Raw genomic sequence first — 69,334 nt, forward strand, 5'->3', positions numbered from 1 at the left:
CACTAAATGTGTTAGTGGTGATTAGACTGGGATAGGTTATGCGCAACGCAAGTGCGAGGCTGAGTATTTATCTCTCTGCCAAGACTAACCTGCGACACGCCGCAGCTCTGGCATTAATGGACGTAGAAACGTAACCCTAGAAAAACATGTTATTAGTTCCTTAAATATTACTGCGTGCCACGCGCTTTCTGTAGAACACGATCTCTGCATATTTCGGACCAATCACGACACTCACTTTAAAATGAACCAGCTCTCTCCGAGCACCACTCTCTGGCTTCGACAGACCCAAGCATTGACAAAGAAGATTCTGCTCATTACGGTCGTTCGCCACTGGTTATCAACATTAATTCGCTGCCTCGTCATACCAATCCTCGTCCTCTCGCTGGTACTGGGGGTCCAGAACTTCACCTCCTCGAACAACAAGTACGGCATTGGCAAGCCCACATCCGCTCCGATCCTTTCCGAAGTCACTCCCGATGGCGCGAAACTCTTCATCATCCAGCCCTCTGGTGCGGGAAGCGACGTCTCCGCTGTGATCAAAGACGTGGTCAAACCGCTTGGGAAAAAAGCCAAGATAGAAATACTCAAGGACGAGCAGGAATTGATGGAGAAGTGCCCCACGGACATTAATGGAAAAACAGACTGCTATGCCGCTGTCATCTTCAACGACTCTCCTCTGAGTGATGGCGGAAACAAACAGTGGAACTACACGATGCGATGCGGTTCCTCCAACGTTGCATCCAGCTTCGACGTCTTCCAATCGGCCAAGGCGGCGACGAACCCCTATATCCCATTGCAACTCGCCATCGACCAAGCCATCACCAACTCGTCAGCAGTCCCCGACATGTACATGTTCACTCGCACTACCCAGGAACAGGCCAAAGCAGTGCACCGCCGTAAGTTCATCGATATGGTCTTGGGAGGGCTGAATCTCGTATGCTTTGCAAGCATGCTGTCCCTTGTCTACCACGTTGTTGGCACCATCGCATCAGAGCGCGAGTCGGGCATGACGCAGCTGATTGATGTTATGGGCGGAGGTGCATTTTCTGCTCGAGTGCTGAGCTATCTCATCGCATTTGACATTATATACCTACCGTCCTGGATTATATTAGGAGGAAGTAAGAAAGGCGATTCCCTATGATGTCTTTCTTGTGCTAACTCTCGCAGTCTACTCTAGTCTGCTCCTTCCGACTTCTAGTGCCGGCATAACCATCCTCTGGCAAATCCTCACCGGATGGGCTCTGACTAGCGGCTGCGTCTTTGGTGCGACATTTGCCATCAGATACTCTACCATCCTCGCCGTTATTGCCCTGATCGGCATGGCTGCCTTCGCACAGCTTCTCGACAGCCAAACAGAACCGATAACCGCGAGCGTCGCCATGGCATTCTCCATCATGTTCCCCAGCTGCAGCTACATCTTTGTTCTGAACTCTATGGCTCGATACGAAAAGGCAGGAAAAGCGACCAACATTTACGCCATACCCCCATCCCCTGGCTTCGAGGTACAGAAAGCTACCATTGGGACGCTCTGGTTGTGCTTGTGCTTGAGCATCGTTGCTTTCCCCTTGGTCACCATCGCGATCGAACGATTTGTCCATGGAACCAGCCGCGGGCGCCAATTCAAGACGGGCCCTAAAGCAGACAACACTTCATTGGCCCTCCAAGTCATCGGGGTTACAAAGACATACAAAGCCAGTATATGGAAACGGATGTGCTGCTTCGGCAAGCGTCGTCCCGTCATTGCCGTCAATTCGATGACCTTTTCAAGCAACAAGCAGCAGGTCCTCTGCCTGCTAGGTAGTAATGGCTCTGGCAAGACGACGACAATGGATCTCATCACTGGAAGACAGAGCCTGACGGGCGGGTCAATTCAGATCAATGCTCCGGCATCCAAGATTGGTAAAACCCTTCTCCCATCCGAACTCCCTGCGGCAACTTCTAACTCTCGGCAACAGGCTTTTGTCCGCAACGAAACATACAATGGGACGAACTGACGGTTCTGGAGCATGTCAGCATATGGGATATGATCAAGGGGGGCACGTCAACCCGAGCACGGTTGGAAAGACTTGTCGAGTCGTGCGATCTGAGTCTCAAGATGCACAGCCGGGTTGGAACGCTCAGTGGTGGACAGAAGCGCAAGGTTCAGTTGGCATGCATGATTGTTGGCGGAAGCTCGGTCTGCCTCATGGACGAGGTTACAACAGGAATGGTAGTGTCCAGTCGACGCAACCTGGCTGCGAGACCAGTTACTGACCAGTTATAGGACCCAGTGTCACGCCGAGCCATCTGGAATATCGTCCTGGCCGAGCGCTCAAAGCGATCCATTATCCTAACGACGCACTTCATCGACGAATGCGATGTCCTGGCCGACCAGGTTGTCCTCATCTCTCGCGGTCATGTTAAGTGCCAAGGCTCACCTGCAGAGCTGAAGAACTTATACGGAGGGGGATACCGCGTTCACGTGCCACAGATTGACGGCATTCCCCAGACACGATTCCCAGCAGTCGCCCACCAAGGCGAAACAATCTTCAACACACCCGACTCGGCCTCTGCTACCAGGCTCCTCTCATCCTTGGAAGCGGCAGGGCTGTCCGATGTCGTGGTCTCGGGGCCGACAATTGAACATGTCTTTCTACAAGTCGTCAATGACCCTGAGGAGTCGGAGAAGACGACTTCTGGCATTTTGGAAGATGATTTGATACCCCTCACTGTGGTGGATCCAACGACGGACGGTGAACTGTCCTCAGGCACCCGAACCACCTTCACCCAGCAGCTTGCAGCTCTGACAGTAAAGCGCCTTACCATTTTTCGCAGCAACTTTTGGTGGTACATCGTAGCCATGACCCTCCCTCTGGCTTTCTCACCAGGCGCCACGTCACTGTTAAAGGTTTCGGACGGCATCGACACATTCCCATTCGAGCTGCCTTTATGCGTCAGCTCTCAGCCATCCATCTTTGACGAGCCCTGGCCCGTTGATATCGTTGCATCGGGATACGCCGACGAGGTCGGCTCAGGCGTCATGTCAATGCTTGTAGGCCCGCAATCGACACGTAGGAGTGTGTTTGGCGTCATCGACAAGTTTACAATTGGAGAGAGGTATAATTCCAACAACTTCGATTCCGACTTCACCTTTCAAAACGGTTTCAAAGCCTTCCAAAACCGCATGCGCGAACCGGTGAAATTTACTCCAGGCGCCATCTACTTTGGTGATGACTTGGATAAGGCAACTATTGCCTACAATCCCGAGCTCGGCTATGACACACCCGTCTTGATGCAAAACCTGTATAGCCAAGCCGCCAGCGGCGTTCCCATTACAGTGCAGCTGGCTTTCTTCAGCAACTCAACGCCTGTGAGTCTCAACTAGTCCGTCTTCCAACCAGTACTAACAGTTCGTCTCTTAGGCTGACGCCGGCTCCGGCCTGATTGCTGCAATAGTGAGTCTTGTCTATACTTTCTCTGCCTTGGAGCTTTATTAATCGACATAGATACTTGCTTTCCTCCACTCTCTCTACCCTGCTTTCTTCGCCCTCTACCCGACCTACGAAAAGCTGCACAAGGTCCGAGCCCTTCAGTACTCCAACAACGTCCGCCCATACCCGCTGTGGGCCTCATGCATGATCTTTGACATGATTTTCGTCACCATCATTGCTTCCTTGGGAACGCTCGCCCTTTCGGCTCATGTCGAGAACTGGTACTTTGCTGGGTACATGTTCCCAGTCATGTGGCTCTATGGAATTGCGAGCATGCTATGGAGTTATATTATCTCCCTGTATGCCACTTCTGAGTTGACGGCCTTTGGCTTAACGGTTTGTTCAATGGTTGGTACCTTCACCATCACCATGATTGGTTTCTCAGTAAGTCCTGTCTGCTCAGTGGCCTCTTCCTGAGACTTTCCAGCTAACTAGTCAGCTCGGCGCAACCAACCCGAGTCCCAGCAGCCCCACCCTTGCTCTGGACGCAGTCTCCTTCTCTCTCGGCCTGCTGTTCCCCATCATGAACCTGTTCCGGGCCATGGCGGTTGGCCTCAACATCTGGCTCGTCAGCTGCCGTAACTACAAGCTACTTACTAACCCAGGGGACATCCATGCCTATGGCGGACCTATTATGCTGCTTGCTATCCAGATTATTTACTTATTCCCTCTTCTTGTCTGGCTGGATGGTCAAAGGTCTTTCTCTTGGCCGTGGCGTCGAACGAAGCAGGTCAATGCTGAAGAGTCTATCTCGAACAATCACCATGGTATTGAGATGAATAATATCGGGAACGAGGGGTCCGTCTCGGATCTGCTTCGTGTAACGCAAGTGACCAAGTCATTCGGAGGCAAACTTGCGGTCCAGAACGTATCGTTGGCGATAGGCGAGAGCTCGGTTATTGCGCTGCTCGGCCCCAATGGCGCTGGCAAGACGACGCTTACAAACATGATGCGTGGTGAGATGGTTCCAGACAACGGCAGAATTTATGTGCAGGGAGTTGAAGTGCAAGGGAACCTCCAAATGGCGAGGAAATCCATTGGCGGTAAGTTTCAATCATTTCTCGAGTACATTTTTCCATCAATTACTAAACAGCATGACACAGTTTGTCCACAATTCGACGCTCTCGATAAGATCACTGTTAGACAGCAACTGAATTTCTATGCCCGGATCAAGGGCATCAGCAACATAAAGCAGAACGTTGAGCTGGTCATGTCCAAGGTTGGCCTAACACCCTATGCCTCTCGCCTTACCCATGTCCTGTCAGGCGGCAATAAGAGGAAATTGAGCCTCGCGATTGCACTACTAGGTAAGCAGTACTTTGACTTCGGTCCTTTTGAATTTATTATTGACAAGTACGCAGGCAACCCCAGAGTCCTGATCCTTGATGAGCCAAGCTCCGCAATGGACGCCTGTACGAAACGAGAGATGTGGAAGATGCTCTCTTCAATCACCTCGGGGCGCTCCGTCTTACTGGTTGTAAGTCTGTTCCGCAGTCTGCTCAACTCATCGTTCACAGTACCCATGCTAACCTTGTTGTCATTCAGACGCACTCTATGGAAGAAGCTGATGAGCTAGCGACCCAGGTAGCTATCATGTCTAAACGTATCCTGGCCATTGGCACAAGTCAGCAACTCCGAAAGCAATACAGCAATGTATACGACGTCCATTTAGTGCTTAAAACAGCACCGGGCTCGTCACGTACAGAGATCCAAGAACTTGAGTCCTGGGTTCGCGATGTCTTTCCGCAAGCCTCTTTCGATGCCATCAATCTAGGTGGACAAGTTCGTTTTGTTATGCCGGTTGCATCAAGCTTACCCGATGATGGGAGGAGCACTGTCCTGAGGTTAATGGAGATTTTGGAGCAACACCGGACGAGCCTTAGGCTTGCACACTACACGGTTGGGATGGGAACGCTAGAGTTGGCATTTTTGAGGATTATAAAGAACTGTGATGTGCCAGAGGGTTAGAAGGCTAGAAGGAAGCGTTTTTGGTAAATTATGAGTTAATAGAGCTTTTTCACTATCTAGAATTCAGGATATATTGGGACATGGGAAAAATAGTATTTTTCCCCTAACACGACGTCATAATAACTACCAATAGATCCTGTGGTGTGAATCATAGTCGAGAAACTCCCAAAAATATACGCAGGACCTTGAATCTTCTTGAGAGCTTAGCACTCTTATCCTCCTAGTACCCATTAAATAACGGATATTTGTTAAGCATATTGATAGGAGATTCAGCGCCCTAACATTCAACTGTCAAGTCCTGCAGGAGCATACACATGTCATTGTAGGGGTATGGCACACCACTATGCACAATAGCATCCCGGTAAATCCGCAATAGCTTCCTGGTCAAGACCCTCAAACTCTCCATAACCACTGACTTGTCTTTCAGACATACCAAATCGGCAAGGGATCATGCCATGTCCATGCCTACCAAAACCCTAGTGTTAACGGCATTAACTCTGGTTGGGTGCAGTTTGTTACCATTTCTAGTTTTGCTCTACAGACTCTAGATAAGTATCGTGGGAATTTCTTTATCACTCTTAGGTCGAAAACCATAGGCATACGGCTGGGCAACATAGGGAGTACATTATCTTTCTCGAATATCATGTCGACTTCAAAAGCTCTGTTAGCAGGTGTTCGCTTATGACCTTTGGGAAACGCCTTGACTGGTAGATTGAGTTTCTATATTCGCGGAAGGTAGGATTCCAAATGGGTGTTGGAGAATCCGGGGATCCCCCTTCCCTTCAGGATTCAGACTAACAGTCTGAAAGTCCTAGATTTAGAGTTCAAAGTCCTAGATGAAATCATTTAGAGATATAAACCCGAGAAGAACTCTCATCTCAATAATGAACAACCAAGTTCAATAAAAAATATATTTCCACCCAGCACTACTGCGCAATATAAACAACAACACTCGACAATCTCACGCATCAGATGAGTGACCAGAGACCATCACAACGACGACGAGTAGTCGGAGAAGAGGATAGCGATGTGGAAAATGCCATCGTTCTAGAGCCGACGCCCCTTCCGATCGCGTCGAGAGAGGCGAACAGAAGCGGGGAAACGGGCCGTGGAAAGACAACGCCGGATGAGCCCCCAGTGGGAGATACAGGATGGGATCCAGACCAAGAGTCAACCAGATCGAGTATTCATGTTGCCACAGACGAGCGCGAAGTGTCATCGGAAGAAACAGAGGGGCATGCAGAGTCCCGGCTGCCCGAAAGATCGACCAGGGGACAGCTGCCATCGAGATACATACTGGCCAGCACAAACTTCGCCTTCCTAGGAACAGTTGCAGAACAACTGTACCTAGTCACTCGCGACATCGATCAGTCCGAACCAAGAACCTTCAGGGAAGCCACGCAGGGCGTACATGGTAAACTCTGGTGGGGAGAACTGAAGGATGAACACGAATCTCTGGTCGAGAATGGTGTCTGGACCTTAGTCACGCTGCCCCCAGGACGAAAGGCCCTTCGAGGCAAATGGGTGTTCAAGCGCAAAAGAGGAGAAAATAGGCAAGTTCTACGGTACAAAGCGCGATTTGTCGTGAAAGGATTCGAGCAGAGGGAAGGAATTGATTACAACGAAACCTTCGCCTCTGTTGTCAAGCCGATGAGCTACAAGATGATATTTGCCATCGCGGCAGCACTCGATTTGGAACTGGAACAAATGGATGTCAAGACAGCATTCCTCTATGGCCTCGTAAATGAGGAGACATACGTCCAGCAACCCGAAGGATTCGACGATGGAAGTGGGAGAGCCCTGTATGGACTGAAGCAAGCACCAAGAGTGTGGTACGAGACTCTGTCAACGTTCCTTAAGACGCTCGGGTTCAAGCCTTTACTTTCAGATATGGGAGTCTTTGTGAAAGGTCACACGTTCATTGCGGTCTATGTGGACGATCTACTTATTGCCCGGCCCTCCAAGGACGAGATCGTGGCGGTCAAACAAGCTCTGTGCAACAAGTTCAAGATGACGGACCTGGGCTCATGCAAATACTACCTGGGCATGTCCGTAAGAAGAGACAGAGCCACCCGATCGATCTTCTTGTCGCAGACGGCCTACCTTGAGAAAGTACTTAGAGACTTTGGAATGGACCAGTGCGCTCCCAATGCCACACCAGTTTCGACTAGCAAGTTCGGAGAACCAGGCCCTGACTACAAGGCAGCGGACAAACTCAAAGAGTGGTATGCCAAGGCGATTGGGTCCCTGATGTATCTCATGCTGGGGACGAGACTCGACATTGCTTTTGCTGTCTCCTTATGCAGTCGACACCTAACGAACCCAACCAACGAGCATCAGACAGCTGTCAAGCGTATCTTTTGATACCTCAAGGGATCACAAAATCTGGAACTAGTGTACCAAGGAGGACTGCAACCTCTCCTCGGCTACACCGACTCGGATTGGGCGGGAGACTTGGAGACTCGAAGATCAACGTCTGGATATGTGTTCAACCTTGGTACGGGCGCTATCAGTTGGAGCTCGAAGAAACAAAGAATTGTGGCCCTGTCTTCATGCGAAGCAGAATACATGGGGCAAACCGCAGCCGTAAAAGAAGCAGTCTGTCTGCGAGGTCTGCTCCAAGAACTGTTGAAAGAATACAAGGAGGTTCCAGAACTAAAGACAACTGTAATTTTCGGGGACAACCAAGGAGCGATCGCAATGTCGAAGAATCCACAGTTCCATACAAGAACCAAGCACATTGATATTCAGCACCATTACTGCAGAGAGAAGGTCAATGATGGAACTGTTGAGTTCCAGTACATTTCAACAGGCAAACAAGTGGCCGACGGCCTAACAAAGGCCTTACCAAAGGATCGTTTCCTTCTATTTAGAAACGCACTAGGTCTCAAAGAACGACGACCATGAGAAGGTGCAGAGATGAACCAATACAGGAGACATGCCATGGACAGACAGGAGACCCACAGATCCAAGATTGCACGGAAACATGAAGAAGGCGCAAAGATGAGGTAGAGTGGGAGAGCTTCTAAGCAAGTAGAAGGAAAGCCACGATCTCAAGGTTGTGCCGAGCGTGAGGACCGTGCAAAGGTGGACTGAAGTGGGAGACCTATTATGGACAGGAGACCTGCAATTTCAAGAAAGATTTCAAGACCTGCAGAGACAGGTGTAGGCAGGAGATCTTCTGTGGACAAGAAGAAGACCCACTGCTCCAAGATTGCACGAGACCATTAAGAGATCCTGAGCGCCCATGTCGAGATAGCTCTTTCCCTGCAGTTTTCACCCACGAAGGTGTTTTTGGGGTTTTAACGAGGCTCGACAGGCGTGTATATCGAGTCCAACAGCAGCTCGAGTGGGAGTGTTGAGACAGTGTGGCTATGGTGGTCCGATCTGCTGGTGGCTGGGATGTGGATACTATGTAAGGGGTTGTGCTCCTCTCGGACACATGTAACTTAGAACGAACAACAACACAATCAACCCGTTTTTGCTTTAACACAGGTTCTGTGGTGCATCGTTAGGATGGGGCGGCCTTCATACTACACAAATCTAGTTGTAGACTCTAGCAAGGGGTAAAAATATATAAGCTATCAAATGAGTCGGATAAAAGTCGAGTCCTTTTTCGGTGTTGGTCTGTGGAATCCATCTTTCCCCCATCTATTTAATTTGCAGACCCCCAGTAACAGGTCAACAAAGCCAATAATTTATAAGTAAATTCTATCACAGCGAGCTACTTCACGGGTCCCTGTTTTCGTCGTCAATAGCAACCTCCTTCACCTTGTTTGATGTGGTAACTACTCTAGCCATGTCCAATCAATATCCTAAGGCCAGTCTTTGCTTTCTGCAAGGCAGCCGAGTTCTGGGGAGTCTTCATGACCGTCGGTCATTCGGCACCCCGTTGTGAAGCGATGACCCTGCTTTATCCACGATCTAAGAAGTTACAATAACACCTCAAACATCTATTTAAGCCATTAGCCAAAAATATATATTGACATAGGGGAACCAACAAACAGCGTCATCCGCCTAAGCGACCAGACGTCGCATACAATCATATTTAGGGATCCGCCCACGACGATCTCCCTAAGTGCGGCAAATCGCTAGACAGCTTCCCAAGACGTTGACGAGACGGGTTCCGAAATAACAACCGCCACCGACCTTTCCTGTAACACGACGGACGATTTCGGCCATCAACCGCATAATATCATGGATATTCGGGGGGAGTGACATAATTAGCGCTTGTTTGAGTGTCCCGTCTGCTCTGGTAAGCTATGGCATTTCCTGAAGGCTATATCATCCCCAGTCTCACATATTTAGCTGCCTTTCAGATGTTATCGTTATCCGATAGAAATTCGTTTCAGTGAGCATTTTTCCGCTGCCATATGGCATCGTGGTATTGCTTGGCCGCTGTCTTTGCCGTGTTTCTAGATCTGGAGTGCACCTTGAGGCTCGGGCTCGGTTCCTCCAGTACGTTTAGATATGTCGTGGTTGCGTGAGATTGTCAGTCTACTACCGCTTTGCGTATGGCGACGGCTTGGCTCTGGGCGTCGATGCCTGGACCGCATCTAAGACGGCCGATATTAACCTATCCGTTTTCTGCTGCACCATATTCCCCAATGGCCTGCTTCTCAGCTTATCCGTGATTCTGCTATTGATCTTTTCTAGGGCGTACTCTTAAATAGAAATCTTTTTTCTTATTTTTGCTAGCGTCTGTAAGCTCTTTAGATAAGCTATCTAGTCCTTTAATCCTAAAATATATAACGTTAACTGTCTTATAAAAAAGTAAGCTAAATAAATAGCTAAACTAGGGGTAACTTAGATTAATACTTACTCATTAACATCTCTTTACCTTCATAATTAAATAGCATAACAGTTACTTATTTATAATTAAGGTTATATATATTCCTTATAAGGTCTAGATCCTGTATAGATAACATGTCACTTATCTATTATTTCTAGACCTAACATAACTAGTGAAAGCTATGTGCTCCAAATTGAACCTTTGATAGCAAGCTTCGCTGGAGTATATCACCAGTTAATTTCCATAAGGCTGCGCTAGGCTCACCATCCATTCTGAATACCTCGCAAGCCGTCGTAAGCGGAAACATGATTGACAATGGTCCAAACAGCGCCATGCAATCCTGGAGCAAGAAATCTGTCCCTTGAACAATTCTGACACACAGCTCCCTTAAAGTTTTCTGGAAATGATCTCCTAGTTTGCAGTCTGATTGGACTGGCCAGTCGCAAGATACATGGGGGAATCTGGTCCGCAGATTTCGGATCTCAGTCAAGCAAACTGCTTTGAACGCCCATAGATGCATGACCACGTTGGCGACAGATACACTGGGAAACCATATATTACAACCCGCCCAGGCCGATGAACGTTCTGATGGAATTCGCCAGCAAAACAAGCCAGTAGATGGCTCTGCACCTAAAGGGTCGCCCCAGCCTTGAAGATGATTATGGGTATTTATCAGTAGGGAAATTGCCTCTGTAGCAATTATGGTAGCTACACGGGGAGGGCTATGCTCAAGGGTGTCGATAAGTTCGAGAATCGTGGGTATACCAGAGACCTCACTGAACAGACGTTGCATGAAGGATGGGGGTTGGGTCTCAAATGGGTCTGTTTTCCAGTCTTCACTGGAAAGAAAAGAAGCCTTGCGAGATGAAAAAGCTTTCAGAATCTAGCTGATGAGTCAAGCCCAATGAATCACAAAGAAAGGGGCGAAGGACTTGCCAATAGGGGTCTAAACCCAGTGAAAAGCTTATGACGGATTCCGAGACTGAATGACCTGGCAGGCCAGAGCCTCATCCACTCACCAACGCCATCCACATGGCGCCACCAACCGTTTCTTGAAGTCGGTAATATCGTCTACACAAGAGACGTCTCATTAATCTAATATCCTTTGTAAGGTAATGACTACACCCACCTCTGTCAACGTGAGGCACATGATGGCCACGGCGACTTCGTCTCGTGACGATATGTCTATCTGCGGCCGTTCAAGTTCTCCCTTCAACGAACGCATAGCTGAACCATATTTATCCAGCAATTCAGCGCGTGTTGAGTGTGAGCTTTGCCGCAAATCAGATATAGATGCTGCAAGGCAGCTTATTGCTGATAAAAGAGCCTGTCCCTGCCCACCATTACTTACGATGGGAAGGACTTCAACCCAATTACCACAAATACGGGACTCGGTTGGTTTATGTTGACAAATGGCAGATAACTCACCTTCTGGCATGAAACTTTGCATGATAAGCAGAACCATGCCTTGGACGGAATTATTCGGTGTGCTAGGGATCATGTCGATCACAAGAGGTGGTTTCGGTTGTGGCCGTTGGTTGGCGCTTATACCACTGGTGGTAACCGCTTTTTTTCCAGGCTCCTTAGCAGAAGCTTTTGAGCTCTTAGCCTTAGTTTCGAGAATGAATGAGAAATCCGAAGGGTAACAGCATTCGCGCCCAGTATGAGTACATTGCGAGCAAGCTGGTTTCCGTCCGTCGCACTATGAGTGGGTCAGCTGACGGCAACAGGTCATGACGTAGCGAAAGAAGATACCCCTAATTTGCGTGACCTACACGTCTGACAGATTTTCCTGTTTCGTACCTTCATCGTAATAGAAGGCGCTGGACGGATGCTTGATGGAATGAGAATGTAATGCTCAGAAAACATGCAGAGATGAGGTGGGGTTGCTTACAAAATCATGATATATAAGCTCAGGCTTGGCGGAATTAGACACCTATAGAAGTTAGTCCACTGAGCCTAAAGTTCTAAGCTCGAGACTACCCTTGGGTCAACCAATCATAGCGCGAACGTCAATGAGCACTTCCTTTGTCATCACACTTTCTTGGCATACAAATGTTAAGAAAATGGTACTGTCTACACCTAAATCCTTAACAAGTGCACAACAAACGCTTCAATTTGCGCTTTGCGCAGTCGCAAGCCGCGGCGATGGCTTCGTCTATGACGATCCCGCCCGCTGCTCCGAACCCCTTCGATCGGGGGATCCACACTCCCGCCAATCTGAACCGAGGAGCCCGTACAGCCCTCTTGCAGAACAGCCCCGTGGCCGTGAACGGCACCATTGGTGTTTCACCCGGTCCCAGGTGGATGGCACAGACACCATCCTCACCACTCAATGCCGCTACTATCGCTGCAGCTACGGAAGGAGCTGAGCGTGCCAGCCCCTCATCGGCTTTTGGACAGCAACCAGTCTCTATCATCGAATCAGCCAATGATCTCGCGCGCGAACGCATAGAGGAGTACAATGCCAAACTTATGGTATTCCAGGCCTTCTGCGCCAAGTTCGAAGAAGCCGCACAACAATTCACCACCGGATCGCAACGACGTGTCGCTCAACAGTTTGCCGACAGCTTCCTCGACTCCTGGAAACGAGAGCTCTCCAGTGCCGGACCTACCATCCCCAAGCCTACCTACAGCAGCGTAGCCGCTGCCTCGCCTCCCACTGGCCGTGACCGTCTAACCCACAGACAACAACAACATGGACGCCGCCAAACAGATTCACCTTATCGCCAAGGGCAACAAACGACTATCACCCCACCCCGACAAGATGTCCGTGTCTTCATCCGTCTAGAAGCCGGGGCTCCTGCCAGAGCCCATAGTAGCTATGCAATCCGAACCCTGATCCAGGAAAACCTCGGTGCCGTCTCGGACAAGATTCGACAGGTGTTCCATGGCAGATCGGGATGGGCCGTCCTGACTGCCGACTCTGAAACACGCGACCTTCTCGCAGTGTTGCTAATAATATGGCAATAAAGTAGTACATTGCAATATAACCCATATGATATGGACTGTCTCAAATTGTAACAATATGATATGAAGATTTTGATATTGTGACAATATAATATGAGGCTGACCATATTGGCAATATATTATTTATATTGGGATATTAATCCTGGGGTGAAATTGCCTCTTGACAGTTGCGGGAAGGCCTTACCCTATACTAGCGACAGGGATACTTGGCATTTTATTGGCTACCCTACATGGGGATTTCGCTGCATACCACGAACGATTCAACCACGACGACGCGCGGGTGACTTGCTCGTGCGGACGACGCAAAGCACCTGACCATGTCTTCTACTGCAGGAAAGTACCGCGGCGGTGTCGAATAAGGCTCGTCCCCTCGCCGACTGCGGCGGTCAACCTCGCAATAGGAAGGAACTTCGACAAGTACATCAAGTTGACCAAGTCAAGCGCCTTCTTCGAAAGGATATGCACTCGTTACTAGACGAGGCAGATCGGAGATGCATTTGTGTCTCCTCCTCTCCTTCTATCTTCCTTTCCCTTCTGTTTCTTTGTTTCTTTTCTTCATTCTCACGGGCTCAGCCGCCTCGTGCGGTCACGCCAACGCCCTCTTCCCAGTCTCATTAAAGACCGGCCGATATATCGGCTACCGCTATGATAGCCGCACCTGATCATCCCGCTGACGGGTAACAGGCTCGACAGGACGCGCCTTTGAGCCGATGATATGCTGGATAGTGGTCTGTTCTGTAATTTACGAAAGCTTTACGTAGATTTTAGCACTAGAGACTCTAGCTCAGCACGTCCTGTGCACAGTAGGGGACTTTCCGGGGCCCATGGCCCCCGGACGAAAAATATACATACATACATATGATCGATCCAAAGCCTACCAGGTGATCAAGAGCTACTTTTTTAAATAAAATAAAATCTTTTGTGCCCTTAAATGTTGCTTGATCTATATTTCAGTTTGTAAATCAATGTTGTGGTGTCGTTGCGCCGAATAAAGCTATTTCAAACTCGTTGCATGTGAGGGTCAAAATCCGGAATCCGAAGCTTGACATTGATCATTGATAATGGCAAAGTTCAGACGTTTCATTCTGGGGACTTTTTTTGTCAATAGGGTAATACGTTTCATCTACCAGTAACTTCTCTTACATTCTCTTGGCTAATGGCCGCCTTTTTCATTCATTTTCCACATATCTTTTTCTCCTGTCGATGAAGGTAACCCTCACAGTTTCATCCACAAGCCTTGTCCTTCTTGACGTCTTTTCATCTCGCGCGAGGCAAGTACGAACAAGCCTCCAACAACCAAGGTGCTTCCTGAGAAAATTTGCGCACCGACATAGGAACCTCCACTTGCGGAGATGATTGCACCCGAAATCGGCGATCCAAGTAAAGCTCCAATTCCAACACCAGCAGATATTATTCCGAGCCGCGCTCCAATCTTTGACATGTCGGAGTTGATGATAGCTACCACGGCTAGGAAAAGTGACTGAACTCCACCTACAGAGAGACTGTAGAATACAGTCCAGACGTAAAGCCCTGGAGTCGAATGAACTGGGATCCAAGTGTACATACATAGAGCAGATGAAAATAAGAATGCTATGAAAAGATTCATCGTGCCAGTATATCTGGCAATGAAGCTTGGGATTAGACGGGCTGGAAAGCCGATACCGTTCAGAACAAGCGTGAGGTTCAGAGAGTCGATATATGATAGCCCTTGTTTCTCTCGTGCGTAGGAGCTGAGGAAGAAGAATGGGAAAAAGACGCCTAGGAAAGCCTAGAATTTTATAAGAATATAGTCTGAATAGTAAGATCTGGGGGCCATTGGAGATAGTAACTTACCAGGAATGCCCCAAGAAGATATAGGATGAATGCTGCCTCCCCAAACACCGGCCAATCTATAGTGGGGCCCGGCTTTCTAGGCGACTGCCTCGGCACACCGGACACTAATGCAATGGCAAACGTGCCCAGCTGTATAAAGCCCATCGCCCTCATAGTCCATCCAAAACCGATTGTTGGTAGTAGCGTTCTCGCCATACTTGGGTAGATTAGACCTCCTGTCGTGCTCCCACAAGCTGCAATTCCCATGACAAGCGGTAGCCTTCTCTTAAAGTATGTGGTAATAAGGGTCATCATTGGGGTAAGAAGAAGTCCATTACCGAGGCCGGTACATAACCCTTGGGCAAGAAGAATTTGCCAGTATGTTTGACTTAGAGAAGTCATAAATGTCCCAAAAACGACGAGAAATGCGCCGATAATCGTGGTGATGCGAAAGTAGCCGGCATCTGTAAGACGGCCGCTGATGATTCCTGTGAAAAAGAGGAAGAACACGGCTAAGGAGCCGACCCATGAGATATCGGAGCGTGAGCGGTGCAAATTCGAGACATAGTAAGTTTGGAAAACGCCGAATGATATGATCATGCCCCTTTCATATTTATCAGCTCAAGGGGCACCGCTATGGGTACGGAGAATGTGACAAACCAAGTATTCATAATTGTGAGGAAACAAGCCAATACTAGGGAATTAAGAATTAGTTTTGCATGGCTTACTTCGCTCAAGGTTTACCTACCAGCCATCCAGGCTATCCAGCCCCCTTCTGGTTGCGCAGTTGTTGATGCGACTGGGTCAGGAATTCCGTTGCTCAGAACCAGACTCGGGACAGGCATCAAGTCTGAATCACCTTGCCTTTCAAGGTCTTGTTGGGGGGTCGATGAGTGGCCTCCATTTTCCAATTTCGGTTCCATGCTGCTGGGAGAGCTGCTTGCTTGGTCGTGGTCTAGTGGATTGTTCTTCATGCCGCGCCGTATTGTCCTTTGGTTGGTAAGTGTATCAATGTAATACAAGACCGATGTATTGCTAGGATCAACATCTCTGGGACGATGATTCAAAATTGTGTATTTATATATACAAGGAGTCAGAAAATACTGGGTCGTGCTCTGGTAAGGGGGACAATGAGTTGGGATGCTTTCAAATGCCCTGGCACCTCTTTTTCAGCTTATTAAGCACCAGGCAACTATAGTTCAAATTGCGTGTGAGAGCTGATATACACGTAGTAACTTACCCAAAGAAGCTAGCTACGCAGAAAGACGCACGCCTGGTATTTAAATTTGCTGCCCCCCCTTGTAGCCATACATCATCAATCGCTCCGGTAGAACTCACCGTAGAGCTAGACCTAATATGGATGCAAAACCCGACTATATTTCCTTGCAGATCAAACTCTGGAGTGAACAACAGTGGGTCTGGCCACTAGCTAAAAAATTGAATGAATCATGCCATCACGACTACATTTCTGTGATTTCTTCATTGCAACAAGACCAAAAGGATGATCATGGCTAACTTGAATCGCATTAGCTATCTCTCCCTTGGCAAGAATACGTGCGTGTACTGAAAACATTCGTCATTCGTAAAGTAAACAATGAAGTGGAATCATATTGCTATAAAGAACTATTCTCGATCCTGTCGACTAACATGCGTTGCTTAGGTCATCCTTGTAATTCGAATTCATGAATAGTATTAGTTCTACCTTCACATCTCTCTTACTTGATTTTACAAAAAACAATCAGTAGAGCATCTTTTTATTATTCGCCACGGCTTTCATCATCTACCATCTCATGCTAATAATACCATGATATTTTGTATTATGTGCGGCGTCGAAGTCTATTTTCTACATGAATACCCTGAACGTCATCTCCCACCTAACCCGCCTACCACCGAAAGCTTCCTTTTTCGCGTCCAGATATCTCTCAATTGATTTGAACAGACACGCCGGGCTTGAGCCAGCGAACATTGGACAAAATACCTTCCTCCTCAAACTCTTTCTTGAGCTCCTCCTCATGTTGGGTAAAATGATCCCAGGACTCATAGTGCATAGGTACAAGCACATCTGCCTCAATATCTCGGAAAAGACGAGCCGCTTGGCGACCATCCATAGTGATCTGGAGGGCATCACCCGGTTCTCCGGGTTGTCCCTCGTTATTGAACCCATCGAATGTAGCTTTGCCAAGATTCATAAGGGCAACAGCGACATGGTACTGATCAGCTATTTTGGCAAGCTCCTCGATATAGACGGTGTCGCCGGAGAAAAAGACGGCGTTCGGGCGACCATCAGGGGCAACACCGAAATCTTCGGTATGCACAATAAAGCCAACGCATTCGTGGCCGGGCCAATGCTTGCAAGGAGTGGCGGTGATATGGAAAGCCTTTCCAGAGATGCGGACCTCTCTCTTCTCCCAATCCTTGAAGCCAAGCACGCTGGGTCGAGGAGCGAGGTTCTTTGCACCATCATCTGTGGTGACGACGTGTCGGCCATCGAGAAGCTGGCGGCCGAGCTCGTCCAGATTGTCAGGATGGTTCTCATGGCTTAGAAGAACGGCATCGATATGGGGAAGCTCCTCCATCTTGATGGCCGGGTCGTCATGTACCTTGAGTACCCCATCGCCAACAGTCGGCCATTCGCTGCCGGCGGGAGAGAAGAACGGGTCCGTCAGGAAGGTGATGCCATCGATATCGAGAATTGCCGTAGCAGTCCCGATGTGAGTGATGCTGACCTTGTTCTTGAATGTAGAAGCAGACATGGCTGATAAGATTTGGTGATAGAAAATGAAGACTAAGCCGGAAATTGTTATTCTGGAGCAAGATAATATGAACGTGAGCTATATTTATACACACGGGAAAATAACGAGGTGGAAAGTATGAATTCCAAGTTACTAATTCACAAACTTCGATAGGAGCAGACGATTAGTAATATAACGTTTTCAAAACAGAGAATGCTGAGTAAAGCGGAAATGCCGACCAGGCGTCACGGCCAACAGACAAGTAAGTCATTCCGGATGGGCTGCCACTTTGCCACACAAAGTTAAGGTGGGGGTACTAAGCCAGGAAGGGATGCAAAACCCGAGCCACGTGATATCCCGCAAGGGGGACTGGGTAGCGTTGACTCGTTGACAAACATCCACCCTCGTCTCTTTGCACACACAGCATCTGACGCGAGCCTCGTTGGCGTCAAGGGTTTTATCACAATTCCATGCATCGTCCTTCGCATTTTGATTCTGAAAAGGCACAAGACTCACTCCACTTTCCCCACTGAGGGCGCCTGTACCTCGGCAGAGCCTCCCGACAGACTCTCTCCCCTCGTCGCTGAGCGCCATGAAGGTTCGCAAGAAAAATCTGTGTCATACTTGCCGGAGACGCAAGCTTGGTGTCAGTTTCCTTTCCCTCCCTGCCTCTTCACGGATTATCAGATTTTCCACCCCTTGGTCAGCGCATCCCCACTGATTCACATGCATAACGTAGTGCGACGGAAAGCGCCCGGCCTGCTCCCAGTGCCTGCGCAGTGATCGCCACTGTGAAGGATATCCAGGTGTGCTCTTCGCGCCCATTGTCTCCGGCCCAGGCTTGCCAACGTCAACGACTTCACGCCCGGTACGGCCATTGAAACGAATCCCGAAAGACCCAGTACGCGCCACATCTATTGATGTTTTCCCTACTACATCTACCACGAATGCTGGTGATGGAAGCAACGGTTCATCGCCTTCTGACGAAACAATCTCTGATACTCTTGTACAACGACCGACTAAATGGCCCTACGCACACACGATTTACCCTGCACTTTCGGACCCCTTGCAGAGTAGAATCGAACGGGCAGCGGCCGTTATGTGTCTTGCTCTGGTAGAGGTAAGAAACTAATCCGTCCTGCGCGCTCAAAGCCCTCTTGGATTTTCTTTATATTGTTATAATGGGTGACTTTGGGGCCTTTAGGACTAATTGTTGATTAGGTTCTATCACCGAGAAGTCCTGATAACTGGCTGGTGCATATGCACGGCGTGAGCGAATTGATCCGCTTATCACCACCCGAGCTGGTCAGCTCTGGCATCCAGCATAAGCTGTTTATTGGCATCAGGCCACTTATGGTTAGTAGAGCTGAACATGAATGGGAACGGCTTGTCTGATCTTTCAACTCACACGATCAATCTATCAGGTGATAAAAGCTCTGATTTTCCGCAAAGCGACATTCTTGGCAGAGGAGCAATGGACTACGGAGCCATTTCAATCTCATGAGCCATCACCCTTGCAGAACCTCTTCAGTCTGGCCGCCGCCATCCCGGACATACTTGAAAAGATCGATGCGTTGGACCATGAATCGACCAGCGCGGCAACCACAGAAGCCAAGAAGAGACTTGCTGAGCTGACGGAGATGAGAGCGAGCCTCGAAGCGTGGCGCTTTTCATTCCAGGCAGAACCGCAAATGCCTCTATGCTGGCCTCGGGCCGCCGGAGACAACAATCGCCAGAGCAATGGTAGTTTGTGGTTCCCGAACTTGAGCGTAGCCAACGCCCTTACTCATCTGTGGTCCTTTCAAATACTCTGCCTGTCACACATCCGGGACATGTTGAGGCGGTTTCCCGAGCTGGGAGAAGTCGACTCCATGCTAGAGAATCCTGACAGGCTGCGGAAAGCTTGCATTGAGCTCAGCGTTAGTATTTTCCAGAGCATGGAATACTTAATGCAAGATGAATTCATGCTATACGGACCTTTTACGGCGGGGTTTCCCGTGTACACGGCACGTCGAGCGCTCGAAATGCACGAGCAGGGGAGGGCCGTTCTTCAGAAGCTCGACAAATCTGTTACGGATCGCATTAGTATACATGTTATTCTCGTTCTCCAGCAAGAATCCTATCGCCGGAGAACCGGAGTATTAGTCTAGAGATGGGAAACAAACAACAGTGGCTAATAATTATGTATGATCTCAGGATAAATTAACCAACACTACTTACTGTAATAATAACTCCAACATCTCTATATCTGCTAAATAGCTTTCAGGAGCATTAGTGTTGTTGATATTAAATGGTGTCCCAGCCCAGACATGACGCGTTTCAAAGCCTGCGATAATCAAGTCTGTATCCGTGCGTACTTCTAGCGGTAAACCTTCAGTCGGCGTATAGACGCCTAAAGATTCCGGCGGCAGCTCCGCCTTCTTAGATTGGCTAGGCTGAGAGGCCTCAATCTCCATGTCATTGGTATTAGCACCATGCCCTGCGCTGTCGAAGTCGCACTCCGCACCGGGTGATGTAGGAATCAGGCCCCAATATCGTTCAAGTTCCGGCCATAAATCGTTGAAGGGATTCTTGTCCAGGGAGCTGTGCAAGCAAGAGGCAGCATTGTGTACCGTTCCCGCCAACGATTGGTCTAATACTGCCGATGCGAATTCTAGATCTACCGTACCGTCCTGGGCAGCGTTGGGGTTGGAGCTGGTAAGGGATAATCTGCACAGATGCCCCGGGAAGTTTTCCTCTTCTGGTGACTCGCTCTTTTTCAAAAAAAAAAAAAAAAAAACGTCCAGGGCTGTGATCAACCGCAGGTAGACATTAGGGTGATTCTCGAGGACATCTGTTCAGCCTGACAACGAAGTCCGTTGCGAGCCCGGAGCTGTTTCCAGCGGGATTTTTGACTGGGCTTCCGCCACAATGGACTTGATCATATCGCGGATAAAGTCCACGAAATCGTATTGGGGTTTGTAGATCCCCGTCGCCTGGACAAAGATGGTGAGGTGATGATGTCGTTCGGCTAACGAATCCAGGCCTCCATTAGTAGTTTGGTGCGATGAAAACTTAGCCCCGAGGACACCTAAAAAAAAGGGGCAATGCCGTGCAGGCCATGCTATCTGGCGTCAGTGAATCCTGTATCAGGGCGAACCTCACGGGTTTTGGTGGGTCCTACGTGCTGAGGGGGAGATAGTGAGCAAGCTGCAACTGAATCAGCTGGTCAAGGCAGGCCGTTGTCCCTGACGTCGCATCTTTGAATATCTTGCTTCAGTCTATATTTGACCAGAGAATCTCGCAGACTGGCGTTGAGCGTCGAAAGGGTTGGCGTAGTTGCGAATCGGCGAGCCTCGTAATGACTTAGAGACGCCATCGCAGAGCTATGTCAAGTCGCCAACAAGCGCTCACACGAGATTGTGAGTTCGGAATAGCGGCTTACTAGTAGTACATATACATAACATTTGTATAAAGTATTGTCGACTCGTGGCAGAAGTCCCTCCCCAAGCATGGCATCTTTGTCACTGGTGTGCTTGCCCCCGCGGGCACGGGAAAGTCTCTCGTCGCGCTGTCGTACTACATTTTCAAGGCAGCCCTACAGTCCCTGGTTCGGCCGAGTTCTCTGGAGTCGAATGGGAGCTCCTCGTCGAGCACATGCTCCGCTGGGAACACCAGCGTGAGCAGGTCGGTCAAGACTGTGCACAAGTTGACGACATAGATGAAAATCTCGACCACTGGTGCTTCACTGTAGGGTCGTAGACACTGGATCGCTCTACTTCATCTTGCAAGTCTTCGTAACTCAGACCATGGTTTTCGTCAAAGTCGAAATCCGACCGCGTGATCTGAAGAGGCCGCCTAACAACAAGAGGTAGTATGCGATTACGGATAATGTAGCATTATAACAAACGCTTTAGTGAGATTTGTCTTTTGTAGTGCTTCACATCGACCGTCTTCGAGATGGTGTACATGGCCGCATGTTTCGGGGCTTGTGCGGCCTGGGCATTCTGTATTGCCATACTCAGCCATGTGGAGTGGGGTCTCTTGAGCCGATACGAGTCGGATGGAGACCAGTAGGTGAGGAGGGCGGCTTGTGAAAGATGGACAGGAGACAACTCAGTCTCAAGATTATACAGCAGCTATGAATGGTTAACAAAGCCGTGGTGGATGTTCTAGCCCTTACCTTTGCCCTCCTGTACACAGAAGCTCTGGCGGCACGAATGCTTGGGAAGCCTAGCGCGACTATGCTAGCTTGTGATACGAACTGGGCCAAGTTAGTCGATGCCGTCAGACCATCGGCTTACTGAATTGAGACGGGCATACGTTGCAGGACGAAAACAGTATCGAGTAGAAGACCAACAGCGGCATTGTCCCCTCGGAATCTTCCGGGGCCTGGGGAGAGTACATGCCCCAGAATCCACCTTCGTCGAGGAAGGGCAGCAGTGGATGGGAATGTTGAAAATATTGCTCCACAAACTCGTCCAAGATATGTCGAACGGGGACGAGGAAACAACTTTGCGATTCAAGGAAGTTGATGTCCTGAGAGGATATAGAATTGAGATTGTTGACGGCTAGGAATCGATAAGCGAAAGCATTCCGACTCGGTAAAGTAGCAGAGATCCCAGAGCTCGGTGGGCTTTCCCCTTCCTCCCTGGGAGTTGTCGTTGCTTGGCCATTGCCCGGGGGGAACAGGTGTTGCCAAGCAATGCCTGGAAGGTCATGAATCTGCGCCGACGCCTGGTTAGCATCCCGAGTCGGTGCACTGCCGTCCGCCAGTTTGTGTAATGTCGGGTCGCTGTAATTTGTCTGTGACGAAGTGCTCAACTCTGTCGCTTCGGCTTGGCAGCCGCATCTACTGTATGAGGTGGATGCGACACCTGTATGACATGGGCTGCGCCGTCACGATCCTGGCTGAATAGGAATTAGCTGGAGTTTGACTTGACACTCAGTTTGAAATACTCATTGGATACCCGAGTCGGCACGGCACACGTCTCATTGTGCCACCGACTGTTGGAGCAGGCTCGGCCATGGGGAGTGACGTCGCAATGCACCTTGCGGGCGCGACATGGTAGACAAGCTACCAGTGTCCTCCTCAAACGCTTTCTGGGGCGTTCACGCGATCGCGCAGCAGCTTTGATAACTCCGAAAGCCATGTGTGATCACCTCTAGCTTCTGATGATTTGGAAATGGGCAGGTGGTTGTCAACAGAAGAAGCGGTCGGATATCATGTCCAACGGTATCTCGTTGGCTCCACTCCAGCTCTGCGTAGTAGATACTCCCATTGTATGTACGCGCGGGGGTCATCTACCCCCCGTAATTAAAGGACTAACCACATTTGGCTAGTCAATCTAAGCCATTGGCAGATAAAGCGGAGGCGGCGTTGCCGTTGCGGGGTCAGATCTGGAATATGTTTGCGGGGTATTTACATGACTCGGTATTGCACTGAGCGTGCTTAGAGGGTCAAAGTGAATGTGATGAACAGCAGCAAATGTGTTGATTGATTATTGTTTGTGCGGGGTATTCCATTCCGCAGAGTTACTTAAAGCATACAGCTAGATTACTAACGCAGTTGTTTTCTGAGGCCGTGAAGATCATGCCTACCCTGCGACACTCGGCTTTTGATTCCCGTTTTGGTTTAGACCTATGGCTTTGTTATCTTCTGCCGAACTTGCCCCCCCCCCCAAAAAGGCTCTGCACGGAAAGTCCCTGAGACCGACTTCTCGCAGTGCCGAGGCACGGCCTCGTTTTTTGGCCCATGGGAAGTGCCGGTCATAAAGCAGAGATAAGCACTATGGGTCTAACCCCGATGAGGCAGGCCACCAAGAGCTGAGAGTCTGATCGACGCGACTTTTCGTTGGAGATCAGATATCGGTCTTGTCGTGATTCCGAATCTCGTCTATGTTTAATTTCCTAATTAGGACCGCCAAGTTGCTGGTGGCCGGGGGCGCTCCCAACTACAAGATGGGAACAAGGCCGACGTAGGGAAAAAGCAACACCAGTCTATTTGCTCTTTGACCATTCCATCTTCATTATTCCTATCGCCGGCAACTTCATATCTGCCTGACCGACACTATGCTCTCATCCGCAAGCGAGCTGGCACCTACCGGCAGCGTCGCCTATGTCAACGGCAATGTGTATACAGTCAACACGGCCCAGCGTTGGGCTGAGGCCTTTATTGTTGTTGAGACGGTATGACTAAGATGGTCCGATCTGCTGAAGATTTCGAGGCTTTCGAGGCCGAATCACAGGTCTTTGACCTTCTCGGCCGGCGCGAGGATGACCCACGACACTGGAGAAAGAAAGGGCCGGTGGGAAAGCTCCACAATATTGTCAAATTCATCAGATCTTCCCCTCAGAGGTGTGAGCTCTTCGCGAGGATCTCACGCGAGAACGACGAAGCACAAGAATATCTCCTGGCGAGTGAGTCGACGGCAGAGCTAGAGGCCATTATGAACAACGACACGAGATGGAACTCCACTTACCTCATGATCTCTCGAGCGCTCCTCAAGCAGGGAGACATCAGGGCGTTCTTAGTCCATCCAGAGGTGGAGAAATGGCTACCCGAGGCCGGCATGCTGAAGGGGGATAACTGGAGACTTTTGGCAGAAATCAAACGTATCCTGGAGCCATTCTACCTGCAAACTATGAGAACGCAGAGTTGGGGTAGCGAAGGAGGTAACGAACGGCTTTGGGAGGTGATGATAGGCATGGAATACTTGCTGGAACACCTTGAGAATCGAAAGCTGTTCTATCATGCTGTTCCAGACAAGGCAGCCGGGGAGAATACCAACTCGCAGGTCGAGCTAGCCCGAAGGCGACCAGACCGAAATCGGCAGCTTCCTGTTAGATTTAGGGATTGCGAGATGGATATAAGTCTGGGAAAGTCAATGCAAAGCTCCTTGCCATGTCGTGGCTGGGGATAATGTCATGATGGATCAGGTAAGCCGTCTGGATCATTGGGAGTTGACGACATGGGAAAGGATCACCGACGTTATTTGAGACTCTTTATCATCACCGCCTGGCAGAAACTCAATGAATACTATACCAAGCTTGGAGAGCAACCGTTGTTCGCCGTATCCATCATTCTCCACCCATCACTGGGCATGAGGTATCTGGAGGTGAATTAGGCGTCGGAAGAACAGCTTGTGCGGGTGAGGGACGCCAAAATTGGACTATCTGACTACGTGGACCGCTGGTACCGCTGCAACCGGCCGGTGGACGAGCAGCGAGAGGCAATTTTGCGCTTTTGTGCTTTTAATCTTTTGGCTCAAATAGTACGTTAAAGGGCAACTCATTATTTAGGGCACAGTACTTCATATTTAATTCTGGTTAACAAGATGTCGCCGTAGGTAACGTGCACACGAGCACTTCAGATTACCTCAACTCGGGGAACCCATCACTGAACACCGTCGTAAGCTCTCCGTCTCTCCATACACCAGTGATCGGTAAACACCGCTGGTACCGGTCAGACAAGAATGAGGCAGCATCACCCTCTAGCAGAACCAAGTCAGCCTTTCTTCCCGCTTCGATTCTTCCCCGGTCATTGAATCCAAATCGATCTGCGGGGATAGATGTCGCGGTCTTGAGGACATCCCCGGGAGTCATCCCAACCTCATGTGCAAGCAAGTACAGCTCCAAATGTACACCAAGGCCGAAGGGAATGTCAAAACCTTGGCCAGACGCATCAGTCCCTGCAAGTATAGGGACTCCAGCCTGATAGAGGGATCTGACAGTTCTGTACGCATGTTGAACGCTGGCCTTTGGTCGTTGATGCTCTGCAAACCCCAATGGCTTGTCTATAGGATCTTCCATCATCATCTTCTTTGCGAAAGGGTCGGCTAGAAACTGCTGACGAATTTCTCGGTTCTCCGTGGTGTGGGAAGCGCATAAGACCAACGTCGGATTGCAGTGAACTTGCTGGGACGCCATTCTCGTGATGAAATCACTAGATGATTCGTCCAGAAAGATGTGGGCCAGGCCGTCGATGCCAGCGTCGAGGAGCGCCATGGCCCCAGCCTGGCTAAGCGCATGGCCCACAGCTATAACACCATGTTTGTGTGCTGCATCCACTACAGCCTTCACGACTTCGTGACGTGGTGATACCAAGTCTATCCCCAAAGTATCTCCAAGCTCGTGGAAAACTTTGATGTAAGAGGCACCGTGTTCCTCGACCTGCTGCCGCACGAAAGGCTCGGCGTCTTCCAGCTCTCGAATCTTTGGCCAAGTCGAGACAACATGATCGACGATTTCGTCCACTTGAGGATGGTCTTCGAGTACCTTCTTGATGATCTGCTTGGGCCAGCCATTTTCGAAGACGGCTCCAAGGCCGCAACACTTGAAATCTGCATATTTCGACTTGTTGGCTTGTTCGCTCGCCAGCTTTTACAACCATTAGTGACACTGCCTACGTCTTCTGGAACAGCACGTACCTTCATCAAGCGGGCATTATCTGCTGGGTCATTGTGCAGATCGCACACAGTGGTGCAGCCGAATCGCAGGGACTGCTCCATGCTGGTGATATTACCCGACATGGCGTGGATATGCGCGTCGAACAGTCCCGGAATCAGCGTGGATCCAGGTCGAGAAATTCTAGTGATTCCCTCTAGGTCGGTTCGAGTCAACTGTCCTCGGCCGACTTCATTGATAAGACCATCCTGGATGATGACGAAGCCTTTCTCAATGAATTCATGACCTGTGAAGATCTTGACTTCTTCAACAACAATGGAGGGTAGTGCAGGCATTTTCGAAGATCTTAACTTAGAAGCTGTGCGAGATTGGCTGAGTTGTGATACACTGTCGTGTGAGTGGGAGGTCTTATACTCAGATGCCGGGTGCCAGGCCGCTTCTTCCTCGACAACGCAGGCTACTGAATACCTTGTTGCGCCATAGGCTAGATGCAAACTTTGTTTTGAAATCTGTTTTCCTGTCTTGACCCTCGTTAGAATAAAATTCGGAACATATGAGCGGAACGGAATTTAGGAAAGATCGGAACAAAGACAGGATAAACTCGGTCGCCGATTCTCTCCGGTCACCAATGTTGCTCTTTTCCGAGATAGTTTTGGAGTCACAGCTTCGGAAGGCGTACCTCCAAGCTGGGCAGCATCACACCGCAACCTACGCGGCTGTGCTTTCTTAATCGGATAGCGGGCCAACAATCCGACCGTCGGTAGATAACACGCTCCGATTTTAGTCACCGTGCAAGCATCATATTATCCACTAACTAGTATCTGACCAAAGGTTGTCCTCTCTGCTCATGCCGAATATATCTATAAAGAGGATTACATAAAACCAAATTATTGGTTCGCTTGTCTTACACATCCTCTTCCAGCACAAGACTTCTGCCACCCGCTTTTATCAATTACGTTGATATTACAATGGACTACTCAGACACATCTATCGCTAGCTACCTGAGGTGCCAAGTTATTGTCCCGCGACGAAACCAAGCTCCACGTGAGACGGTTTCGAGATGGTCGGACCACAATGTTGAGCTCCCGGCAATGATCGTAAGACCAAATTCTGAACAGGACATTGTCGATTCCATCGGCCTTGCCAGAAACAACAATTTGACCCTTCTCCCGGGAAACGGTGGCTGTGCATCCTGGGTCCCCATCACCGCCAAAACCATGTACTTGGACATGAAAAGCTTCAACAATGTAACTGTCGATCAGTCGTCGAGCACTGTACGTGTCGGCGGCGGTGCTACTACTGGCGAAGTTATCAAGACTGTCGTGGCAGCAGGCTATTATACGTTATGGTGCAACTCCAATGCCGTCGGATACGTCGGTTCCATCCTGGGCGGCGGTATCAGCCCTTTCACGGGGCTTCATGGCTACCTTATCGATGCTGTCGAGTCGATACAGCTCATCACCACCGATGGACAAATCCTGGACGTGGGGCCATCATCAGAAGGCGAAGAAAAAGCACTGTTCAACGCCCTATGTGGTGCTGGTCACGGTCTTGGGATCATCACATCAGTCGTTATGAAGGTCTTCTCATTGGAGATCTTGAATATGACTGAGGACTGCTTCTGGACACGTAGGGTTGTCTTCCCTTCTAGTGCTATCGAAGCTGCTGCCAAGGCATTCACGCAATTCAGCGACCCAGATCCTCACCTAGCCATCAACATGGTCTTTTTCAGAGCACTGTCGGGCACATCAACTCTGGGGCCACCAATGATTACACTCACGGCGTCCTATTTCGGGCCCCCAAACGAAGCTGAGCGAGCCGCAACTGTCCTATTTGATCAAAACATCATCGGCAAAGCGGACGAAGCAGAGACCCTCCTTGTCCCTCTGGCTACCGCAAACGATAGAAATAATCATATGAATGCCCAAGGTGGTTTCAAGGATACCTGGACTTGCTTTGTGAGCTCAGTTGATAGCGCGGTCATCAAGGAGAGCTTCGAAAGGTGGGTTCAGGTCGCTGAGCGAGACCAGGGCGCAAAGCGAACTTTGGTCCTTTGGGGCCGGTTCAACACGAACATGGCTGTCAGCCTAGGAGAAAGCCCAGAAGGACAAGGAAAGTTCCTCGGAGTACGAGACCGCGGTGTCTTTACGAACGTGGTCAAGTATGCGGATACACTAGAATCGAACAGGGCATTGGATCAGTTTTGCTATAATCATCTGGATATTGCCAGACGGAGAGATGCAGGCCTGCCGAGGATGCTGGCAAACAACCGGAGACCGGGCATGAATCTACAGGAACTGTATCCCAAGGAAAAGGTTGCCGAGTTAATGAGGGTCAAACAGGTGTGGGATTCGGAACCACTTTTGTGGAGCCCATTTTGAAGAAAGTTTGTTGATATCAAGGTGATCATGACATATTTGAAATCCGGAACAGAAAAGTCTGCATCAGGTTCCATTGTTTGACTTGTAATTATATATATGTGGTTCTTGATTCATTTGGTGTTGGCTTTGCTGTGTCCTTGAAGAATGCAGTAGACTGACCACTGGTCGACTAACAAACTCGAGGTCGGAGAGCTTCCGGTGCAGTTCTTGAGCTAGGACACTTTACATCGCTTACTAATCTCGCCTGGAATGTTATCTGTAAGCTTAACTTCGCGACTATCGATCTGTATGTTATTGGGCGCTTCCAGCGCTGGAGGTATGCTGGCGAGAACCCAGAGTCGGCATTAAGGGGCGGGCGTCCTGGTGCGGGGATCGGGTTAGGAGGAAGATGTATGGATGAGGGAGGTGGGGGGAGGAGGGAAATAGTAGGTTAAAGAGGAAGGAAGGAGGAAAGGCCCTTGTCACATTGTATGCTGGATGGTGTAATGAGCTCGCTGCTGTATGCGAAATCGCGTCTACCAGCCCCTTACATGCAGTCTGCTACTACTATTAAACCTAACCAGGATAGAGACCTACTAGTAGCTATATTACCCTCCCCCGGTAGGCCTAGAGTCCGAATTTACTATACGATTTCGGTTTCCATAACATGGCTGCAAAGTGCCGGTACACCTCGTGCTGTGACCCATGGAATCCGCCATCTTGATCTATTTATGTACCTTAAGTCCTGTGAAAATGTCCATTAGCACTTGTTCTGCTTTGATAGAAACACTGTTAAGTTAGAAGGACCTATTGTAACTTCGTCCACAGTTTTCTAGTTTAACAAAACCCGAACGAATAATGCGTAACCGGAAGTCGCTCCTTTACAAAACATTAAGGTGGCATCCGACGGTGTCGTCCATTCCAAATATACAGTTCCAAATAGACGATTAATGCATGAGTACTTAGGGACCCGAGTAATATTAGCGATTGTCGCTATCATTGGTAAACCCATAGGGCCTGCGTGCAACACCGCTACTGATAATATACACAAGCCACCAGATCCCCACTTGAACTCCGACTCAATTAGAAATATCTACTCGCGTCCGATGGCTGCTTCGGGCCGACCTAGTATGTAAATGCGAAAAAGTTTAAAAAATATTCCGGTACGCGTGATGTGTTTATTATAGTAGTACTCTCAGGCAAAACAGAACGAAGGCGGGCTTCGAGTCGGTGTTAGCGTGTGTCGTCTGTCGACCGGGGTCGTTATGCGGTGCTCGGACAGTTTAACCTCTTGGCGGGTTTTATTACCAGAAGGGGTAAGTGAGTACCACAGGGAATTTAAACTCCCTTCCGATCATACAAATGTGGGGTGTTAGGGGCAGCCGGGTGCAGCTCACAATTTACAATGCCGTGCAAAAGTTCCGCCACATTTCGGACCTAATCCTGCTTTTCATGTGTCTCGGCAAGAGTAGACCAGAGGTGCAGCTACGCTAACCACTCTTGCATTCCGAAATTCCGGAATTCCTGACTTGAGCGTTTCGGAATAGCACCCTCCCCTTGAGGTCCCATATCATGCCAACCGCGAGCTTACCAACGAGTTCAGCGACGGTTTCGATAATGGGAGTTCTATCCTTATGTAGCTGTAACGCTTCATTATTGAACAAGGCATCCCTCGATCAACTTCGCTTGTCGTCAAGGACGACAGCGTTCTGGATATCAGATAGATAGATACCAGGCCCGATTTGATGAGAAAGAACGAACATGCCTCGTCCAGACATGGTGTTGACTGCAGTGATTCTGCGATGCTAGGGGCCCCAAAGTTGCCCACTTACTTGTAGGAAATCCTACTAATATCCTGAGGTCACCCAGCCTGACTGTCCCATTAAGGCATACGCCCCACGATCTACAGAGCATGAGAACGAGTAAGGTCCCAAATTTCTCGCGAATGTCGTTGTTCATGGTGACAAGAGATGGTCGTTATCGCTCAGTTGGTGATTCCTCGACGTCTTTCTTTGTTTTCCGTTGTCGTTCACATTTCTTTCTCGTGATCTTCTACTAGGGATGACATCGCCAGTGTAATTATTGATACTAGTGATCAACCAACATCTGAGGGCTGTATCCATCTTCATTTCGTGAGTTCTGTCTACTCCACTATCTGAAATCTCTTAGTTGTAGCCTGCACAAGCATCTTCAGAGAGGCAATCTGTCCATGACATAAATGCTGAGCCTATTGGATAATTACTTCTCTAGCCTCCGGTGCTATGCCTTTTGCCCCTGTTGCCCATAAAATAGTCGTCTGATTCTCCACCATGGGCTCCAGCTTCACAACACCAACTACCCCAAGAGCAGGGCTTGCTCATGGCTCGATAACTTGAACTTGTAGGTTGTAGGGTCACACTCCAAGATCATCTCGTCGAACGCGACATCACCGAAGTAGATGCGCCTCAAAGCTCCTTGACCCTGGCCATTGATAAGAACCGACTTTGTGCATCCAGGATTAAGAACTCTTTCGGCTCCAAGGGCGGAGAGGAATGGCCAAACTTCGCTCGGAGGGACATCGATGACTTCTTGAGAAGAAGCCATAATAATTCTGTTGACGAGTTCTTGAGTCACTGACACCTTTGTGTGGGAATGACAATGATTTTGCAAACTTGAGAGTGGTAACAAAGAGGTGAAGTATGATTGGGAACAGCCAGGTTCAATAATCTGTCGTTCAGTTGATGCATGTAAATAATGTCACAGTGAAAGGTGGACGATGAATAGCTGAGTCACAGAGGCGTTCAGGCCATAAACCCATGGACAGGCATTCTTTTAAGGATTCTTCGGGTTTTGGATGTGTGCCTAAGTCTGGAGGTTCCGTTAGCGTCGGAAGTGTGGCAGATCACTCAATATAAAAGAGTAGAGCAATGATGAGAGGCATAAAGAAAATTGCCAAGTACTCTATGTTCTAGTATTCTATCAAATATCAAACTTAATCAAATCCCATTTGCGCCCACCTTCCTTCGACCTTTTCCTGAAGCTCCCGGGGATATGAAGAACGAAAATCCACACCCCTAAAGATTCTGTTTCCATCGTATTCCATAGCTAAAAGGCAATTGGATACCATTTTGCCTCCTTTTACAGAACTTCCACGACCATATTTCCGATAGGGAGTCAGAGCAAGACCCATCACCTCGTCAAACACATATTCGTCAATACCTGGTCGGCAACGCGACGTGTATGCCCATATGACATCGCCCCAGTTGTGGATGTTTACATCATCTCCGATCAACAAAATGCGGTTAATTAACATGGTTGCTTTAGCCTTGAAGGCTATGTCGCCAATCTTTCTGCAGAGTTCATCGGGGTTCGTCTTCATCTCGGCCAGCTTTCCATTGTCAACCTGTAGTATGCACCATGTTGCAAGGGTTTCCAGAGGCGCGACTGCATCTTTGATGGGAAGATTATGTTCTTGCAATTCTTCTAAAAGCTGAACTGATGCCATTGAAGCCGTTGTGTGCTAGAACAAATACAGTCAGTGGGTAATCCAGCAGAAGGACTAGATTTTGTAAACTTACCGATTCATCTGTTAGTCGGCCGGGTACAGAAACTGGCAAAATGGCATGGTCCCTATGGGTAATGGCATTAATAGTAAAGAGGGGCTGATTTCCTGCTTCACCCTCAAAATGCATACCAATGTAGTCCTCAAACGGGCCCTCGAGAGCCTTATCCTTGAGAGAAAATGTGCCTTCAATGATGATCTCGCTGTTTGCAGGAACAAGAAGATCACTCAGTTCGCATTTCACCATGTCAAGTGGCTTCCCAGTCAGGGCGCTCACGTATTCTCCCTCTGAAACACCAGGTGGTAGAGGAATCGACGCAGCAATGCTTGCTGCTGGTGGAGCCCCAAGGGCTAGAGCCCACGGGATTTCATCTTTGCCCTGTTTCAGCCACTGATCCCGGATCATGGAGTTGTGTTGCCCAGGAATGACGAGGCATGCCAAACGTCTCTTATCATGAACCATACCTCGAAAAATAGACCAGTTCGTCCATGATTTATCCGGCGTCTCCAAAACATGCACTCCCCAGGTTTGAAGATATTTGCCGCCATCGCCTTGATGCAGTAACGGAACTGGTAGACCCGTCAGGTCTATGTCATCCCCAAAAATCTTGTTTTGTTTGCATGGGCCCGTCGAAAGAATATTTGGAGGCAAAGGATCTCGATGTGTAGCAAGTCGCATCTTTGTAAGAATATCCTTCCAGCTCGAGTCGGGAGGCAGACCGAGACTACGTGCGATTCGACCGTATCTGAACTTGTCGTCCTTTCGAAGGCTGGCAGCGTTTCCGAACATCTTCCACAAGCCATCTCGAGCGCCTTTGACATTGTGGAAAAGCGGCGCTTTAGCGTTGGTCTCGCTGACTCTTCTCACAATCGCTCCGACTTCGAGATCGGGATCAACTTCTTCACGAATATCGGCAATATCTCCATCTTTGCGAAGCACTTCGACAAAATTACGGAAATTGAGCTGTGGGTCGCTTTGGTTTGTATTTAGTAAACTTTTGCTAGAATAATGGCGTAGCTTGATTGGCGAGGACCAAAAGGATATGAGTACTTGACGATGGTTGACACGAAACATGTTGGTGAGTGAGCTTCCTAGTCGAAGTTAGAAGATTTTAGTATTGCTAAATGACCATTCAAGATTCATTAAGGCTTTAACTGAATTTATGATGCTCTACCAGATAATCATTAGAACAATACAGTCGACATCTCACGGAAGCGCTGCGGACCTTGCGTGGAAGTTCCGAAAGCTCGGAACGGAACCCAAAAACCAGGGCTACCTGGCACTACGGAACTTCCCAACTACAGTGCATTGTCATCCGATGCGGAAGTGATTCGACACCGTTTGCTGGGTTGGAACTACTGAGAGCCAATGCTACTAACACAACGCTATCAGTCAGGAAAGCGATCATAAAGGACCTGGAAATAACCCTCACACGGGTTCACGGGCCGTAAAGATATACATTTTGCATTTCCTGATCTCTGCGAATAATTGCACTCGCCATGAAAAGGCTCTCTTTTATCAGACGGCAGCTCCTAGCACCGGCTACTCCAAGAATCATACTCTTCCAGAATATACATCCAACACAGGGGACAAACTCGAGGCTGTTCTCGACAGGCCAGCCATACTCATTCAGAGACACAGCACGAGATCAAACACCTCATAACCTCCGCGCATCGCTGGAGCCAACGAGGCCAAAGAGGATCGTCGTTGGGATTACCGGTGCAACTGGGGCACTCTACGCGATCCACATCTTGACCCTTCTACGCCATCTTGGCGTGGAGACTCATCTTATCATCAGCAAATGGGCATTGGCCACATTGAAATACGAAACATCCATTACCGAGGCTGAGATCCGAGGACTTGCGAGCAGATCATACACGGCAAAAGACCTATCAGCACCTATCGCATCAGGATCCTTCCAGCATGACGGGATGATGATTGTTCCTTGCAGCATGAAAACCCTTGCGGCAGTACGATCTGGGTATTGCGATGATCTGATATCAAGAGCCGCAGATGTCACACTTAAGGAAGATCGCAAACTACTCCTGGCCATTCGGGAAACGCCTTTGAGTTCTATTCATCTTGAGAATATGCTTGCTCTTCGCCGTGCCAACGCCATTATTTTCCCTCCTGTTCCAGCTTTCTATACCCGGCCTGCGAGTATCCAGGAGATTGTTAGTCAGAACGCTGGAAGGATGTTGGATATGATGGGGATATTCACAGATGGCTTTCAGCGATGGGATGGATTCAAGAGAACTTAAACTGAGTCGCACTCGCAATACAAAAGTGCAAGCGGTACTGTTTGACAAGTGTTTATAAGCTTTAAGCATTGAGAATCTAATGGGAATTCTCCTCTGTGAGTACGGGCTACTCATTGAAACAGAAAACTTTGTGAATTAGCAGGCCACCCTCGCAACACCCATGGCGGAGCATCCTGCAGACCATGATCACCGTCCATCGGGAACTCCAAGCCGAAGTTTCCACCGAAAGAGTTCATCTCATTCTCGAATGAGACATTTACTACATTAACAAAAGCTTCTTGTCGAGTCTCAGTCTCTAGAGGAGCTTGTTGTGGCGTCGCAGAGGAATCTGCCGACATGACATTGCTTTGCGGGCCGGCGGTTGTAGATCGGATTGGTTCCCGAGGGACCTCTCTGCGTCCTCGACCGTACGTTTCCATAGCCTGACGGAGCTCTCGAATCCTTTTCCCTAAAATGTCTGCAGCCGTGGACACATCTCCGTACTTCTGGGACAGCTTGCGTGCTCGTACGAAGCATTCATAGATCTGATCGTCATATCCTGGTGTCAAGTCCGGTAACATGGCGGAGCGATGTTCTTCAACGTAGCCCGCCACTAGAAACATAAGAGCACAAATGGACGCCAGAATGTGCTGGTAGCACGGTCGTTGGTTGCGGTATATGTACGTGGTATTGTCCAGCTGGAATAGTGCTTCTGTGACTTTGCCTGCTAGTTCCATGGCCTGTGGGAGGTATAATTTGCTTTTCTCGACGTCTGATGTGGGGAAGAAATAAGGACGTAGCAGAAGACTCCGTATGGACGCAGCTCGGAAGATGAGGAGTAATAGCCACGATGGAGGTAACTTCGACGGTTCAGTGAACCAAGTCTCCATGTCAGACAGATCCTTGTCTCCGACGCACTTTTTCTGCCACTGCTGGATTTGGAAAACCAAGAGTTCCATGACATCATCGTCTATACGGGTATTTCCCCTGGCCGCGAGGGATATTGGCTCGTTGAATCTGTCGCTGATAAGGATGAGCATGTACATTGCTTTCGTGTATGGCATGTTATCCTATGAGTATCTGGGTTAGCTGACAAGCCCGCGATCTATCTTCGGCGTCCGCGAATATGTAGGTGTAAAAACAAGGTCGGGGCGCTCACCAGACAAGCAGACATAGGACTGAACGTGGCATTCGGGAAATTTGCCGGTAAGCCAGTCATAGCACTCCATTGTCGATCGAGTATAATCACAGAACACATCATAGCGGAAGCCTCTTTGCGCTGACCATCAGTCTTGAGAATGTGATTCAGCATGTCGCTGTTGTGGAAGCCGAGGTCCATCAACATGCGTCCAGCTGTGCCACATAACCTCAATGCAAGCCGTGAAAGGTCATGGAAAGTATAATAATAACCCTTGATCAGATATGTTAGTCTGTAGTACGCTTGTGATGAGAGATTGGGTAACTGAGTTGTTTACCAGTAGTAAAGCGATGGTTACTTGTTTAATGCTGGTTGTGGGAGACGTAACGGCAGCATTAGCTGAATGCATAAAGTTGGAATGCAGAACGGATGCCATCTTTGCAAGCAAAGTATCTTTTGAGGCTTGTGCTACTGTAGCGAGCATGAGGACCAAGATAATGAGATCGTCATCATCAGGTTGGGTGTTCTCGCCGCCCAGAGATTGGTTCGGATCACTTGAGTACCATGATTCCAGTTGGCTTCTAACTCTGCCAATATCAACAAACGGATGTAATTCTCCTATGACTTCATGATATGTATTGACAGCATCTTTGGCCTCCTGGAGCGATAGCCATGACCGGAACTGCAATAGCTGAATCAGGTCACAGTGACGCCTGGGCTGCCAGGGTGATATTGACGATGATAGAGCATCGTTACCATCGACACTTGGTAGCATGGGGTGGTGTGATAATGATGTGAGATAGCCTAGCTGCCGCAAAGTGATCTGTACTAGGTTCATGCTATAGTCTGGGCTTGTAGGACCGTAGAAGCAATGGCTAGCGGAGTTTGTAGTGGTATCTGTTTGCGTGGCATACAGCTGTCTATTTGACGTGCTTGTGGCGTCATCAGGTGAATGCAACGGTTGAACAGAAGCAATTGATCCTGATCCTAGGCTGTTCGTGCCACTGCTTTGTGCTTCAACCATGGCCTTGAATTGTCGCAATTGGGTGCGAAAACTTGCAACTAGACCTGGGAGATCACTGTCATGGATGCTTTCACATCCACTACTGGTTGCAATTGGTCCTCCGGGGTTGGTAGGTAGACTGGCTGGAGACGGTGGACTATTGGCTGCGGCTGGTGTCCGAGGTTGCGAAAGCCTCTGATCAGACTCGTCGCTCTGGGACGCTGATGGCTGTGCTGGGCCCCTGGTAGCTGTACCTGGAGTAACACCTTCTCCATCGTAGACGCATGTCTTTTCCCGGTTTTCGCAGTAGTCGCATGGCTGTTGGCCGTCGCATTTGCCTTTCCGTCGTCGACAAGCCGTACATGCGCGAGCAGCATACGGAGCTCGTCGCTTGCTAGTAGCAGTGGGTGACAAATTTCTTGTTCTCTTGGTCCCGTGTGAATGCATTCTGTTGTTTACCGTGGGAGTCAGGAGTCAGGAAAAGAGGAAACGGAAATGGCATAGCAAAGTGTCGCAGGGTAGGCATGATCTTCACGGCCTCAGGAAACAACTGCATTAGTAATCTAGCTATATGCTTTAAGTAACTCTGCGGGATGGAATACAAGACTGTTCCGAAGATTTAAATTGATTCCGGTGAAACCACTATTCCGAAGCTCTAGAGCTGGAACTAGCGCCATGCTACGGGAAGTGGGCCCTAACCCTAATGAATTATGTTTTAGTTAGCCTATTATAGCAGCGCAGCGGAATTACTAGTAATTTTACTTAAATTCCTATAACGTGTTTGATACGTAACCCGACCGGATAAGTAGTCCGACCAGTGCACTGTATAGTATAAAAATAGCTTACCCTATAGAATTTTAAACTATAAACAAAATAGCTAAAAATCTATAAAAAATATTTTTAAGTAGAGTATAGCTAGCTGTGCCAGAAACTGGTTTTGAAATATTTTTATTAATTTTAATTTCTATAGAAAGCCTTAAAATACAATGTATTATACAGTATAAATGGATTTTAAAGTTTATAGCTAGTTATCTTTAAAAGATTATTTTTATTTTATTATTATACTTTTATTTAGCCTAATGGTTTAATATTTATTAGGCCCCTCTTATCTGGCCTAAAATTGTATCTAAAGGTCGCTCGGATTATAGAAGTAGAGGCCGACCTTTATCCACATAAACCGCAACTAAGTCACGGGACCGGGAACCCGGCACCCCGGGAACCCGGCACCCCACTTTCAGCCTCAACACCATAACTTCAATATCTTTATCTATATAAAAATCAATAAAAATAAGCTTAATTTTCATCCAGTTTTTTCCTACTAGTAAAAGAAGCTTATATCTATTTAATAATAGATAAAATAAGCTTATTCCTTTCCTGTTTTAACTATAATAGTATCTCTTGTTTTATAGACTTCCTTTAAGGTAAATACCTTCTGATTTGGATCCAATTTAAGTTTCTTTCTCTTTAAGACCTGTGATTGGTCGATCATCTCGCTTAATATCCTATTTTTATCTGTTACCAAAGCTAATTCAACGGCCCGTTCATCAAGGCCCTTTCCAATCGTCCGAAATAGGTGCCGTTTAGTTGGTGTAAGTGCATTATTGCCTAATTCGGCTCTTGCAAGCTGCATCACATCAGATAGCTTATGTGGTGTATTGAGATAAGGTAATTGAGGGCTCGTATTGGCTAGTGGTGTAGATGGATTACCTAATTCAGCAGCTTGAGCCTCAATTTCGTCCGGTATCACATACTTGCTTGATAACGGTCTCATAACGTTGACAGGCCACAAGCCGGATGCAAGCCAACCGGCCCGGACCTTCTCTTCGGTAAAGGCAGCGGCCCGAGCCTTAAAATAACACCTTAAAAAGGCAGCCTTAGCTGTATTTCCTTGTTCAATGAGTGGGGCTTCCATCTCGAGTTCACGGCGATATATCATCTTTAACAAGCTAAAATTAGCTAAATCAAGAGGCTGAAGGACATGTGATGTATGTGGGGGAAGGTAACAGGGGTGTATATTATGCTTAAAGCAGTTAAAGATGAATTCATCCGTTAAATGGGTATCATGCCCATCTAGGAAAAGAAGCCTCTTTTCCCCTTCCTTTTTGGGCAATGCGAACGGGATGAAAACCTCCTGCAGCCATAGGGCTGTGATCTCGTTAGTGGTCCATCCCCTTGGTGACGTTGCAAAGCGCCAATTGCCTAAAAAGGAAGGATCCCTCGGAAACCACTGTTGTTGCGGCTGATCCCCTTTAAAGATAACAAAGGGAATAAGGCTCGTGCCGTCGGCACAGATAGCTTCCGTTATTGTGACCCAGCTGCGGCTGTGAGGGCTTCGTTTTAAGGTCTTCCGCTTCTCTGATTGGCCAACCACTAAACCGTTGATACCGACCCCTTGGAAGATACCCGTTTCATCCATATTCCAACGGTTGCAGCCGCGGATAATTGTAACCTCGGGATCCTTCAATTGGTCAAACCAAGACCGGATGATAATTGCTTTTGCACCTTCAATACGCTTATATTCAACTCTAATTGCTTTAAGCGTTTTGATTTGCTTAGAGCGTGCGAGAAATCGGGTAACCCAATGCTTGCCGAGAGGTTTGTTATCGCCTTGTAAGCTTAAAATACGGATAACAAGTTGCCGGATTTGGAAATGAGTTAATGGAGTACAAAGGGTATCTTGAAGCCTTAAAAATTGGATGAGATCGGCTTCAACGGTCGGGCCGAGCCGCTGTTGATCTGTATGAGCCTCTTTTTTAGGCATAATGCCTTGAAGTCGGTCCTGTAAGCTTGATCGGGGTACGGAAGCTTCTTTAGCAGCCTTGACTTGTGATTGGCCATTTTGAACAAGGTTAATTGCTTTAAGCATATCTTCTTCTGTATAAGAAGGCATATTGGATTAAGACCAGATGAAAATCAGGGTATTATATCGACTTTTTGGGTAATTGAATTGATGAAAGTTATGGTGTTGAGGCTGAAAGCGGGGTGCCGGGTTCCCGGGGTGCCGGGTTCCCGGTCCCGTGACTTACATAACGTGCTTGATAAGCGAGTGAGCCAGACAAGCGAGTGAGCCACATATCTTAACCTTCCAAATTAAATTCGCAATAAAAACACCACAATCTATCTGATCAATTAAAATTAATTGTTATACTATTCCCTATTGACCTCAATTGCCTCCTGACAGGTCCTTGCATTATGCCCGGTCTTTCCGCAAATACTACACTGCCGAACCTTTGCTCCTTGTGACCTTCCGCGACCACCTCTCGAGGATTCAGCTGTTAGCTGCGCATCAATATCTATCTGATCAATTGCTTGTAATGCTTCCCCTATAGTTAAAGGCCCTTCTTTCTGTACCTTAGTCCTTTTTCCCCTCCGGCGTCGCCCTACTGTCTTATTCTCTTGTTCAAGTTGTCGAACCCTATCATCTAGTAAGACCATCTTATGCATAAGAACAGTTGTTGCCTTCTCAAAATGCTTTACGGCTTCAATTATTGACTCAGGGGAGCTGCTCTTATGATTTCTGATCCTTCCTTGCAGATACTTAGAATGCGATTGGGCCTCTAGCACTGTCTTTGGGGTCCTTGCAGTCCAAGGGGTCGATGGTATTATGACCTCTACGGGAGGCGTCGGAGTCCGTAGCTGCACATCAAGCTTCGAGATGACATTTTCTGGGTTAAAGGGAGCAAGCCCAGCTCCTCTGAAACCTCCCTTGATATTGCTTTCTGTAATAGCAGCTTGGTGGGCGGCGTAAAAGGCAGGAAAGAACTCAGTCTTCTTAATATAGGTTATATTGCATCTGATCAGATGCTCTATTTCTCGACCATATGCCTTTTTCAGCGGCCCAAAGCACCCTACGTCAAGAGGCTGAAGTAGATGAGAGGCATGAGCAGGCATACAGAGCGTGATAATCTTGTTCTCTTTGCAATATTTCTCGAATTCGACGGAGTGGTGACTTTCGTGACCATCAAGGATCAAGAGGCGATAGCGACTGTTCGTTCGCTTAGCTGTAGCCCGATCAAAGTGCTTTAGCCACTCGAGACCCAGCTTATTATTAGTCCATCCATTTTCGCTCAATGCAATAACCCAATCGCCGGGGAGGTCGCATTCTTGGTACCAATTGGCAAGGTGATCCTTGCCTGCACCAATGATAAACGGCGGGATCGATTGACCGTCCGCATTGATCCCCTCGATCACAGTAATCCATTCGCGGTTTCCAGGCTGTACTTGCTTTGGTCTTCCTTGCCTGTAAGAGCTTGTGACGACTGTTCCGGGCTCAATTACGCCCATCATAAAGCCGGTCTCATCAAAGTTCCAGATATCATCTGATCGGATACCGTATTTCGCGATTGTATTCTCTACAAGCCGAAACCAGCCACGAATAATAGTCGGATCTTCGCATTTAGCTCTCTGATAGTCATACCTCCGAGATAGACGTGTCTTTAGCTCTGGTTGTCGCTTGACGAAGTTATAAGCCCAGCGCTTGCCGACGTATGGCGCGTTGCGGTTGGCAAGTATAGAATTAGCTATATCTTCCACATATGATAGTCGCGAGGGAAAACCTCGCAAATCTAGGTCTAAAATGAATTGGACTACTATCTGCTCTTCCTGATCAGATAGTTTCCGTGACTTTGTGGGAGTATCACGCGTTGAAAGAATGCCATGCTGGCGGCGACCTAAGGTACTACGGTTGACATTGTAGATATTTGCCGCCCGTCGGACTGTAAGTTTAGGGTTATCTTGAAGGGCCTGAAGGGCAAGAAGGATTCTAGCTTCATTTGAGGACTGTGGCATATTTGTTGGTTGAGATATAGCTGATTGAATTATAATGTTGTAAGGTGAGGGATTTTTGGCTCACTTGCTTGTCTGGCTCACTCGCTTATCATACACGTTATGGTTAAAGGGCGCAAATTGCAGGAAACAATGTTTAACCTTATTTAGTAATTTCTCAATGAGGTGGCAGGTTTCTGATTCGGAATACATATTCCGAGTGACTATTAAAACGACAAGTCTTTCCAGCCTTTTAATGAATCAGCCCTACTCAATAGGCCAACAACAGTCTTTACAATGGGTGCAACACAGTCAACTGATAAGCCGATCGTGCATACTACGAGCAAGGGAAGGCTCAAAGGCATCCAAAGGATTGACAATGTAACACAGAAGCCATCTTATTATCGGTTTATGCGTGTTCTATATGCTCTGCTGCCTGTTAGCGACCGGAGGTGGCGTCGTCCAGAAAAGCTCCCGACAGACTTTTCATACGATGATGCAAATGGTGTCGCCGGTGATTACACGGGATTTCCCTCCGTCTGCCCCCAGCCTCATTACGCACATGGAGCAGCAGAGGTGCCGAACCCGGATCGCGATCCAGAGCCGGAAACAGTCTTCGACGAGGATTGCCTATACGTTAACATTTGGGTAAGTCGCCCACCCTAGTTTTGGCCCACCCCTGGCTTTAGCCCGCTCTATTTAGCCTACATCGCACAACTGGTATATCGACGTAACTAGGCCGCAGCAAAGTCAAATTAAATGCTAAAAATACAAGGAAAATCGCATTTGGCGCTCTTTACTCGCTTTCTTCATCTGCACCTGAATCTCGCTCTATATAGCATTTTATTAGTCGCCGATTACGTGCCGACCGTCAAGCCAGTGCCGGTTCCTCTTCTAACTCAGAGCTACTCTCCCCCTCCACGATAATGACCTCTTATACCGCGTTTCTTGCCTTCCAAACACGTTATTAAGGCTCTCGATTAGCTTGCGCAAGTATCTGCATAAGGCTTGTAAAGCGTTTATTCAGATCTTAGATAATTTTATAACGTTTAGCCGGTTTTGCCTAGGCAAGTTATACCCGCAAGCGTTCGATCTTACGGTCCCTTAGTATAACCTCTATCGCAACTTTATCCAATGCTATAGCGGCTTTTCGAATAGACAGTCATAAAGTAGGAAAGCTGCTCTTCTCGGCAAATAGCTTTACGACATCGCCGCCGCGTTTTGGTGTTAAAATATCCGAGGTGACAGGTAGTGGTATAGCTAGCCGTTTAGCCACCACGACCTATCGAGAATTTAGAGGTTTGGCTATGCTTTTAGGGTATAAGCCTATTGCCTTCTACCTAGATTAAATGTTTTCCTTTCAAAGACCAATTTCTCAAGCTTTCATATAAAATTCGAGAAAGTTTGCCTTTCTAACCTTTATCATATCTATCAAAGCCATATACTCCCTAATTAACCTATGATAGGCCGTTTTTAAACTAGAAAAGCAGCCGAGATCTAAGGGCTAGAGGACATAGGAAGTATAAGCAGGGAAAAAGAGTAAGTAAACATTATTTAGGTAACATATAGTCATAAATTCATCTAAGGTATAACTGCTATAACTATCGACAATAAGTAGGCAACCATCGGCTATATCCTCAGGTTACATTTAGGGTAAAAACACCTTCCCTAGCCACTTGATAGCAATATTATTACTTATCTACCCGTTTTCTGAAAAGGTAATATGCCAGCTAGGATGCTTAGCTAGGAAATCCTTCTTGAACCATTATTCTTAGATACTTTTGGCCTTAAAGATAACCAGGGGGTTCAAAGCGACCCCAAGCGCCGAGATACACTCCACAATAGATATCCAAGTCCAGGCATTTATCGTTTTAACTAGTACCATGTTAGGGTTCTTCTGCAAGGAGCCGATAATAAGCCTGTTAATGCTTTGGCCCTCCATAATGCCATCCTTATTGGCATTATACCTCCGCCAGGGAGGGATCTAGCTTACAGTCTTGTATAGGTTAAACAGGTGCCTGATATTATCTAGAGTGGCTGCATTTATATGCTTCTAGTCAGTTTAACGGCCTAACTTTATCTTAACGGCCAAATGGCGCTCCACGAAGTAACTAGACTACTTCCTCCCTAAGGGCTTGTGGTCACCTTATTATTTAAACACGCTGCTAGCAATTGCTCGCACTTATGCGTGTATTGGCGCATAACCGAGGGCCTCCTGCCGCAGAATCTATTGCTTAAGATGTTCTTCTTAATTAGCCGTAAGCCGCTGTTAGTCGTCATATGCCGTACATTAAGGTTAGGCACCATTAAGGCAGGCACAAAGTGTCCCTCTTAGTACACCATATCATGTAGCAGCAGTCCTAACGGCAACCCTATTCCTGACATCTATAATGGCGTTTTATAGGTCCTGCTCAGTATATTCAGGCATTTCGAACCTAGAGAGGAAAATACAAAAGAAAGTATGTTAATTGGAGAAAAATTCGATTTTTAATAATTTATCGTAGGTGGTAGCGCTGATCTGACGCGTGGGACGGAGCGCGTTTGTGGGGTGGACCAAAGCCAGGGGTGGGCCATAACTAGGGTGGGCGACTTACCTGCTCAAAGCTCACCGCCTGACGGCTGGCCAGTCCAGTTCTACATTCGTAAGTTCACGTGTACACTACCGTGGTTGATTCCTTTCCTAACTATTTAGGGCAGATGGTAGCTGGCTTTAAGTTGGCGAGGCAAACTATATAAATAAGTATAATCCATTTTATCTTATGCAGGAATTCCCCCGCATTATTATAGCTCCTGCATATCGACTTAATCTATTTAGCTTTATATCTTTCTCTAGTCTCCAAGGGGACTGTGCGGCCTATGCCCCAGGAAACTATAGCTTCTGGGACTAGCGTGCTGCCCTTGAATAGATATATGCGAATATCGCGGCATTTGGCAGCAACCCTAAGAATATTTCCCTTAGAGGTCTATCTGCAGGTATATATTTATCTATCTTCTAACTAAACTATAATATTAGACTTCTAAATAAGGCCGATTGATTAATTAAAAGAGTCTACTTATACTCTAATGCAGTTAGAGTTTAGCCAAACTATATATCTTCTCCTATACTTAAAGCCTAAGTTGATAAGCTTCTTATAGAGTGTAGTATTTTAATAGGCCTTTCTCCTTAATAAAAAGTTAATGCGCTGTAAAAAGTGCTATTAGAGATACTTATTGAGGCGGTATATTATATAAAGTAATATACTTTCCGAGCTATTACAGATAAAGATTTTATTACTACTAGCTTCTTGGCTAATGTTAACTCTAGGGGGGTTAGAAAACTTTTAGCGAATTAAGGCGTCGATATCATGCTGGGAGAGGTTGCTGATAAAGTAACTCTTTACTATATGGTTAATCTAGCTTCCGATTATAATAGCCTTATGGTATAACTGAGTAATTACTATCTAGAGAAAGTGACTGAGGCCCTTCTGCAGTACTATGCTCTTCCTACCGCAGGGTCTAATAAGGATGAGTGGGCCGATATTAGGTTAATTATTATCGGCGACTATTAAGTCCACGCTACGATTCGTGGCTTTATTGCATTATTGCTTAAGACCATGCCTTAAGAATGTATCTTAAGGTATAGGATCTTATAGCGTGCGAAGGCGCTTGATAACTGGCTCTAGCCTAGTATTGGCATGTATTATGCCTCTAATATCCCTATTTGGTAGGCCTGTAGATGCCAGGCCGGATATAAATAAGCTGATCTTGACCTTATAAGCAAGTGGCTTAAGCCATTCTATCAGTACTTGTGCGGAGATAAACCAACTTGGGGCGCTATAGGCTTAAATACGGTTAGAGAATTAAAAGCAGAAGGAAAGGTTGAGAATATGGAGGATGTGAATCTAGATAAGGGCCTGGAAGTATGGAACGTGATGATGAAAGTGCAATTGGACCTAGCCTAGATATGTCTGCAGCGGGCGTAAGTGAAGAATACTATTGTATTAGAGCTTTTATATCGGCTCGGTTGGGCTCTTCAATTTGTATTTCTCTGTAAATTTCTTTTAAAAGGGATATAACCTTAAAAGACGATATGTTATTTGAAGTTATCAGACCTCATAGCTGATGCTCACACCACGTGTTCACACGCTCTAATGGGTTTAGCAAAGCAAGCTAGAGAGTTTCTCAACATATTGCCAGTTATGGGTGTCCGATCTCCTAAGGAATTTACTTATTGTCATCTTTACCTACAGCCTTATCTCCTCAGTCCTGTTATTAGTGGAAGGCACGTCATTGCCAAGATAGCTATATTCCGATGACCCCAAAAAAAGATGCCTAGGAGGGAGGAGATATGCCGGTCCTCACATCTAGAACCCGATCACCTTGAGCCATGCTGGAGCTTGATCCGATACGACAGTTGCATCCGTAGTGCATAGGGATGTTATCAGCACGGTTGGACATGCCCCTTTAGTCGTTTGGCCAGCATTTTTAACCAATCATCGCTGCAAAGTGGGCCTAGGTATCCACACACACAATCTGAACATTTACATCAGTGGGTTGCGATAAGGGCGTTCACCTGCATTCCGCCTGGTGAGTGAGTGTACGATTACCCCAGGGTATCTCGGAATCATCACAATATCGTTTTCGCGTTGAGAGCACCAAGCGTTTACAACTTAGATATAAAGCACTCTTTTGTAGCTCCCAACATCGACCTCGCCATTGAGCTACAGTCCAATCCTCCAAGACCAACATCTGCCTCGGGCCGCATTTTTATACTTACACCAACCCTCAAACGTATCTTTCCCCTAGCGATGGCCGACAAGACCTCAGAGCCAGTAGCAGCTGGTATCAGCCTGTCTCCTGTCCCTAGTAAGATGGGCAAGGAGGAGACTGGTGGCGGGAGCATCGCCGCTGGTGAAAATTCCAGTACTGATAAGTCCGAGTTATTCCTTTAGCAATATGGATTCATAACCGAGTATCTTAACGAACTCGTATTAGATAGAGAGAAGAATAATTGGCTGGTGAAGAAAGTCGATATGCTGCTTTTGCCATTGATGGCCGGCACCTACGTCCTCCAGTTCATTGATAAATAAGCTCTCTTATACTCGGCTGTATTCAACCTCCTCGAGGATACCGGCACTACTCTTAACCAGTATAGCTGGTTTGGTAGCATTTTCTACTTTGCCTATCTGGTTGCTGAATACCCATGGTCCTTGTACAGAAGACGCTGATGGCTAAGGTCGTTGCTGGTTGCATCCTCGCCTAGGGAAGTATACTGATGATCACTGCTGCTAGTAGTAACTTTGCTGGCCTTGCAGTATGTAGATTCTTCCTTAGCGTATTTAAAGCTCCTATTACTCTAATTTTTATAATAATCGTAGGCATGTGGTATACCTGTGAAGAGTAGCCTTTCTGTGCTGGCGTCTTTTATAGTTACAATGGCATCGGCCTTATACTTGGTGGGCTTCTTAGCTTTGCTATTGGCCAGATCTAAGGTTTTGAGGTCTAGAAGGCGATCTTCATGATTTATGGTGGCATCACAGTCCTTTTTAGAGGTATTATGCTTTAGAAGTTGCCTGATAATATCCTGCGGGCTAAGGGCTTTAGTCTAGAAGAAAAAGCTTTGCTTATCGGTCGTGCCAGGCTAGCAAAGACTGGCATGCTAAATCGCATTATTAAGTAGAGTTAGGTCTAGGAGTATCTGATAGACCCTTAAATCTGGCTTCTGACTATCTTTGTCTTAGTTAATGAGGTAATTAATAGAGGTGTTGCCAATTTCGGCTCTTTAATTATTAAGGGCCTGGTAGATAATGCCCTTCTTAGCATCGTTTTAGGCATCTTATAAGGTGCTTTTTAATATTTCTAGATCCTTTCTAGTACTTGGCTAGTATTAAGATACCAGAATATGCAAACTGTTATTATGGCTATCTATAATACCCTAATAATTCTTAGCCTTTATTTAATCTAGAAGCTTAATTATAAGAGCCAGAAAATTAGCCTACTCTTTAGATACTATATAGTAATAGCATATATAACTTTACTTATACTAGCCTTTTAAATACTATCTTCTAATCTTAGAGGCTATATAAAGCGTGTTACTAGTATAGCAGTAATATTTGCTGCTTACTATACTGGAAATATGATTGGCCTATATATATTTCTTGCCTGGGAGGCTCCTATCTACTAAACTGGTATTATTATAATGCTAGCTTGTAGTATAGCCCAGGTGGTATTGGCTGCCATATTGCGATACCTCCTGATCCTGAGGAACAGGAAGCGTGATCAGACCGCGACTGAGTTTATTCAAGCACCAGAAGATACAAGCGCTGATGTGACTGACTTTAGCGTAAGTGCGCCAAGAGCTATAACTCATGAATAATTAAACTAATCAAAACAGAACCCATATTTCAGATACGTCCTGTAAAGGAGGTAAAGGTCAATAGGACTCACAGGCCGGATGGGACTAAATGAATATTACAGCTAAGAATGCTTTATAGTGCCTAAGACAGCTTTTAAGTATATAGATATAGTTTGTTATAGTTAAAAGCAGGCTTATTAATAAATAAATAAATTCAAATAAATCTAAATAAATTCAAATTAAATTAAATTAAATTAAGTTAAAATAAATTTAAATTAAATTAAATTATAAAAGCTAAATTTATTTAAATATCTAGATTTATTTAAATAAAGCACTAGCTAATTATTACTAGTATTATAACCCTAGGTTAACCTACTTCTAACTAATATATACCTTAAAGTTATTACATCTATTATATTTTAAGCTGCCTAATATAGCTACCTGCCTCTATACCCTTAATCCTAATAGCTTTATCTATAAATCTAAATATCTTAATTATATTATTTTTAATAACCTTTATAGCTAATAGTAACCTTAATATAGTAATTAGCTTGAATTAATTTAATAATAATATAAAAGTAAATATAAATATTTCTTTAATTATTTACTTAAGGTATAAAGGCATTAATTAGAATTGCCTCTTAGGGTATTTAGCTAGTAAATAAAGAAAAAGGCAGTAAATAAAATAGGTATAAAAGTATAGATGTAATATTAAGAAAGATAGTTTTAGTTACTATTTTTAGCTTTATAAAAAGTATTATTAAATAAAGGCTATTATTATCTATATATATAATATTATATTTATAAACTAAGTTAATAGTTATACAAAAGATATTTATTATATTAATAAAGGTAAGAAAATATTACCTTAAAGGAAGAAATAATATACTCTCTTTAATATAGTTAGCCTAAATACTTATTAAGGGAAGGATTAAGCTATAATAAATACTTTTATAACCTCCTTTAACCCTCTATACTTCTAGAGGTTACTTATTTACTAGGTAGCCTATAATAATATCGCTTTTAATATATTAAAAAGTCTTTATTTCTAAAAGCTTATAAAATATATAAATAGCATTATTATTAAGTTAAGAAGTCTCCTAACTTATAATATAATATATAAGTAAATTATATAGACCTTTAATTATTATAAAGGCATTATAATTAAGCTTCTTAGTTACTTACTTAGCCGAATTAATATCTCCTTTAATATATAGATATCTTATAAGTTTACCTCTTTCTTTAACCTTATTATATACTTTCTTAATAATAAAGGGAAATTTTATATATTTTTACTTAGCCTGCTATAAATTAAGGGCTGCTACTATAGTAAAAACCTTACTAGCTAAGTTAGTAAAATTATTTATAAATATAGCTTTAAAGGTTTTATAAAGTACTTTATTATAGATAATATAAAAAGTAATAATATATACCTTAAAAAGCTTATTACTAAGCTTAGCTTTAATAAGTAGTATTATTAGCTTTAGTATTATAGGTATATTATTAATTTTATTACCTAATTTATTCTTTTTAAAATAAATATTAATACCTTTAAAGAGGACTATTAAGTTAATAAGAAACTTTAAGATAAAATAAGGCTATAAAGGGCAAAAGGACTAATTAATAAGCTATATAATATTATTTACTAAATATAAAGATCTAGTTAGTATATTAATAAACTTTATAAGCTTTAAAATATTAAGAATATAGCATTAAGTCTAGAAGACTAGTTAACTTATAATATAATTATAGATAATATAACCTGCTAGAACTTATTTAAGGCAATAATAAAGTAAGGCTATTAGCTTTAGAATCCTCTTTATTCCCTAATTTAGGTAGAGGTTATAAAGTAAGACTAGTATATTACTATAAGGACTAGAAGTAAGATAAGGCTAATATTAAAAAGGAGCTAAAAAAAGCTTATAATTATTAATAATAAGATATTAAGCAAGGACTAGGTAGTAATTATAAAGTATCTAGCTATATTAAAGCTATTAAAGATAGCTATAAAGTATTTAAAAGGAAGACTTAAAGAAAGTATAATAAGTTAATTTTAGTATTAATACTAATACTTACTTATAAACTATAGGAAAATATAAAGTAATTTAAGAAGTCTTATTAATTATAAAATAGCTTTTATAGTATTTAAAGGACTTAAAACTGCAATATAAGTATAATAAAGAGCCTTACTTATAAATTAAATATAACCTTAACTAAATAAAACTAAATAAGTATTATACTCTTATTAAAGATAGCCTAGTTTATTTAATATCTCTTATCCTTTATCTTGCTTTTTATTAGCTTAATATTAAATCTTAATAGGCTAATTATCTTAATTAGTTAAAAAGAAAGAAGATTATTATATATAAGCTATAAAAAAAGTATTAAAAATTACCTATTAAGCAGGATATAATACTAAAATAACTAACTGCTATAAGAAAAATAATAAACCTAAATAATTTTATAGTATTAATTAGAAAGCTTAATATTTAGTATATACCCTTAGTATTACCTATATAAGATAAGTATATTAAGTAGTTATTTACTTCTAACCTTAGTAATTACCTAGTAAATAATCTAATTTAATACTAGCTTTTTTAATAATAATAATATCTAACGTAGTTGATAAGCGATCCGACCGGACAAGTGATCCGACCAGCTTAACTTACACCTTAAAAGCTGTTTTTTAAAAGCTTATATAAAATTCAAACTAGGCCTAAAATAGCTAAAATTTTAAAAGCTTATATTTTACCTTATAAGAAAGCTATATTATTAATAAAATAATTCTAGCTAATTTGTGATATAAATTATATATAAAAAAGCTTATTAATACTCTTTACACTGTATAAATAAGCTTTAGTATATAAAATAAAATAGTTAAAAATCTAGAAAAAATATTTTTATATATAAATAGCTATAAAATATATAAAATAAATATTTTTGGATTTTTAGCTATTTTATTTAAGGTAGCTAGATATTATAGGGTAGGCTATTTTTAGCTGTACAGTGCGCTGATCGGATCACTTGTCTGGTCGGATCGCTTATCAACTACGTTATACTTATTATAAATAGTAATTAACCTGTTTTTAGTTTTTATAATATCTTCTAAGTTAGAATAGATATTTAGTCTTATAGGATAAATAGTTATGCCTTTAAAAAAACAGCTATAAGTAGATATTATTAGAGTAGTATAGTATATTTTATTATAGGAGAAAAGTAATGCTATTAAAATATCTAAATAGATCTAAATAAATCTAAATATACCTAAATAAATTTAAATTAAATTTAAATTAAGTTATTTATATCTAAATTAAATCTAACTAGGGTTAATTTAATTTAGATTTATTTATTAATAAGCCTGGTTAAAAGTCTTTAGGAATAGCATTCTTACTTCTGCATCTTATATATTTATAAGCTGCGTTTCTAGGACGTGAGTTATATACCTACCGGCAATTATGCTCACAGCTAGTAGTATTCAAGGGTCTGATGATATGAATAGTCAGATAAATGACCTTACCTTTTGTGAAACTTTCCTGGCTATTATGACAACCTCTCTAGACCTTACCTAATTCTGTCATCAGCTTGTGAGCTACATACTGAAGAGCCTACATAAAACGCCAGTCATGATGTTGAGACGCAAGGTGACCTCCTTTCGGATCTCATAAATGGAGAGCATATTTGCGTTTTGATATAGCTTTCAAATGTCGTTTATTCGCGTTCCATGCCTTCAAAGTTGCACGACAGGACAGCTGCGTTTTTGGGCCCCGTTCGCGACTCTGGATGGGAGAAGAGAGATCTTTAATCATATCGTCATCGAATGCTAATAAGGGGAGGTATCCGGATCCAAACAGACGATAGTTACTATATGTAGTATACCGGTCCAGCAGACAATGTTATTACCCCGCACGACAAACCATCAGAGCACGTGCCGTGAGATGAAGAAGGCTGCAGAGGTTGGCAATGAGGCCTCCACAAGGTTAGCCAATTCCGATGCGGCTCTGAAAGCTGCGAAACCTGACTCATTCACTTCCATCCACGGACGGGCTCCCCGCTGAAAATGAAACCGCGACTTATGGGATACCATCCCTGAAACCCTAAGCTTCTTCCTCTCTTCTGTCGTTTTTAATTTACCGAGAGTGTAAAACAGAAGCTCAAAAACGCATCGGAACATGTATGCGGGGCTCGAATACTGCATATACATCGCGGTTGTGCCGCTAGTCTCGCCATCTACAGCGTTACAAGCTCGATGCTGCCATCGATTTAGCGACGGAAATGAACACTTTATGTGGGTTTTCGTGATGGGCTCGATTCACTAAGCCGTGTATACCAATAAACGAGGAGGAAATTTTGAGGTTACTGGCAATATATACTCCAAAGGCATCAAACTCGACGCCATCAAAGGCGGCATACCCGGTAAGAAGTTGTTATTTCTCATAAGTGCAAGAACGACAGCGTCGACATCATTCATAAGACTGGTCAGGTTGCGAGCGGCCAAATTTTCCTTCTCATTCATTCTAGCTAGCAGATTGCAATTGACGTAGAAGTTGACATCAAATAACGTATGAGAATAACTAGGTGCATTTCATGTGAATGTTTTCAGAATACTCCTGTCATAACTACATACATCTCTGCAAGGTTGTGGTGAAAACGTTGAAGACCAGGGCTAGTGCTCATTTGATCTGGCAATACATTACTCAAACCGTCTTTACTCATCCAGCCAGTCGCAGTCGCTCAATCGACAATAATAAGAGTGATACGCCAAGGGGATTAGAGAAGCTTCAGCCGCAACTGAAAGGCAAAGAACACCTGTCCCAGCCAATCATTGATTTATCCAAATCTTTCTCTGTATTAAAAAAGATATCCAGCGCTGTAGTAAATGCCTATCCTAGCTGCATGGCGAATACAGGTCTATCCTAGCTGCATGGCGAATACAGGTCTGAATTCAATGGAAAACACATACAAAACATCATATACCGACCGACTCAAACTAGATACTGAATATAACGTAAAACTTATTAGCATAGTAAGAAACCATACATTAGGAGCTTAAGACTTGCCTTACTTATATTTCCATCAGTTCTTCTAGCTGGTTGTTGGTATATTCGTCTTGGAAGTTGATGACCTCGTCGTCGGTCCCAAGCATTGCAGCCAATCAGAATTTAGCGGTCAAGATGTGGCCGTTTTTGGATATGTGGGGCTCTCTTTCAGCCAATCGTGAATTTCGTGGTCAAGATCCATCCATTTTCAGAAGCGAATCGTGCTATTTCATATAGAGCCTAGCGCATCATTCCAAAAAACTAAGCCGAAAGAGAGGGAGACCTGTTAATTATCCTTCAATCTGTGCGAATTTTCTTGTCGGCCGTGCTATTGCATGAGTTAGAACATCAGAATACCGATCCGCCCAGGTTAATGCTCTACTCCCTCCGTTATAAAAGAGTAGATATCTGTACTGCAGGTATACTGACTGTAGCTAATCTGGCCCGCTATGTAAGAGGTATTCTCGTGGGCTGGGGTGCCAATTAGCACATGCTGCTGTAGCAACCGCAAAAGCAACAAGATAGTCATTGGGGTATCAAAAAATAATCTCCGGCATCAACACAAAGTAACCCTTACCACCTCATACAATATCATACTGAAATTAATATGGAGAGACCACCAAGACGTGGACGACCACGCAAATATGCAACAGCTGAGGACAAAGCGACGGCAGACGCTCAACGCAGGCGGAACAAACGGCAGAAAGCTGCAGCTAGAAATAAAGGGATACCCTATAGCAATTTTCATAATTTGCACTATCCTATTCAGCAGTCAGATAACTCACATAGCAGTGCATTCACACAACTACAAGAACAAGACATAAGCAACTTTCTCCTTCCACCTAGTCCTCCACTCCAACCCACCACCGAGGAGGTATTCCCTGACCATGATGAGCCTCTCAGATCAGCATCGATTACATCACCAAACAGTGCGCCTGAAGCAGACAGCATGGACAGGCCATTGTCCCTACCCGCAGTAGATCCTCAGCTACCCGGAGATATCGATGAACAGGGTATACCTCGTACCACAACTTCCGCCTTTGCGGAAAATCCGGTAGCTGTTTCAATTCACCAGGGTCCTGACCTGGTTCAGGATATTGTCTCTGATACAACCCTAGAGACCTCTCCACAAGTGGGGAACGGCGAGTCAGATCCAATTGGGCATCTCTCACAAGAGCTGGCAGAACAACTTTTCAACTTTCAAGGATGTTGCAACGAGTGCCACCAGGCAGCAAAGCGCAGTCATATGGGAGATACCAACGAACATATCAGCCTTGCCATGTACCTGCACTTCACGCCTGAATTAGGTCCTGACATCCTCAGTCGTGAGACCATCGCGCACCAGAAAGATGATGTGGCTGGAAAACTAAACCCTGAATCCAGAAGACAGCTCTTTTGTGGTATTGACTCCAGAGAGGAGGTACCATATATCTGCTTGGATGAAGATGAGCGGGTTTCAGATGGTGCTGGGGTTACCTTCGATATAGACAGTGTCGTGGCCTTCCCGAGTAGCCTTGCTGTTGCTAAGAAGGGAATTCACTGGTCTCCTACCCGAATGACTGTATCTGATCTTCAGTCTGATCTCCACCTTCGATCAATACCTGTCACGTTCCTCGATACAAATGGCAAACAACATCAAGTCCACCGACCTGTACACCAGATTCCTCACTATACATTCGGTCGTGTTATTGGATTTGAGGATATATCTTTATATATTCTGTTCCCTAACCTATATCGAGAAGAGCAGAAGTCTAGTAAAATCAGGGATGAAGACTTTCGACTATGGATGGATGGTATTCTGCTCCCTGCAATATACCAATGCTACAGCACAGCTCATGTCCAGCATTATCCGTCAAGCTATGACCACAGTCGTTACAACTCCACCGCCCGCGGAATAGAGGGACTTTCTCAACGTGTGCACCCAGTGGCACGGGAACAACAACTAGTGTATTACTTGCCACCAGAGGCACTGGCAGATGTTTGGGCTACTATCACCACTGCCATTCAAGAACCAGGATTCCAGCAGTTCCGGAATGCTACTATTCTTCTTCAAGCAAAGAACCTGAAGGTTCTCACAAAGGACGTTACTTGGGAGAAGATGATGTCTCGTTTTGAACAGTATTGGACCAGTGCCATCGATAACAGCCATACGACAACAGACCTCTACTTTGATATTGGGAAAGAAACTTGCCCTCAGCAGCCATCTGAAGTTGTACCTTGGAGCCAACTGGCAACTGGTATTATTGATGATCCACCAGATAAACAAGCAGAAACACTACTTTACCGGCGATGTTGCTTAGAATCATATGCCTTCCAGGTCGGCAATAGGTATACTGATGATAAGGGGACCCCAAAACAGGTCTTTTATCCATTCAGTATGCTTAAGGATACTGGGAGTCTCACTATAGAGACTGGAAAGCGCTCTCAGCGCCGAGCTGCTGGCCTTCTATACTCTCAATTCTACTCCAGTGTCAAGGAAGTATTCGCAGCCGGAAATGTGTATCCGTTCACAAACGCGGCTATCGAAACACTTGCCCTTGATAAAAAGCTAAGAAAGACATGGGAGCTTGTTGGAGGCGGTCTTAGCCACCAGCCAACGGCATTAATCAAGGCATACTTATACACAAAGCTTCGATGCCACCATGCCATATTAGGATCTATGCGAAAGTCTTTCGGCATTCGAGAAGAGCATCGTGTTTCGAAGGAGCTGTTCTATGCTATTGACAACCAGATAAGATCCAGAGAGCTACATGAGAAGCGCCTCATCGTACCTACTGACGATGGTTCCCCATACTATAGCTTTACAACTGATACTCTCCTCACATGGGCGAGGTGTAACATCAACAAGTTCTGTGTAGGGTTCGAGATGGTATACAGCTTCCAAGATCCACATTTTGTGACTTGGGAACACACAAGAATTATGCTCATGTTTCTTCGCTGTCTCCAATTCTCATATACAGGCGGATTGATACAGAAGGTCGCTGGGTGCTGGCGAGACATACGACTGCAACCCGATGCAAGCCAGCCAGATGGACTTCGGCGCCACGAAGGTCTTGGATTCAAGCTTACCATGGAGAGGTATGGTTATGCTTGGTTTCTTGACAAGATCGACTGGAATACGCTTACCTTCCGCCAACCTTATGCACCTTATATGATGTTTAACAACCCATCGATGCAGAATGTGTATCGCGCTCGATACCACCAAGTGCGAGACGTACGGATCGACTTCATTCGAGTGAATAAGGCCTACCAGTGGATGCTTGAATTCAGTTCTATTCCAAAGTGCCTTGACCTCCTAGAAAATTACCTTCGAGAGCTGTGTCTGTGTGCCTTTCGAAAGGACGTTTTCTTCCACGTCAAGTCAGCTCTGAGGCCAGAATGTCTGGAATCTGCATTGTCAGGAGAGATTCCCCTGTGTTACGGTAGTGTTAATAACGCCATGCTGAAGGATCACCAGCCCCTTCAGCTTGCACAAGGAAATCGATTGGCGGTAAAGGATATTCATGTCTTATTTTCTTGGCTTTGGAAATCGAAGGATGACTATTTTGAACGGCAAGGATGGAACGAGAAGCCATATCGCATGCTATTCCAACAGAGTTTCCATGCCATCAAAACTGCACGAGGCAAGGCTGGCGCACGGAAATGGCGTCAAGACCTGAAAAGGTCGTTTCTTGGAAGCCATTGGATTCTCCCCTACCCGCATAGCCGAGGATTCATGCGGAAAGACAAGGAAGAAAAACAATTCATTTGGTGGCCTAGCGCGCATTATGGGCTCATCAGACACTACGCCAAGTCCCGACAGACTGGAACTCTTACTCATCCACTGCCAGCATCCAACATCAACACCCATCCTGTTGACGGCTGGCAATTAGCAACCACTCTATTTTCCAAGAGTTACATGCCCCATGTCATACAACCCGAACAGGAGTTAATTCGAATGCCTGAGAACGAACTTTATGCCCAATTAGTTCGTCTTCGGGAGCAAGAATCAGCCGGGCTGACCCAAAGCCACTTTCCAGCACATACACTGGAATTAGACAACTCTCCTGAGAGATATTATTTCCCAAAGAAATGGTGTCCCATAAGGCAGATTGAAGTCGCTAAAACGTTCGAGGAATGTGACGAAGTTAATGAGTGCCTGTGGTTTTTGAAGAGAGGGTTGGAAACCTACGAGCATCTCCAACATGGTCAACTAAAACGACGCAAAAGGCGGCGTCAAAATCGTGCTATGATTCAATCAGACACCGATTCGAGTTCATTCTCAGGGGGTGAAGAAGGTGAGGCTACCTCGGATGAGGAGAGCCTTGGTGTTATGCGAAAGAAGCAGGCGCAGGTCGTGCGCAATATGGAAACCCGAGTACATGAGCTCATTGAAGCACACTATCGAAGATATCCGCAGTGGAAGAAGTGTTATGATCCTGAGTTAAGGGAGCTAAATTACCGCCTCGAGAAAGTTGAATGATGTCCAAGTGGATAATAAATGAGCACAAAACAGAAGCAGGCACACAAAGAAAGAACAGCTACGTATGCAAATGACTCACTTCTTAGTGTTGGTTGATAATAAGATTGGATTCATCATTGATGCCTTATTATTGTAGGATTCCCCTTTTGCGAGCTTCCCTAGTAACTAATAACCAAATCAACTCAAGTAGAGTTGATTTTATTGACCCACTTTAAGCCTAGTAGGGTTGATTATTGCCAGGGTGTATAGTTGATTTAACAGTATTCCATATATAGGGATTCTTTTTCTCGTGGCCTTTTCCGTTTTTCTTCAATCCGATGTAATACATTCTTTTCAGCTTGATCCTGTGCCGTGACAATCTGGTGAGCTTCTGGAAAAGCCCTGTTAGGGTCAAATTGAACGGGGACTCGGCCAGTGGGCTCTTTTGCTGCTAGTGAAGCTTTGAGTATAGCTTTTTCCTCTTCCAAGCGCTGTATCTGACTGTTCTTCTTGTCAATGGTCTTCATCGCCTTCTTCAGTGTACAATTGAAGTCACGAATCGCTGCATTTCCTCGCTTCTGAGCTTTTAGAAGCTGCTTCTGAATATCACTACTTCCTTCAAGGGTCCCCCAGATCATATCGTCAATTACTTGACGCTTCTCTGGTGTTGTAGGGCCGGCAAAGCGTTTCCTAGTGCTCCATACCAAAATCAATTCTACTGTACGCAGTCGTGGTGGTAATTCGACGAAATACAACAAAACTGGCCCGTGCATGTTGCTGGGTCATCCGTGCACGCGTCATGTCTATGTATTTCATCAAATTACTAAACAGGGACCATAAACACAAGGAGAAGACTTCACTGCATTTTTGACTACACGCGAAGGGATCAGAAGAATCATCGTTGGTTGGGAGAAAATTCGTGGTGGAGACTGCCCGTCATGGCGGACCCAATAGAGGCCGAGATCGTGTGGAGCAGGATGACGCCCCCTTTTCGACGCCAAAGAGACCGAGTCGAATGGTGAGGCCAACGAGCAAGGTCCGAGACACCGCGCGACAATTGGAAGACACTGCCAAAGAAACGCGAAAAACTACCCGGCAGACGACGCGAAATGTACCGGCCGAAGAACAGATCGACCGACCGACCGAAACCCGAAAGAGTAGCGGCAATGGCAGCAGCAGCGATGGAAGGGCAATGCTGCAGAAGGTGCTGGATCTCCTGGCAGAGTCGCGTCGGGAGACCAAGAGGCTGCAGGAAGCGCTGAAGGAACAGATGGAGATGACCAGGGAACTTAGGGAAGCTGTTGCAAAGCAGGAAGAGATAGTGCACGAGATGGGCAAGCGGATGGTGGAGATCAAGGATCAGATGACCGAGGAACTGCAGCGCGTCCGCGAGCAGCTCGAAACTATCGCTACAAGCAATGGACGGACCTCAACGATCATATGCTGACGTCACACGACTGACACCGTTCTTACCCCACAACGATTCGAGGACCTTAGCCGCTCCTCCGAACCCCACAGACATGCTTTATTGCACGATTGACGTTTCAAGACTAGAAGAAGATGAGGCTAGGCTCTCAGCCGGGACGATCCGAGCGACAGTGGAGAACGAAGCCCGCGCCGAACTGGATAATCCCACACGTGGCGATGCCGAGCGGTGACTAAGGACCCACAGAATCCCCACCGTGTCAGGATCACCTGCAGGGACGAGAGCGAGCATGAGATTGTGAAACGCGTAGCGGAGACAAAACTGGCCCCAGGAGCCCGGATCCTACGAGACGACCTGTACCCTATCAGAGTGGATAATGTCAGCCGTATTGCGGTGCTAGACGAGAGGAACGAAGTCCCTCTAAATAGCAGTAAGTGCGTTTTCTGGAGGGGTAGATATGGGATAGAGATGTATAGGCTGTGATTGGATGGAAAGGGGAAACACAGTGCGTTTTTAGTCTACATACATAAGTAGGGTCTAGGGTTGGTTAAACTCGAAATCCAGCAATGAAAGAAGCAAAAAAGCCAACCAATAAAATAGTTAGAACTCCGCTATAAATCGAACCTTGCTCGGGATCCATTATTACAAGCTACTCTGTAGAATGCGGGGAAGATACAGGGATTATCAACCAATAGGATCGCGAAAGGCCCACTTTCAGTGAAAATGGGACGGACCATAAGGATGTAGGATTCTAAGTTTTTCCGTTCATCCCCACGTGCTATCTTGCTCCACAGTAACACTTAGCTAATCGTAGCGGCTAAAAAGCACTTGGTTATAAATCGATTAGGCTTAACTCCCCTGTTTAGAGTATTTGGATTCCTCACCCATCAGCTTAACAGAAACTGACAGCTTGCTCATCCTTGTGTTTGTTAATTATGCAACCAGCGAATCTCCAGCTGCAGTTTTACTCTGAGCGCGGACTACATCCCTATTGTCCGTCCTAGTTTCACTGAAAGAGGAAACCCCTGTTGGTATCTAAGGCTGTGATTAGCCAGAGAGAGGGACCAGAGTGGGGTGAGGTAGAAAGCCTAGGAACTATTAAGAGACGATTGAATAGTAATCGTCTAATAAGTTAGGTTATCTCGCTTAGATTTTGGACTTGAATCGGTTGGGCTTGGGCCGAGTTGCTGATTGGCTTAAAATAACCCCAACCCTACACTTGGGGTTAGCTAATATGAGCTTGGGGTTAGCATAATGCAGAGGAAAGGGGACTGTAATTGATAGAGAAAAAGAACAAGACTGCTTCTCTCTTTACTTTCTATAATTAAGATTAAAGAGGCGACATCAAACAACAATGGAGGACATCGTATAGCTCAATCAGGATTATCAAATACTCATCTGCCGGCTATGTCAAGCAGCCGTTCAGCCCGGCAGCAGCATTGAGTCACATTTTCGACAGCAGTATCAGCTCAAGGGACAAGTGCTCAAGGATATCATAGACTACTATGGTGAACTAGAACTAGCTGACCCGAAGCGTATTGCAGTACCAGAAGATAACGGCCCAGCAATCGAAGAGCTTGTTATTTCAGGTAGGTATAGCTGTTATATATGCTGATATCTTACTATTGCATACGATAATATTGTCCGTCATTGGAGAGAGGCAGGGCATAATACAGCAGAGGAACCGTGGACTAAGGTGCGGCTATAGATGTAGATAGGAGGAAGGCATGCGCGCTACTGGATCGTTCGAGATGATAGCGATAGGAATGGCCCGTTAGATGTGGCTAACAAAGCTGATGCTGGAAATCAGAGCGCTATAGACAAGGTCATTGCTGCAAGTCTGGCTCGACTAAAGGAAGAAGATGCCATACGACTACGGAAGGGTGACTTGGAGGAAGATATTAACCGTGATTCGCCGTGGGTCAAGAGGCTAGGCTAGGTACGGCACTTTGGCTCCCGGGACTTGGTCAGTATTCACGACGCAGCCCAGTGGCTACGGGCGAGGGCAGCAACGGGCAGGTGGGCTGGGAAGCAAGAAGACGAGGAAGTAGCCCGTGAACGACTGTTGCTAGGCCGGCTCGGACAGAGCTTCGATCGTGAGGTGGAACGTTGCTGCTGGCGACTCGATGGCGTGCCGACAGAGACATTACAGTGGCTCGGCAGCATCACATCAATGACCCCGAGCGGTATGCCGTTTGGCCGTAAGGGTAAGGAGGAATCGATGAGTCAGTATAAGTCTGTCGGTCACCGCTATTTGAGCTTCTGCTGGAAGGCATACCGTATCGGGCGCGAGGAAGCGCTTGAACGCTGGGCCGTTCGCTTTACGGATGAGCAGTGGAGCTTGCTGCAGGATGTGGCAGAAGAGCTTGAGAGGGATAGGGTTCCAAGCAGTTATAACAGCAGATTTTCCAGTGGCAGAAAGAGACAAGCTAAGGATAAGGACGAAGACGAAGACGAAGATGGAGACGGAGATGAAGACGAATATCAAGACGACGATGACAGTGACGAAGACGAGCGAGGAGATAAAGGTATGACTAGCCTGCTGCAAGATGCACTAGATCAAGCTGTATTCCGGTTTATCGTAGCTTCGATTAAAACTCATGTTAGTGGAAACACATATACGAATTCGCTACTATGTTTCTGTGCGGCGCTTGGTATTAAGCAACGCCCGATAGGCTACGTCGAGCCACATTTATATACCGGTCTGCTAGCTGCTATAGTGTGGTAGGCCTGGCTGTTCTTTTTAGAGGCTGCATTTGAGAATTAGCCGCTAGATCGTAACGAGGTCGGGATCAAGGCCGTACTTGCATTTCAGGAGCAGCACATATTGTGGATGTGTATGGGCACGCACACCGTTATGAGCACGGTCATCGGATGGATGGCATACGGGAAAGGGTACTGGCAGAAGATGGGGGGGCAGCCGTCGATACGGTGGTCCGACGACGGAGAGGGATTATTTCATATGGGCGAGCATATCAGCGTCGAGGATTTCATACGCACACTGCGCGATGAGGTGACCGAGGCAGAGAAGCTATTAGATAAGCTATTCGGGGGGGTATGGCAGCCGGTCAGTAAGAAGATCGATATGGGGCGGATTATCGATAATATGATACGGCTCGGGGCAGGTCAGTCATTTGCAAGCAACCCGAAGAACAACTGGCTCGAGCCCGGGCCGGCAAAGGTGATGCGGCTGATGGAAGCATCGATATGGGATGCCGCAAGGGCCCGATGGAAGCGACATCGTATTAAGAAGTGGCTTTGAGACTTGCGGCTGCTGCGGGAGACGCTGCTCGTGCTCATATATACGTGGGGTGGGCTTCCGGGAAGGGGACCGGAAATCACGACGCTGCGGCACTGCGATTCGTGGCAGCTGATCTGGAATATATTCATAATGGACGGGCAGGTCATGATCGTGACCGACCGAGACAAGATGAAGGCAATCCGTGACAACGGCCGGAAGGTAGCACGGTTCGTCCCCGACTGGATCGGGCGGATGATTGTGGCGTATATCGCATGGCTGCTTCCGACCGAGAGGGTACTGCGGCGGGAGTGTCAGCTTGCCGAGCCGCGTGGAGAGCAGCTCGAGTATATGTGGAGGGATGGCAGCTCGGCGGTATGGGAAACCGACCGGCTCAGCAGGAAGCTTGCTTGCATCATGCAGGCCGGGACGGGGGTCAGGTTAGGGGTGGGACGATATCGGGCGATCGCGATCGAGATGGGGCGGAGGATTCGAGGGCTTGTGATGAAGCAGCTAGAAGGTAAGATGGATGATGAGGATGAGGATGATAACGTCGAGATCGATCCGATCACAGGTGAGCCGGTTGACTGTGGAGGAAGCTGGAATATCGTATGGGATTTGCAGTCGACGCACGGAACACGGATTGCGAGGCAGCACTATGCCGTACATATCGGCTTCCCGGGTAAGCTGCAACCGGAGATGATCGCGACATTCAAGGAGATCAGCAGGCTGTGGCATCAGTATTTAGAGGGAAGCAGTATAGAGGGAGAGGGGGATACAGAGAAGACGGCGGTGAAGCGTAAGCGGGATAGTCAAGTGACGGGGCAGCAGCAGCAGCAAAGGGCTGATAGTTCAAACCGAGCAACTAGCCGCAAGCGGAGAAAGACGAATAAGGAGGGAGAGGCGGCTTAGAAGAGGAAGATGATAGGGGACGAGATGACGGATGGGCTGCGAAGGCTGCTAGGACCGAAGGCGACTTGGCGATCCGACAAGCAGGCTGAGTGCATGCGATCGATCATGGCACTCAAAGCAGATCAGACGGCGATCAATGTGCTACCGACCGGGGCCGGCAAGAGCATATTATTCATGCTGCCGGCCGTGATGCAGGATACAGGCATAAGCATCGTGGTCGTGCCGTTTGTTGCACTGATGGATGACTTGGTGGCAAGGCAACAGATATGGGGGTCGACTGTATCTGATATAGGTCATCGATGAATTCGGGACGAGAGGGCATGCCGCGGGCGGCACGCTTGATCGTCGTCAGTGCCGATATTGTGTCAAGCGCCGAGTTTTCCGGGTACGTTGACGGGCTGTCGTGTACAGGGCTGCTGCAGCGGATATTCGTGGATGAATGTCATACTGTGATCATGGATATTGGCTACCGGGCTAAGCTTGGCGAGCTAATTGGGCTACGTCGGTTTGGCTGCCCGTTAGTACTGCTCACAGCAACGCTGCCTGTCGTGCTGGAGGATTGGTTCCGTGGCGAGATGCTAGCGAAGTCAGCGGTCATGGTGCGGGATCGGACGGTTAAGCCGAACTGCCGCTATGAGGTTTAGCAAGTCAAGCCCGGGCGTGATGCTGTTGAGGATTGCACGGTCGAGGTGATCAAACAGCTAGATAGAGATATGACGGGTTGTCAGAAGGGGGTCATATACTGCCGGTCAAAGAGTCAGTGTGAAGCGATAGCTGACGAGATCGGCTGCGGGTTTCATTACAGCGGCATGAGCGAAAAGGACCGTCACGAGGCGCGGACGGCATGGATAGAGGGCGGACATACAAGCCGTTGGATTGCAGCAACAACAGGGTTAGGGACAGGTATTGATATCGAGGGGATTGTGGCCGTGGTTTATATGGAGAAGCCGTATGGGCTCGTTGATTTTGTGTAGCAGACTGGGCGAGGAGGGCGGCGGGCAGGCGAGGTGGTCCGGTCAATCATCGTACACGACGGACGGCGGCAACGAGAGGATCAGCATCGAAGCTTTGTAGATGATATCAATCAGGCACAGATGGAGGCATTCATATCAACGCCGGGATGTCGAAGGGCTGTGATTTCGGCGTTTATGGACGGAGCAGCCGGCGAAACGTGTAAGGATGTGGATGGGGCTGCACTTTGTGATCGATGTGAGCTGCTTCAGCAGGATAATAATAGTGATGAGGGTGCAGGCAGGGCCGAGGGGGTGATTGAAGGAGAGAGTGAGAGTGATGGAGAGAGTGAGGGAGAGAGTGAGGGAGAGAGTGAGGGAGAGAGTGAGGGAGAGAGTGAGGGAGAGAGTGAGGGAGAGAGTGAGGGAGAGAGTGAGGGAGAGGGTCATGACACGAGAAAAGGCGGGAGGATTTGGAAGGCATATGGCAAGGAAGAGGGTATGCGGATTAGAATGCTTTTCCGATGGCTAGACGATGTTGCAGAGGAGTGTCCGGTATGTCACGTCCGACGTCATCAGAAGGGACTAGAGGTAGGGGAGGTCCCAGATGAGCCGCGGCATGAGAAGGCCGTGCAGTGGTGCAAGGTAGTAGGAGAGGAAGGGTATAATGCGGCACGCAGAGAGATCAGGTTCAAAGAGCTATTATGCTGCTTTATATGCAAGCTGCCGTTAGACTGGTGTAAGGAAACACGGGATGAAGAGACATCATGAAAAAGGTGACTAGACATGGGCGTAGGGAGCTGACCAAAACTACTTTCCATACCCTATACCCAGTCTCAAGGTCATTCAGATATTATAAAAACTCTTTTTATCTTCATTCCTGCTCTCGTTGTGACGCTATCGCCCGTATTAGTTGTGAACGTCGTCGTCGCTTCACCAGCCCATAGCCAATCAGAATTTCGTGGTCAAAACTAGTCCTTCCACGAGCTAGCGCACTGCATACCCGCGCTAAGTCTGTTTAGTCAAGTAATCTCCACATCTGTAACCTTAGGGGGTTTACGGATGTATTTGTGTAAGTACTTTGTTTGTTTTGTTTTATTCCTACCAGTCCCAAACTTCTATTCTATACGTCCAAATAGCACCTGTTAAGCCTTCGAGTATGGATGAGTCACTTGGTTCTGAGCTCGGACGTAAGAGGCGCGGACGACCACGCCAATACGCTACTCCTCAGGATAAAACGAATGCGAACGTCGAACAAAGGCGAGCAAAGCGGCAGAAAGCAACTTCTGACAAAAGGGCTGAGCAACATGCTCACTTCTACAACGCGGGTACTCTCTCCTTACCCCCTGTTTCACTTCAAGTCGATGGTGGAGCCTCGGTCCAACGGTCTGATCATCGACTTGAGAGTGCCGCTATGTTATCAGAGATTGGACGTCACGCTCCGGAACTTGATGGTCCAGATTTCTCGCATCTCCTTCCTCCGCCTACCCCTACCCTAGAGCCATATTTGCCAGGCGGGTCCCCTTTGGGGAGTGATGAAGTTCCAGGAGTACCGTTACTACTTTCAGGACATTCGGAAGGTGATACAGAAAACCTAGCTCCAATGGCTGCGGTCGACACTATGGAAACCTCACCACCCGCTGATGCAGACCATGAATATCGAGTGAAACGTCTTGGACGTCAGCTGGTACAGCAGTTAGTTAAGTTTCAAGGATGTTGTACAGACTGTCACCGTTCAGCAAAGGTCCAGCACGATCAGACCCAAAGGGAGCATATCGGCCTTGCTGCTTACCTGGAAAGCAGTGCAGACATTTGTCCTGAGGTTCTGAGCTCTACTCGCATTGCATCTCCAGAAGATGACCTTTCTGGAAAGATGAGTAGCTCAGACCGGCGACGGGTTTATTGTGGTCTCGGCTCTGGAGGTCAGGCGCCTCATATCTGCTTGAACGAGGACGAACGAATCACGCATGTTGCTGGGGTTAGCTTTGACGTGGATAGCGTCACAGGGTTTCCCAGCAACCTTGCCATCGCCAAGCAAGGAATTCGCTGGTCTCCTACCCAGATGCCTGTTTCAGACCTGCAGTCGGATCTCCACCTCTGCCCGAGACCGGTGCAATACCTGGATATGGTGGGAAACCAACGCCGAGTCCACCGTCCTGTACATCAAATCCCGCATTACACTTTCGGTCGCCTCATCGGATTCGAAGATGTATCGCTATACTTGCTGTTCCCTAACTTATACCGGGAAGAGCAAAAGTCTAGTCGGCTCCGGGACGAAGATTTCCGCACATGGATGGACGGTGTGCTGCTTCCTATCATTCACAACCATTATAGCAATTCCCATGTCCAACACTACCCCTCGAGCTATGATCACAGTAAGTACAACGCCACCGCTCGTGGCATTGAGACGCTTGCCCAAAGAGTGCATCCAGTTGCTCGAGAGCAACAGCTCAAGTATTACCTCCCGCCTGAGTCTTTGGGAGCTGTATGGGCTTCCATTCAGCATGCGGTTCAGGAACCAGGTTTCCATCACTTCCGCGACATTACTGTGCTCCTACAAGCCAAGAACTTGAAGGTCTTAACGAAGGACATCACCTGGTCACAAACAATGGCACGATTCCGGAATTACTGGACCCACGCGATCGATGAAAAGTATGTTACAGCGGACTTCTATTTCGATGTAGGAAAGGAGACCTGTCCTCAACAGGCATCTCGAGCTACATCGATCGGTGATGAAGGCGTATTGAATGGCGATATCGACAATTTGGCGTGCACTCCGGCTGGGACGCTTTTGTACAAGCGTTGTTGTCTCCAATCGTACTCACATCTAGCGCGGAACGATGTCGCCGCCCAAGAAATTGAGAAGCAAATGTTCTATCCTTTCAGTATGCTCCACGACACTGGAAGCCTGACTGTTGAGACGGGTCAGCGATCCTCACGGCGCAAAGCTGGACTTCTGTATTCTCAGTTCTACCCCAGTGTCAAAGAGGTTTTCGCGGCAGGGAACGTTTATCCGTTCACTAACACCGCAATCGAAACCCTTGCGTTGGACAAAAAGTTACGACGAACTTGGGAATTAGTCGGGGGCGCCCTCAGTCATCAGCCAGCAGCGTTGATGAAAGCATACCTATATACTAAGCTCCGTTGCCATTTCGCTTTATTGGGGTCAATAAAAAAGTCATTCGGTATCAGGGAACAGCATCGTGTCTCTAACGACCTCTTCAATGCTATCGACACAGAGTTCCATGCTCAGCAGTTGCAAGATGAGCATTTTATGGCACCGGTCAATCAGAACTCTCCGTACTACAACTTCACGACGGAAACTGTGCTACGCTGGCTGCGATGGAATATTAATAAATGCTGTGTCGGATTTGAAATGGTCTACAGCCTTCAAGACCCTCACTTCGTAACATGGGAACATACCCGAATCATGCTCATGTTCCTTCGATGCCTCCAGTTCTCGTACTCTGGAGGCCTCATACAAAAGTCTGGCGGTTGTTGGCAAGATCTTCGACTTCAACCCGATTCAAGCCAGCCCAATGGACTCCGACGGACGGAAGGTCTCGGATTTCGACATACTATGGAGACTTATGGGTATGCGTGGTTTCTTGATAAGGTCGATTGGGAAACGCTCACGTTCAAACAACCTCATGCAGCCTTCATGATGTTCAACAACCCGTCCATGCAAGCTGCCTACCATGCTCGATACCGTCAAGTGCGAGATGTACGGATCGATTTTATTCGAGTGGATAAAGCTCGACAATGGATGATTGAGTTTAGCTCGGTCCCTGACTGTCTACAACTCCTGGAGAAATACCTCCAACAGCTTTGCTTGTGTGCTTTTCGAAAAGATGTCTTCACCTATATTAAGTCTGTGTTGCATCCCGATCATGTGGAAGCAGCCCTAGCGGGCGAGGTACCTCTCTGCTATGACAGTGTGCACGATGCTCTGGCTGAGCGCCACCGCCCGCCCCAGCTTGCGTATGGGAACCGATTAGCAGTCAAAAACATTGATGTCCTATTTGCATGGCTCTGGGAATGGAAAGATGGCCACTTTGAACGCAAAGGATGGAAAGATAAGCCGTACCGTATGCTATTTCAGCAAAGTTTTCAGGCCGTGAAGACCGCTCGAGGTGTAGACGGTGCTCGAAAGTGGCGGCAAGAGTTGAAGAAGTCATTTTTCAAAAGCCATTGGATGCTGCCCTACCCCCAGAGCCAAGGATTTATGCGCAAAGATAAGGAGACCAAGGAATTTGTATGGTGGCCCAGCTTTCACCGTGGACTTAATTCATACTACACACAATTGCAACAACTTGGTTCGCTTGCGCAGCCACTACCAACATCCAATATCAAACATCATCCAAGCAACGGTTGGGAATTATCACCAGGCTACTTCACGAATAGTCATATGCCATATGTTGTGCACCCAGAACAGAAGTTACTTCGCATCTCTCAGGATGAGTTGTTCGGTAAGCTAGTTAGCCTTCGGGAGCAGAACTTGGCTTCCTCACCTCGGAACATGACGACACCGTCAGTGGCTGTCAGCGAATTCAATATCTCCACGCCCGACCATCTAGGTAATGCCGAGAAGTGGTGCGCGAGAAGGCGAATGTATGTGCTGAAGACGTTCGAAGAAAGCGAGTCACCCGGTGAGTGCGCCGCCTTTCTCCGGAAAGCCCTTGAACAATACGAGCTTCTTCAACACCATCAGCGAAATTTACGCCGAAATCGCCGGAATCATGCTTCTAAGCGACTAGAAGTCGAATCGGATTCAGACCCAGAAGGCGATGATGATTCTGAGGCCACCTCAGATGAAGAAAGCCTTGGAGTGAAGCGACAAGAACAAGCAAAAACAGTCCGGAATATCGAAGCTCGCATGCGAGAGCTCATCACCCAGCACCGGCGAAAAGAAAAGAAGTGGCTAGGAGCATACGACAACCTTCTGAGAGAGTACCATCATAGGCTACAGAGAGTTGAGTGACCAGCGCCTTGCGTACTATTATCGGGAAGCATTCCGTAACGACGGTCATTTCACGAGAGAATATGGCCACCAGACCTTGCCGCGAGACGTCATCAAAACGACCCCTCTACAGCGGCGAGCCATGGAGGACATCATTAATGCGCTGCAGAGGCAGGACAAAATGACAAAGGAAGGTGCAAGCAGGGACGATAATGATGACGAAGGGATGGATAGTGGGAGCGATGAGGAGCGTGACGCCGAGCTGAAGCACACCATCCGCAAATTTTATATCTCGCTCATCTGCCAGACTGTCGGAAGCAGGCCATTCCGGTCTGCCATCTTGAGCTTCTGTGCTATGCTCAGCCGGACGAAGGCTCTGACGCGCCGGGTGGATAACGAGCAGCACAAGCGGTGCACATGGCGCGAACCAGGGAACTTCAACAGCAATCTGTCGGCACTCACCTGGACTGCCCAGCTCATCCTGTTCGACTTCGTGTGCTTCCAGAAGCAGGACGACGAAGACGGAATCCCCGATCTGCTGGATCAAATGTGCAAGAAGTACTTTCAGCAGATGGCGGAGACACCTTTCGGACATGTACTGCAATGGAGGCTATATCTCTTTGCGGCCTCCCGCACCAGTCTTACCAAGCACCAAGCCCGCTGGTCCCTTGATGGGGAAACGGTCGACTATATGGGGACGAAACTACACATGGAACAAGTGACACAGCTGGTCGAGTCTGAGTTCCGCCAGGCGCACTCGCTTCTGTATGATAAGCTCTTGTTTGGAATGAGGGATGTTGCTCCGATCGAGGCGTGGAGGCTGCACGACGATCTAGATGTAGACGACTACGGCGCTTCGTG

At 46.8% G+C, this 69,334-nt stretch overlaps 15 protein-coding genes across 15 annotated transcripts; 9 read left to right on the forward strand and 6 right to left on the reverse strand.

Moving 5' to 3' along the window:
* Positions 1 to 241: 241 nt before the first annotated feature.
* Positions 242 to 6,149, forward strand: BKA55DRAFT_530751 (uncharacterized protein; the record flags this gene model as incomplete). Its single annotated transcript, XM_046189165.1, has 12 exons — positions 242 to 1,118; positions 1,168 to 1,899; positions 1,956 to 2,209; positions 2,264 to 3,349; positions 3,402 to 3,434; positions 3,486 to 3,854; positions 3,898 to 4,513; positions 4,574 to 4,947; positions 5,016 to 5,433; positions 5,735 to 5,799; positions 5,866 to 5,948; positions 6,056 to 6,149. 12 exons carry the CDS (start codon positions 242 to 244, stop codon positions 6,147 to 6,149), a joined length of 5,001 nt encoding a protein of 1,666 aa, XP_046040991.1.
* Positions 6,150 to 10,399: 4,250 nt separating this feature from the next.
* BKA55DRAFT_530696 (uncharacterized protein) lies at positions 10,400 to 12,039 on the reverse strand (the record flags this gene model as incomplete). Its single annotated transcript, XM_046189160.1, has 4 exons — positions 10,400 to 11,103; positions 11,163 to 11,301; positions 11,360 to 11,932; positions 11,986 to 12,039. 4 exons carry the CDS (start codon positions 12,037 to 12,039, stop codon positions 10,400 to 10,402), a joined length of 1,470 nt encoding a protein of 489 aa, XP_046040992.1.
* A 2,377-nt stretch (positions 12,040 to 14,416) lies between these two features.
* BKA55DRAFT_600353 (major facilitator superfamily domain-containing protein) lies at positions 14,417 to 17,765 on the reverse strand (the record flags this gene model as incomplete). The annotated part of the gene is made up of 5 exons (XM_046196512.1): positions 14,417 to 14,968; positions 15,034 to 15,616; positions 15,673 to 15,706; positions 16,351 to 16,357; positions 16,977 to 17,765. 5 exons carry the CDS (start codon positions 17,763 to 17,765, stop codon positions 14,417 to 14,419), a joined length of 1,965 nt encoding a protein of 654 aa, XP_046040993.1.
* Positions 17,766 to 18,336: 571 nt separating this feature from the next.
* On the forward strand, positions 18,337 to 19,894 carry BKA55DRAFT_698588 (uncharacterized protein; the record flags this gene model as incomplete). Its single annotated transcript, XM_046200532.1, has 4 exons — positions 18,337 to 18,390; positions 18,484 to 18,864; positions 18,966 to 19,100; positions 19,169 to 19,894. The coding sequence occupies 4 exons, from the start codon at positions 18,337 to 18,339 to the stop codon at positions 19,892 to 19,894; spliced, it is 1,296 nt and encodes a 431-aa protein (XP_046040994.1).
* Positions 19,895 to 21,622: 1,728 nt separating this feature from the next.
* Positions 21,623 to 22,752, reverse strand: BKA55DRAFT_698589 (uncharacterized protein; the record flags this gene model as incomplete). Its single annotated transcript, XM_046200533.1, has 5 exons — positions 21,623 to 21,862; positions 21,907 to 21,987; positions 22,047 to 22,529; positions 22,580 to 22,634; positions 22,694 to 22,752. The coding sequence occupies 5 exons, from the start codon at positions 22,750 to 22,752 to the stop codon at positions 21,623 to 21,625; spliced, it is 918 nt and encodes a 305-aa protein (XP_046040995.1).
* Positions 22,753 to 25,065: 2,313 nt separating this feature from the next.
* On the reverse strand, positions 25,066 to 26,884 carry BKA55DRAFT_721492 (uncharacterized protein). The gene is made up of 2 exons (XM_046201013.1): positions 26,153 to 26,884; positions 25,066 to 26,102 (listed from the first exon to the last, which is right to left on the reverse strand). The coding sequence occupies exons 1-2, from the start codon at positions 26,462 to 26,464 to the stop codon at positions 25,098 to 25,100; spliced, it is 1,317 nt and encodes a 438-aa protein (XP_046040996.1). The 5' UTR covers positions 26,465 to 26,884; the 3' UTR covers positions 25,066 to 25,097.
* Positions 26,885 to 26,989: 105 nt separating this feature from the next.
* Positions 26,990 to 28,580, forward strand: BKA55DRAFT_587182 (uncharacterized protein). Its single transcript, XM_046194630.1, has one exon. It carries the CDS (start codon positions 27,098 to 27,100, stop codon positions 28,508 to 28,510), a length of 1,413 nt encoding a protein of 470 aa, XP_046040997.1. The 5' UTR covers positions 26,990 to 27,097; the 3' UTR covers positions 28,511 to 28,580.
* A 2,880-nt stretch (positions 28,581 to 31,460) lies between these two features.
* Positions 31,461 to 33,105, reverse strand: BKA55DRAFT_530699 (3-octaprenyl-4-hydroxybenzoate carboxy-lyase-domain-containing protein; the record flags this gene model as incomplete). Its single annotated transcript, XM_046189161.1, has 2 exons — positions 31,461 to 31,988; positions 32,047 to 33,105. 2 exons carry the CDS (start codon positions 33,103 to 33,105, stop codon positions 31,461 to 31,463), a joined length of 1,587 nt encoding a protein of 528 aa, XP_046040998.1.
* A 425-nt stretch (positions 33,106 to 33,530) lies between these two features.
* Positions 33,531 to 34,292, forward strand: BKA55DRAFT_547239 (flavoprotein; the record flags this gene model as incomplete). Its single annotated transcript, XM_046191001.1, has 1 exon — positions 33,531 to 34,292. The coding sequence occupies one exon, from the start codon at positions 33,531 to 33,533 to the stop codon at positions 34,290 to 34,292; it is 762 nt and encodes a 253-aa protein (XP_046040999.1).
* Positions 34,293 to 34,402: 110 nt separating this feature from the next.
* On the reverse strand, positions 34,403 to 36,859 carry BKA55DRAFT_530714 (uncharacterized protein; the record flags this gene model as incomplete). The annotated part of the gene is made up of 3 exons (XM_046189163.1): positions 34,403 to 35,341; positions 35,431 to 35,682; positions 35,747 to 36,859. 3 exons carry the CDS (start codon positions 36,857 to 36,859, stop codon positions 34,403 to 34,405), a joined length of 2,304 nt encoding a protein of 767 aa, XP_046041000.1.
* Positions 36,860 to 52,919: 16,060 nt separating this feature from the next.
* On the forward strand, positions 52,920 to 53,303 carry BKA55DRAFT_587195 (uncharacterized protein; the record flags this gene model as incomplete). Its single annotated transcript, XM_046194631.1, has 1 exon — positions 52,920 to 53,303. A coding segment is annotated over exon 1 (150 nt), but the record flags the coding sequence as incomplete, so codon positions are not given.
* A 65-nt stretch (positions 53,304 to 53,368) lies between these two features.
* On the forward strand, positions 53,369 to 57,087 carry BKA55DRAFT_629101 (uncharacterized protein). The gene has a single exon (XM_046196915.1). It carries the CDS (start codon positions 53,496 to 53,498, stop codon positions 57,006 to 57,008), a length of 3,513 nt encoding a protein of 1,170 aa, XP_046041002.1. The 5' UTR covers positions 53,369 to 53,495; the 3' UTR covers positions 57,009 to 57,087.
* A 3,484-nt stretch (positions 57,088 to 60,571) lies between these two features.
* On the forward strand, positions 60,572 to 60,880 carry BKA55DRAFT_460702 (uncharacterized protein; the record flags this gene model as incomplete). The annotated part of the gene is made up of 1 exon (XM_046186097.1): positions 60,572 to 60,880. A coding segment is annotated over one exon (309 nt), but the record flags the coding sequence as incomplete, so codon positions are not given.
* A 924-nt stretch (positions 60,881 to 61,804) lies between these two features.
* On the forward strand, positions 61,805 to 62,563 carry BKA55DRAFT_698599 (uncharacterized protein; the record flags this gene model as incomplete). Its single annotated transcript, XM_046200534.1, has 1 exon — positions 61,805 to 62,563. One exon carries the CDS (start codon positions 61,805 to 61,807, stop codon positions 62,561 to 62,563), a length of 759 nt encoding a protein of 252 aa, XP_046041004.1.
* A 2,109-nt stretch (positions 62,564 to 64,672) lies between these two features.
* BKA55DRAFT_698600 (uncharacterized protein) lies at positions 64,673 to 68,494 on the forward strand (the record flags this gene model as incomplete). Its single annotated transcript, XM_046200535.1, has 1 exon — positions 64,673 to 68,494. The coding sequence occupies one exon, from the start codon at positions 64,673 to 64,675 to the stop codon at positions 68,492 to 68,494; it is 3,822 nt and encodes a 1,273-aa protein (XP_046041005.1).
* Between the last annotated feature and the right edge of the window lie 840 nt (positions 68,495 to 69,334).

Source organism: Fusarium redolens (assembly GCF_020744475.1).
Source record: "Fusarium redolens strain MPI-CAGE-AT-0023 chromosome Unknown BKA55scaffold_38, whole genome shotgun sequence".
NCBI classification, from domain to species: Eukaryota; Fungi; Ascomycota; class Sordariomycetes; order Hypocreales; family Nectriaceae; genus Fusarium; species Fusarium redolens.

Bases quoted from the DNA above. Each gene is read 5' to 3' on its own strand.
- BKA55DRAFT_721492 (XM_046201013.1), bottom strand. From the start codon at position 26,464: ATGCCTGCACTACCCTCCATTGTTGTTGAAGAAGTCAAGATCTTCACA. The intron at 26,103-26,152 runs GTACGTGCTGTT...TGGTTGTAAAAG, and splicing joins ATAATGCCCGCTTGATGAAG to CTGGCGAGCGAACAAGCCAA.
- BKA55DRAFT_587182 (XM_046194630.1), top strand. From the start codon at position 27,098: ATGGACTACTCAGACACATCTATCGCTAGCTACCTGAGGTGCCAAGTT.
- BKA55DRAFT_629101 (XM_046196915.1), top strand. From the start codon at position 53,496: ATGGACAGGCCATTGTCCCTACCCGCAGTAGATCCTCAGCTACCCGGA.